General features: G+C 44.7%; 1 protein-coding gene and 1 long non-coding RNA gene across 3 annotated transcripts; one reads left to right on the top strand and one right to left on the bottom strand.

Moving 5' to 3' along the window:
• The first annotated feature begins 31,822 nt into the window (after nucleotides 1–31,822).
• On the top strand, nucleotides 31,823–60,509 carry LOC115097516. 2 transcript variants are annotated; one of them, XR_003858296.1, is made up of 4 exons: nucleotides 31,823–32,020; nucleotides 45,128–45,208; nucleotides 48,821–48,912; nucleotides 60,208–60,509. It is a non-coding gene; the product is annotated as an uncharacterized LOC115097516 (long non-coding RNA). The 2 variants fall into 2 exon arrangements; XR_003858297.1 differs by lacking the exon at nucleotides 60,208–60,509 and adding an exon at nucleotides 55,715–55,992.
• LOC115097515 lies at nucleotides 35,364–36,799 on the bottom strand. Its single transcript, XM_029613434.1, has 2 exons — nucleotides 36,115–36,799; nucleotides 35,364–36,042 (listed from the first exon to the last, which is right to left on the bottom strand). Exons 1-2 carry the CDS (start codon nucleotides 36,752–36,754, stop codon nucleotides 35,648–35,650), a joined length of 1,035 nt encoding a protein of 344 aa, XP_029469294.1. The 5' UTR covers nucleotides 36,755–36,799; the 3' UTR covers nucleotides 35,364–35,647.
• Nucleotides 60,510–60,948: the final 439 nt, after the last annotated feature.

Below are 60,948 nucleotides of genomic sequence, written 5' to 3' on the forward strand. Positions count from 1 at the left end.
GACAAGGCCTTCAGCAGGCAACAGAAGAGGTAACAGGTGAAGAAGACACAGCCACAGCCTCATCCTCGGTCTCTGTCACATTGGAGCAGTACCGTGTTCAGTCAGTACTTTCTTCGTGTTTGGAATGCTCTTATATTAGTGCAGCTGCAAGTTACAATAAAGAAAATTTAAAAAATGAAGAAGGAAAGAACGCCTGTTTGTTGGGGGAGGGAAGAGAGAAAGTGTGTTGTGTCCCTGTGCCTGGTCTCCTCCCATCCCCCACTAATCTTGCGCAGACTCAGGGAGAGCAGAACTGACAGGTTCCCAGGCATGGATAAGAAATGATGCAACCATGCTTGCAGAGAATGTTTAGAAGAAGGTGATCTAATCTACCTTACTGAATAAGAAAGAGGGGAAGCGATTTTTGAGTGTTTCCCTGCTGTGATGTGCAGATTTGTGGGAAGAAAGTGCTGTTTTTGCTGTTGCTGACATTGTTACAGCCAGGGCCGGTGCTAGGTTTTTTTTCTGCCCTGTGCGAACAATTTCTGTGCTGTCCCCCCCCCCCCCCCCCCCCATTCATTCATTCTCTGTTCTGGACCCATCAAAAAAAAAAAGCCCAGCTACCTTCAGCGATACAAACTCTAAAAACTGCCCCCCCCCCCCCCCTATCAATGGCCGGTGCAAGGGTATTAGGTGCCCCAGGCGAATCTTATAGGCTTGCACAATGCACAGTTAAGAGTTATGCATTTATATTTTACATGAAAAATAACAAAGTACAGTATTCTGAGGTAAAAATATTACTTACATTATATTTACATGCACTGCTGTGATGCTAACCAGAAATCCCTGCAAAAAACACACTTGGAACCCCTGTGGTATTAGGCCTATTGTGATGTGTTGGGTGTGGGCTTGACCCCCTGAAAGCCAGAATACAATAATACACTTCCTATTAGGAGAATGCCTCACCTCAGTCACACATGCAGAACATAAACAGACCCTCACCAAATACAGAACAGAGCAACCATAAAGTAGTAATACAAACACACAGACAAAACCTGAACTGAAAACCACAAGAAGCCACACACTCTATGCAGTGCAACAATGAAAAAACAGAACCATCACCATTCCTCAAACATCAAACAATAAAATCAAGAAAAAAATATATATAATCATAATACTAAAAACATACTGATAATATTATTTTAAAAAAGATGAACAAAAGATCAAATAATTAAAAACTCATATACACATTTTTTTTAAATGTCCCAAACACCAATAAAATATTTCAAAACAGCAGACACAGCAATAACACCTGAAAAATAAAATTTAAAAGGATTTTAAAAGTGACGCTCTCCATACCTGGGAACTTTAGATTTCCAGTCAGCCTGGGATTGTCGTGGAGTAGTGGGAGTGGGATGCACACACGTTCTCCTCTCTTTCTTATATATACACTCACACACAAAAACTCATACATACATACGCTCACTCTCAGACAAACCCGCAGGCGTCTCCAGCTTTTCTTTGGCTGGGATCTACCAACAGCCCCAGTCCCCCATCTTAATTTCAGCTGCTGGTGGGTTGGAATCCACCTGCACCCCCCATTTTCTCTCTCTCTCTCTCTTTCTCTCTCTCTCACACATACACACACATACACACCCCAGATAGGCTCCCATTTACATGCATACACTCCAGGCAGGCTCCCATTCACATCCACCCAAATCCCAGACAGGCTCCCATTCTCACACACACACACCCCTTGTTCATCCCAGGAAGGCTCCCATGCAAGCATGTGCACACACACACACCCCAGGTAGGCTCCCATTCATACACACACTCATCCCAGGCAGGTTCCCATTCATACACACACTCATCCCAGGCAGGCTCCCATTCACACACACACAACCATACACACCTATCCCAGGCAGCTTCCCATACAGTGAGTGAAGAGAAGGACACACACACATACACATCACAGGCAGCCTCCCATTCACACACCCACTTATCCCTGCCAACTTCATTTCAAATTCTCTCTTAGCCTGCCTTATCAATGGTTTACACTTAACTTGACAATGCTTATGCTTTTTCCTATTTTCTTCAAATGGATCCTTCTTCCAATTTTTGAAGGATTTTTTTTTTTGGCTAAAATAGCCTCTTTCACCTCACCTTTTAATCATGTCGATAATCGTTTGGCCTTCCTCCCACCTTTCTTAATGCTTGGAATACATCTGGACTGCGCTTCTAAGATTGTATTTTTAAACAATGTCCTCCTCTTGAGATAGATAATGTGTCAGGGAGCATTTGCATATTATGTTAACAGGCAGGAAAAGTGATTAACAGCTCAGTTCTTGCTGGTCCTGCGGCTCACTGATAATGCCGTACACATTCAAATGAAAGACCTGGATTTGATCTCCAGTCCTGGGCCAACCAATAGTGATGCAAAGGCAGTGCTCACAATCTCTGGAGGGAGGGAATCAACAGCCAGATGTTTGGTCCATATTGGTGTTGTGTTTGTGGCATAATGTGGACTCTTGGTTGCAGTGGCGATGAATCCTCCCACAGGGAGGGACCCCGTGGGGAACCACAACGATAGGCTAGACTCAATAGCAAGCGGACACAGAGGAAAGGAAGCTTGATTATACTGCTGTGATGAAGATGATACTCGTCCAAGGACGGACAGTGTTGTAGTCCAGCAATATCACAGTAAGGCTCCAGATAGTCTCAGTAGTACTGTAGTTGATGATCTCACCCAGATGTAGCAAAGGTCCAGTAGTGTTCCGCAGCGTGGGACAGGCCGTGAACCTGAAGGGTGGAGCTCGGAGCATAGTAGTACTCACTGGGTAGCAGCGATGATAGCTTCCTTCAGTAGCTGAGTGAAGAGAAGGACCCGTGGTCTGAGGTGCAGGATACCCAGAGCAGGATAGGCCCTCGAGGAGCGAGTTCCTGGAGCACTGAGGGTACCTGGAATAAAGCAGACAAGAACCCCGAGGGACGGGTGTCCTGATAGTTAGGCCGAATAATCCCAGAAGGCGAGTAGAAGCGAGGGGCCCCCGAGGAGCGGGTACACAGAGCTTCAGTAGATAGCGAATACCCCGGAGGGTAGTGAGGAATCCAAGCGAGCAGCTTAGAAGTGGTCAGAGTAGCAAAACCGAAGTCCTTGCTAACTCGTTGTATTGGAGCGGAGCGGAGGTTTAAATACCCGGAGGTACTGGTGTCATGCGGTGGGGCGGCTCCCGCCATGACATGGTTAAGAACGTGGGCAGGGTGCGCGCGTACACCCTAGGAGGCCTCAGGAAGAAGCATGGCGGACGGGGTCGCCCATGCTGGCTCGGAGATGCCGAGGGGTTCGGCAAACAGCAGCAGAGGCAGGAAGGAGGAGAAGGAAGGTAAAAGAGAGGTGAGGCAGAGCGGTCGCAGCCGTCTGCGACCGACGGACGCAACAGTTGGCCAAAACAGCAGTTTGTATTAATAATTTTATGGCCTCCCTATGGGGGACAAACTGCTGTTTTGGATTCTACAATAGCCTTTTTGCTTGCCTGAACATAATAAAATTCCTATATGAACCTGAAAGACATATTGAATCTTTTGTCCCCCCTCCTTGCATTCGTTATCTGATTTGATGGTTGGACTTTCGCCTTTTGTTTGGTTGCTTATTGCCAGGTTCGAGAGGGAGCCATGGTTTGAGAAAGGTCACTGAGATGACTGGGCAGAGTTCAGGGGGTGAGATAAATACAAGGGAATCCCCCGCCATCTCCCCTCAGGTTAATTGTGAATGAAGACGCCTGGGGTCAAAGCCCAGCAGAAGTCGGTTCTGATTGAGCCAGAAGCCCAAAGGAGCAGGAGGAAGCTGTTGTGAAAAAATCTCAAACACTCTGTTCTTGACTGCTGTTCTGATGAAGAGAGGTTTCTCCACCATTGGTAATAACTGGAAATTAGTTTTGGATCCCTGAATTATTCCTACAGAGAGTTACCCTTTCACTTAGTTACAAAACAAAGATTTTAGACCAAGAAAAGACATTTATCCCTCACGTTCAGCTTTCTTCTGAATGTCTTTGGCACTTATTCTTATCTTTGGTTTTTATGAGGGCAATTTTCCAGTTAGGGACCTATTTACCAAAATGCGCTGATGCACGTTAACGCATTTTAATCTGCACTGTCAGTACACAGGTGACACTGAGATTAATGGGGCTTAATAAGTAACAATGCACACGGGCCCCTTAGTAAGGCAGAGATAAATAACTTAAAATTTACCCCCACTTAGCAGGCAAAAACGGATGCATATATTTCAGAACAGGCACACTTTTATCTGCATAAATAATAGGCATTCCTGAGGGGCGTTTTTAGGTCAGGAAAGAGAATCGCGTGCATAGTTGCATTTTCCAGTCTATGCATGTAGCTCTTATCCCGTAGGCCAACCCCTGGTTGAGAACTGGTATGGTGATGGTTGGGCTGAGTTCAGAGGAAGATATAAATATTGGGGGTAACACCCCCTCCCCCCCCATGGGTAGTTTGTGATTGAAAATCTGCTTAAAGCTAGGGGATAAAAAGTTAGGGGCGGATTTTAAAAGGAGCGCGAATTGGCCTACTTTTGTTTGCGCTCCAGGCGCAAACAAAAGTACGCTGGATTTTAGTAGATACGCGCGGAGCCGCGCGTATCTACTAAAAACCTGGATCGGCGCGCGCAAGGCTATGGATTTTGTATAGCCGGCGCGCGCCGAGCCGCGCAGCCTACCCCCGTTCCCTCCAAGGCCGCTCCGAAATCGGAGCAGCCTCGGAGGGAATCCTCTAACGCCCTCCCCTCACCTTCCCCTCCCTTCCTCTACCTAACCCACCCGCCTGGCCCTGTCTACACCCCCCCTTACCTTTGTTGGGGGATTTACGCCTCCCAGAGGGAGGCGTAATCCCCGCGCGCCAGCGGGCCTCCTGCGCGCCGGGCCGCGACCTGGGGGCGGGTACGGAGGGCGCGGCCACGCCCCCGTACCGCCCCGGGCCGTAGCCACGCCCCCATACCCGCCCCCAAAATGCTGCCGACACGCCCCGAAAATGCCGCGACGACCGGGACCGCCCCCGACACGCCCCCGACACGCCCCCCCTCGGAGAACCCCGGGACTTACGCGAGTCCCGGGGCTCTGCGCGCGCCGGTAGGCCTATGTAAAATAGGCTTCCTGGCGCGCAGGGCCCTGCGCGCCTAAATCCGCCCGGTTTTGGGCGGATTTAGGCGAGCAGGGCTCTGAAATCCGCCCCATATTGCGTATTTTGCACACTGAGTAGGTTTTTGAAAATTACTCCACACGGGAGGTAATTTTCAAAAAGCCCTGCTCAGCTGCAAAGTCCATGGGTACTTTGCAATTATTGACGTTCTACACATTTTCAAAGGGGAAATTCACGCATATTGTGCCTATGAAAATTGCCCATGGTTGGCGGGCTTTGCCCCTGCTTTCTGAGCAGGATAAATTTGACTGGGAAATAGCATGCACATGTGTGCTATTTCCTAATCCCCGCCCAGAATGGGTCCCCAGGTGCTTGCAGAGACTTTTAGCCGGGGCATGGAGGGGCAATTTTAAGACAGCCCTAGTACCCCTAGTGACTCAGTATTTACCCACCGGGGACACTGCATGTCCCTCTACCAAACACTGCTATCAGAGGAGAATATGTCACATTTGTAAGGAGGTGCCATCATTTGAAATGAAACAGGAAATCTCAGCAAAATTGTGTTTTCATTTTTTTTTTTTTGTAAAGGCAGTGGCCATCAGCCCCAGAGTCTCCCTCCTTGCTGCTAAAAAAAATAAAACAAAATCTCACCAGGCCTTCTCCATATCCCCCTTAACCTTCCCTACCCCCCTCCCCCCTCCCCTCCCCAGCTTACCGCAGTTGTAAGCATCTTCCCGGGGCAGGAGTGATCCCAGACGTTCCTGCTCCACCACTGTTCATTTAAAACAGTGCTGGCAAGACCTGAAGCCAGTGCTGTTTGTTGTTCAGGGCTATATCTACCTTGTTACAGAACGGCTCTGGTCTCGGGGCCTGCCGGCACCATTTTGAATATAGAACGAGCAGGACAGGAGCGAAATAAACAATTAATTTAAAGTAAATTTACTCCAATCAGTTTTAGATAACTATCCTTGCTCTAGATAGGTAAACAAGCACCGCTGGATGCCTGTATGGTATTTTACCAAGCTGAAATTTCACTTAGCATCTGTACCAAGGTATATAAATTTGGGGTCATTATTTGATTCAAACTGGGCCTTGGTTTCACAAATCAAACAATTAGTGACAAAGACATTTTGCAAACCGAAGATGGTAAAGATCTTGAAGCCGTTACATATTTATTTCTTATTTTTTATTTATTGTACAACAGAAACCAGATTTGGCCAGAGCGGTTCACAATTATAAAATCACATAAAATTGCAATCAATATAACACTCCTTCTTACTCATAAAAATAAACAAATAAATCGAGTGGAATAGAAACCCTCACTTTAACAGTAAAATTATTAACAACAACACAACATCATCCTGACCTGCTCATCCCAGCTAAACCCTTCCCCACAGCTATTCAGAGACCTGTTTTATAATGGAAAGAGCTATGCCTGAGTTATTTCTTTCTGTTTCGCATTCGCTACCATTTGGCCAATTGGATTACTGCAATAGTTGATGTACTGGTCTTTCGAAGAAGCAGTTAAGAGCATTGCAATTGTTGCAACATGCACTGGTGCGTATTTTAACTGGAATGAGTCGAGTAGAGCACATTACCGCAGTGCTCACAAAGTTACGCTGGCTCCCTGTATGCAGGAGAGTGCAATTTAAAATAGTGCTGGCAGTATTTAAGCTCATCTGGGCTGGTTGATGCTTTAAAGAATCATGCCTCTGGTAGAACTTTAAGGTCACAAAATATGCATTTACTAATAGAACGTCCTTTGGGGGAATATAAATTACAAACTACACATGACAGCTTTTTCATATATCGCGCCTACTTTATGGAATGCATTGCCTAGAGAGATTCACTTACAGGCCGATACAGTACAGTGCCCTCCAGCGGAGCGCACTGTTAACCCTCGCTATTATCCCTTACTGAAAAAGCTGGCATGTGTAGTTTGTAATTTATATTCCCCCAAAGGACGTTCTATTAGTAAATGCAAAATGTGTTTTCGACGTGCTAGCTTTACCCCTTATTCAATAAGGGGTAATAGCGCATCGAAAATGCGCGTCCAACCATGGGTTAAAAGTGCACTCCGCCGGAGCGCACTGTACTGTATCGGCCTGTAAATTACCTCCCGTATGGAGTAATTTTCAAAAGCCTACTCAGTGTACAAAATATGCAATAACTGTTTTTGACGCGCTAGCTTTGCCCCTTATCAGTAAGGGGTAATAGTGCATCGAAAACGCGCATCCAACCCCCCCCCCCCCCCCCGAAACTAATAGCGCCCTCAACATGCAAATTCAAGTTGATGGCCCTATTAGTTATTCCCGCGCGATTCAGAAAGTAAAATGTGAAGCCAAGCCGCACATTTTACTTTCAGAAATTAGCGCCTACCCAAAAGTAGGCGTTAATTTCTCTCTGCACCGGGAAAGTGCACAGAAAAGCAGTAAAAACTGCTTTTCTGTACATCCTCCGACTTAATATCATGGTGATATTAAGTCGGAGGTCCCTCTCCCGCCTTTCTTTCTGTATCGGCCTGCTTATCAGCAATGTCAAATTGTTCAGGAAGCACGTTGTAATGAAGAATATAATATGTGATGTTTGAATAATGTCATGTTTTAAAGTTTGTAATGTTTTAATGCAGTTTTACGTATGTTATTTGTACTCCGTGTCAATCATTATGTGACGATAGTGGATTATAAGAGATGCTGAATGAATAAATAAATAAATAAATAGGCTTATGTACTGTTTTCCTTCTCAACGGGGACCCACTTGTGCGATCGGTTCTGCCAGTGCTATCTGTCTTCAAAAGGTTTTTGCATAACCATATGTAAGCTTGTGGAAGTACTGCTACAATGTTACATTTCCCTTCCTCTTCGATTCCTTCTTTTCCTATAGTGAACAGCCCAAGAGGCCGACGGACTAATGAGATGAACTTTGCAAATGGTACTTTGCACACCAAAAGCCAGCGGGGCTGATGCAATACCTGCAGTTGGACATGGGTTGTATAGGCGCTAACTAATCCCCTTATGCAATAAGGGGATTAGCGCCTCTACAACGCACATCCAATGCGGATTGAATCTAATAGCGCTCATCACATGCAAATGCATGCGAATGAGGCTAATTGCTATTCAGTCCCAATGCAAAAAAAAAAAAAAGTGCATCTAGGACACACATTTAGCGATCAGAAATTAACACCTGCCTGGAGCAGGTGTTAATAGCTGAGCGCTCTAGTACAGAAAAGCAGAAAAAACTGCTTCTCTGTACTGCCTCCTACTTACAGGCCGATACAGTACAGTGCGCTCCGACAGAGCGTACTGTTAACTGGCATTTGGATGCGCGTTTTCGACGTGCTAGTTTTACCCCTTATTCAGTAAGGGGTAATAGCGCGTCGAAAACGCGCGTACAACCCCCCAGAGACTAATAGCGTCCGCAACAAAACTGCTTTTCTGTGCATCCTCCGACTTAATATCATGGCAATATTAAGTCGGAGGCCCCAAAAGTTAAAAAAAGTAAAAAAAAAAAAAAAAAAAAATTTAAATGGGCCCACGGCTCGTGGGTTGAAAACCAAATACTCAATTTTGCCGGTGTCCGGTTTCTGAACCCATGGCTGTCAGCGGGTTCGAAAACCAACGCCGGCAAAATTGAGCATCGGCTGTCAAACCCGCTGACAGCTGCCGCTAGTGTCCCTAGCGCCTTTTTTTACCGTGGACCCTAATTAAATAAATAAATTTACTGTTTCGCGTGCACAGGAGAGTGCCCGCTATCCCGCGATTTTTACTGTATCGGCCCGCTAATATCATTGCAATATTAAGTAGGAGGGAAAATTAAACTAAATAAACTTTAAAAAACGCCAGCAATCGGGTGCAGGAAATGGACACTCAACTGACAAGCGTCTGTTTCCTGAACCCCCTGGCTGTGCGGTGTTTTGGAAAACCAACTGTTCAGTGCCTGCTTTCTGTGCATAATTATTGCATCGGCCCCAGAGTACGTGATTTGTGATAGCCTGAACTATTTCCCATTTTCTGCCATGAAGCACTGTTTGCAAACTTTATCTCTTTCACAAACAGTACAGTAGTTGTATGCATGCAAAATTGTATTTAAATCAATAATTAATGAGCTGCTGTGATGCAAAATTATATAAAGCAGCTCCTCGTTAGCACTTAGTAAATCTACATGTAAAATGAACTCTGCTAAACATTTTATTTTTGCAGAACAAAATAAATAACTACATCTAAGTGAGGTGTAATTACTTTCTTTGCAAAAAACATTGTAACACAATTTCATGTGCTATTTTTCTACCAGGCTTATTTGCATGGGTAGAAAAATTAGCATGATAAAACCCAAACAGTGCATACAAAAAGATGCACTTTAGTACAGCGATTCTCAACCGGTGTGTCACGACACACCAGTGTGTCACCAAGCACCGGCAGGTGTGTCTCGGCTTCCAGTGTCCCACTGCCTCGGTTGTGATTCCCCGATCCCTGCCCCTGCTGGCCAATGGCAAGCCTCCTTCATTCTTCCTGCCTCCGCGCCAGCCAATCGGAAGCCTCCTCCCTTCTACCTGCCAGTGGGAGTAGGAAGAAGGGAGGAAGCTTCTGATTGGCTGGTGAGGCAGGAAGAAGGGACATAGCATAGGCTGGGGGTAGGGGGTTGGGAGGAGTGGCAGTGTTGAAGCGAAGCAGAGGAAACTCGATCCCCGATGAAGCAAGGCCACCAAGGGAGCCCATCCCTGTTGTGGCGAAAAAAAAGTCCCACTGGAGTAAAACCACAGCGGAACTGGAGCCCATCCCTGCAGCGAAGGAAGAAGAAGTTTGGCAGTGAGGCCCGGTGTATACATGTGTGAATGGGAACCTGGGTGAGGGCTGGTGCGTGTGTGGGTGTGAATGGATGCCTGGGTGAGTGCTTATGCATGTGTGGGTGTGAATGGGTTCCTGAGTGAGGGCAGGTGTGGGTGTGAATGGGTGACTCGGTGAGGGTGCTGCGTGTGTGGGTGTGAATGGGTGCCTGAGTGAGGGCTGGTGTGGGTGTGAATGGGTGCCTGGGTGATGGCTGGTGCATGTGTGGGTGTGAATGGGTGCCTGGGTGAGGGCTGGTGTGGATGTGAATGGGTGCGAGAGCATTTGTGTGTGATTTTGAGCTTGTATATAAGAGAGAGCATGTGTGTGATTGAGAGACTGGTCAGGGAGGTGACGTGTTTCTGGGTGAGAGAGAGAGACTGGTCAGGAAGATGACTGGTGTGTACGTCAGTGACTGGTTGTGGGCCCTAAGAAGAGGATCATGAGGACAGAGCTTCAGCAGCCGCTGTTGCTTCTGGTGAGTGCTTTTGGCCTGGAAGTGAAAGGAGTAGGAGAGTTGCTGGAGAGGGTAAGTAAAGATGGCTTTTTAAGTTTATTTTTCTTGATTGACTGCCATTTTAATTATTGAGTATTATGTGATGCGTCTGTTGTTTTGAAATATTTTATTGCTATTTGGACAACAATTTTATGAGTTTTAATTGTTTGGCATTATTCTGTTCATCAGCTGTTTTGAAACATTTGTTAATATAGTTTTACAGTTATTTTTGTGTAGGGTTTTATAGCAGCTTGGCTTGCTCTGTTTTCCTAATAGGAGGTGTATTAGTGTTTAGGACCTGATTTAATTTGTAGTGTTGCCTTTTCATAGATAGGGTTGTTAAGTGTTCAATAATCCAGGTTTAACTTTGTGCAGATTCGTTTCTGTGCATTATTGCAGATCCTGGGACTGTGTTAGGTGCCATATTTCTCTTTCCATTTCTCCAGGTTTGCACTGCATGCAGAGTGGCTTTTTTGTGGTTTTTCTGTACTTGGTGAAGGTCAGTTCTGGGTGGGTGACCGAGATGAGGTATTTTACTAGCATGTAGGCATTTGTACCAATCTTATTTGTTGTGTTTTCTCAATAGGATTATGCATTAGTGGTAAATTACTGTTTTTTCATAAGGAGGGGTATTGTGCCTGCCAGTAAAGGGAGTTTGTTTTGCTTTTACTGAGAGGTTATCAGAACCAGAATATATTTTTTTGTATGGTTAAATCACAAGCAGATTGTAATAAATTGCAAGAAGACCTTGTGAGACTGGAAAATTGGGCATTGAAATGGCAGATGAAATTTAATGTGGATAAGTGCAAGGTGATGCATATAGGGAAAAATAACCCATGCCATAGTTACACAATGTTAGGTTTCATATTAGGTGCTACCACCCAAGAAAGAGATCTACACATTGAAATCATCGGTTCAGTGTGCTGTGGCAGTCAAAAAATTATTAGGAAGGGAATGGTGAATAAAAGGAAAATGTCATAATGCCTCTGTATCGCTCCATGGTGAGACCCCACCTTGAATACTGTGTACAATTCTGGTCACCGCATCTCAAAAAAGATATAATGGCGATGGAGAAGGTACAGAGAAGGGCGACCAAAATAATAAGGGGAATGGAACAGCTCCGCTATGAGGAAAGACTAAAGAGGTTAGGACTTTTCAGCTTGGAGAAGAGACGGCTGAGGGGGGATATGATAGAGGTGCTTAAAATCATGAGAGGTCTAGAACGGGTAGATGTGAATCGGTTATTTAGTCTTTCAGATAATAGAAAGACTAGGGGGCAGTCCATGAAGTTAGCATGGGGCACATTTAAAACTAATCAGAGAAAGTTCTTCTTCACTCAACGCACAATTAAAATCTGGAATTTGTTGCCAGAGGACGTGGTTAGTTCAGTTAGTATAGCTGTGTTTAAAAAAGGATTGGATAAGTTCTTGGAGGAGAAGTCCATTACCTGCTATTAATTAAGTTGACTTAGAAAATAGCCACTGCTATTACTAGCAACAGTAACATGAAATAAGTTTTTGGGTACTTGCCAGGTTCTTATGGCCTGAATTGGCCACTGTTGGAAACAGGATGCTGGGCTTGATGGACACTTGGTCTGACTCAGTATGGCATGTTCTTATGTTCTTATGGTGAGTTGTACAGGGTAATGCCCTAGTTCTGCTCTGCACCCATTGTTGGGGGTTAAGGGGGTTCCTGTAAATGCAGAGTGCATGTTTACATTTAGCCCCGTGATGGTCACATGTTCAGTGTGTCACACATGTGAAAACCATCTGTCAGGTGGGTCCCGGCCAAAAAAAGGTTGAGAACCACTGCTTTAATACAAGAGTCTCAAGCTCTTTCTAGTCTAGATGGAAGTATTCTTATAAACTTTGATACGTCTCATCAGACTTTCATATTTACATTCATATTGTCCCATGTAGAGACATGAGCTATGCAAAAGCCTTCCGTCTCCTCTATCCTGGAATTGCCCGTTCCAGGAATATTAGGAAGTTTGAAACCTTGCTAGAGAGTGTTTGACTCTACAATGCCCATGTAGTTTGATATTTAGCCTACAATGTCCCCTAGCAATTTATAAATTGCTGGTTTATTTGTGTTCCCAAAATGCATCATCTTCCACTTGTTTACACTGCGGGAGGACTAACATGGATGTTTTTGAAAGAATATGAGTGTAAATGAACCGTTGTAGTCACTTGCCAAGCAAGGTTGTAATTTTAGAGAAACAGTATTGGTTTTCAACAATGGAGAGCAAACCCTACATATGATTGGACTTCAAATACTTTTCCAATTTTGCCCAGTAAAAAAATGATTTCAGGTTATTTTCAGCTGGGTAAATGCCAAGCCATGGATCAACCTTCCCCCCAAATTTCACCCCAATCAGTCCATTGTCAAGCAACTTATTATTTTGCTGGATGGATGGATGGACAGATTTAATCGCTGCATTAATGCTTTCCAGTCTGGGGTTGAAAAGAGCTAAAGACAGTCTTTTAAATATTTTCAGTGTAGGTAGTCCCAATGTAAGAAAAGACAACTTTTGCTTATATCAATGTAAGAAACTGTGGGATAATTTTCTGCATGTTTTTATTGTAAACCGCTTAGTATGTAGATACACTATAGGCAGCCTAGAAGACATTTTTAAACAGTGAAAATTGTGACAGATAATGGATCACATTTTAGAAATGAATTAATGCATGCATTAACATCAGATCTGAACATCAAATGCCGTCATGTATCTGTATATAGACCTACATCTAATGGTTTGGCAGAGAGAATGAATGGAAATCTTAAAACAAAGTTAAGACAACTGATGTTGGCTTAATAAATGAATAAATAAAAGGGAAGTACATTTGCAGCTTTTTAGTTATACTGTCCTAGCGGATTCAACATCTGGCTTGCAGCTGTTCTAATATGTCAGCACTGATGAGTAATCAGATATAAATATTATCCTCTAGGCTGACTGCTAAAATTCCAGTTACATACTGTAGAAGAAGAGAAACGGTATACAACAATCTTTTTTTAGTTTTGTGGCTAATGCTACATCATATAAATCAGATTAGAAATGTGAGTATACAATGGTGACCCTTTTAGGGGGACAATTTTCAGCAGCCCACACTGTGTGCAAAGCATGTGAGCTATTTTAGCTCACATGCATTGTCATCAATTTTCAGAGGGAAACAGCACATGTGCAAAGCATGGGGCGCAAGAGGTGACTGCATACTTTGTACCTACTATTTGTGCAGGTGGCAAAAGGCCGGGGGATGGCAAAAGAGTACATATAATTTTGGAAATCCCACATGCACACACTCAGGCCGATACAATAAAGCCACAAGGAAAATGGGCGCTCAGTGTTGAGCGCCTGCTTTCCTAACACGCGCTCAGCCACCTCCTCCTGGTGCAAAATAGAATATTTAAAAGAGGGGGGTCGCGCTGCCAAGGAGGCGCTAGGGACAAATGTGCGCCCCTGGTGCCTCCCTGGCAGTGGGTGCCCAGGAGAGGTGGTGGTCAGGTTAGGAAAACGGACACTCAGTTTTACGGGTGTACGCTTTTCTAACCTGTGCACAGCCACGTGCTAGGAAAATGGATGCTCATTAATTGAGCGTCCCTTTTTCCAAACCTGACCACCAGCTCACTTTTTTTTTTTTTTTTTTTAAACCTTTTGGAAACCCATATATAAGGAAGGCAATTTTCATTCAGGGCATTTTACCCAGGTAAGTGGCTCTTTCAAAACTGCCCTTCTGAGACTTCTCTAGGGGCATGCATTCTCTGAAATGAAACAGGAAACTTGAACAAAATTTCCCATTTTGTTTCATTTCACTTTTAAAATGATGCAAAAGAAAACAAAGTACATTTCATACATTTTCCTTAATTTTGTTTAAAAAAAAAAAAAGGTGTTGGTTCGTGCCTTGCCGAACTCCCACCCCCCTCCCTACCTTCCAGTTTCTCCTGCCCCACTGCTGCTACTATTTCAAAAGGTGCCAGGAAATTGACTACCTGATTCACTAATAGATGAATTTTAAAAGCTCAGTGCGTTCCAAAGCCAGGAGATACGCGTGCCTGTCAGGCCGGCTCATGCCTCGCATATTATAAAAAGCACGCAAGTATGCGCACAAATAAAAAAGCTAAAAGAGGCGGGGTGTGGGTGTGGTCTGGGTGGGGCATGGGCGGGGCATGAGCGTTCCAGGAAATAAACTTGAAATGTGCATGCAAGTATTTATACACACAAGCGCCCACCGGGGTCCCCTATCACGTAAGTTTATTTCTGCTATGGACAGCGTGTAAATATAAAAATAAAAAAAACTAGGCGAGTGAGCACGGTTTTAAGGGTCAGGGTGAAAAGGGTAAAAGGGAGGCTAATTAGCAGGGGTGGTTAGGAAGACCTATCCATTAACTGGGCTAACTGGGAATGAACTGGGAAAAGGGGCTATTGTAACATAGTAACATAATATTGACGGCAGAAAAAGACCAAAATGGTCCAACTAGTCTGCCCAGCAAGGTTCCCAAGGTAGTAACTGCCGCTCCGTGCAGGTTACCCCCATGTTTCTCTTAAGGGTAGCAATTGTCGCTCCATGCAGGTTACCCCCATGTTTTTCTTAAGGGTAGCAATTGCCGCTCCATGCAGGTTACCCCCATGTTTCTCTTAAGGATAGTAACTGCTGCTCTGTGCCGGTTTAGCTTTTTTATTTATTCCTATCCTCTAGCCTTTTAGGGATCCACAGTGTTTATCCCATGCCCCTTTGAAATCCTTCACAGTTTTAGCCTTCACCACTTCCTCCAGAAGGGCATTCCAGGCATCCACCACCCTCTCAGTGAAGAAATATTTCCTGACATTGGTTCTAAGTCTTCCTCCCTGGAGTTTCAAATCGTGACCCAGGTACAAAAACTTAGATTGTAAGCCCTCTGGGGATAGAAAAATACCTACAGTACCTGAATGTAAACCAGTGTGATATCTCAATTGAGATGAATGTCGGTATATAAAAATAATAAATAAATAAAATAAATAGTTCTACTAAATTGTTTCCAATGGAAAAGGTTTGTTGACAACCATGGATCATTAAAATCTTTCAAGTATCTGAATGTCTGTACCATATCACCCTGCTCCTCCTCTCCTCCAGGGTATACATATTCAGGTTCTTAAGTCATTTGATGGAGACCACCCACCATTTTGGTCGCCCTTCTCTGAACCACCTCCATCCTGTCTCTGTCTCCTTTGAGATACGGTCTCCAGAACTAAACACAGTACTCCAGGTGAGGCCTCACCAAGGACCTGTACAAGGAGATTATCACTTCCCTTTTCTTACTCGATATTCCTCTCTCTATGCAGCCCAGCATTCTTCTGGCTTTGGCTATCGCCATGTCACACTGCTTTATCGACTTCAGGTCGTTAGACACTATCAGCACATCAGCCCTTCAACCCCCAATGTATATAGTTCTTTTGGATCTACTCCCCAGATGCATGACTCTGCATTTCTTGCCATTGAATCCCAGCTGCCATATGTTTGACCACTCTTCCAGCTTCCTTAAATCCCATCTCATTCTCTGTACTCCTTCCGGCGTGTCCACTCTGTTGTAGATCTTAGTATCATCCGCAAATAGACAAACTTTACCTTCTATCCCTTCCCCAGGTCACTCACAAAGATAGTGAACAGAACCGGTCCCAACATCGATCCCTGTGGCACGCCACTTAACACCGTTCTCTCTTCAGAGCAGGTTCCATTTACCATCACCCATTGTCTTCTATCCATCAACCAGTTTGTAATGCATGCCAACACCTTGGAGCTGACTCCCAAGCTTCTCATTTTGTTGATGAGTTTTCTGTGTGGGACCATTTCAAAAGCTTTACTAAAATCCAAGTAAATTATATCGAACGCTCTTCCCTGATACAGTTCTCTAGTCACCCCATCAAAGAAATCAATTAGATTCATCTGACAGGACCTTCCCCTGGTGAATCATTGCTGCTTCTGATTGAGCAACCCACCGGATTGTAGATAGTTCACTATCCTTTCCTTCCGCAGAGCCTCCATTAATTTTCCCACCACTGAGGTGAGGCTAACCAGCCTGTAGTTTCCAGCCTCTTCTCTGCTCCCACTCTTGTGAAGTGGGACCACCACCACTCTTCTCCAATCTCGTGTCAGAGCACGTGTCGTGTCTTGAGAAGTGGGACCGCCACCGCTCTTCTCCAGTCTCGTGTCAGTGCACGTTTTTAAAATCCCCTCCACTTTTGAGGTAGAGTTGGCACTTGCACGCATATGCGTGCATCCATATAAAATTGTGCTCATATGTACAGCCTATTTTATAACCATGCTTGCATATGCGCACGTATGTTGTAAAATGGCCGTGTCCATTGGTCCAGGCTGGCATACGCGCATACATGTGCACCCATGTGGCTGTTTAAAAGTTACCGTCCCTTGTTTTTCTCCCATTTTGAGTCTATGGGAAAATACCTTGATGACTCAGGCCCTGAGTCTGGTGCCTTTATTGCTTTGCTCCAAACGAAATTCACAAATCAACTTCAAATGTGTGATTTGATGATAGCCACATGAGGGCGCCATAACCAAAGTGATGAAAATATGCTTGTGCATTAGCTTTAATATGGTAACCTCAAAGAGGCGCAAGACTAAAGGGACAGTTAAAACAATAGCACAGTATTTTATTTTAACTCTTTCTGTATATGCTTTGTAATACACACACATATGGACATAGGCACACATATGCTCCCACATACAGGGACAGGCAGGCAGAAGCACACACACACACAAACACACACAAGTGTGCACAAGTACACATAGGCTCTTACCACACATACACACACACACATACACACACACAGGAAAACACACATATACAGTCAGAGATAGAGACTCATATAGACACAGGCCTCTCCTACAGACACAGGGACAGGCACGCATGCACACACACACACACACACAGGAAAACACACACATACAGTCAGAGATAGAGACTCACATAGACACAGGCCTCTCCTACAGACACAGGGACAGGCACGCATGCACACACACACACACACACTTAAACATAGGCAAGCAAACACACACATAAAGTCAGAGACAGAGACACACAGACACAGGCCTCTCCCACAGACACAAGGACAGGCACGCATGCACACACACACACAAACATAGGCAAGCAAACACACACATACAGTCAGAGACAGAGACACACAGACACAGGCCTCTCCCACAGCCACAAGGACAGGCACGCATGCACACACTCACACACACTCAGGCAAGCAAACACACACATACAGTCAGAGACAGAGACACACAGACACAGGCCTCTCCCACAGACACAAGGACAGGCACGCATGCACACACACACACACACACAGGCAAGCAAACACACACATACAGTCAGAGACAGAGACACACAGACACAGGCCTCTCCCACAGACACAAGGACAGGCACGCATGCACACACACACACACACACACACAGGCAAGCAAACACACACAGTCAGAGACAGAGACACACAGACACAGGCCTCTCCCACAGACACAAGGACAGGCACGCATGCACACACACACACACACACACACAGGCAAGCAAACACACACATACAGTCAGAGACAGAGACACACAGACCCAGGCCTCTCCCACAGACACAAGGACAGGCACGCATGCACACACACACACACACACACAGGCAAGCAAACACACACATACGGTCAGAGACAGAGACACACAGACACAGGCCTCTCCCACAGACACAAGGACAGGCACGCATGCACACACACACACACACACAGGCAAGCAAACACACACATACAGTCAGAGACAGAGACACACAGACACAGGCCTCTCCCACAGACACAAGGACAGGCACGCATGCACACATACACACAGGCAAGCAAACATACACATACAGTCAGAGACAGAGACACACATACACAGGCCTCTCCCACAGACACAGGGAGAGGCACACACACACACACACACACACACACGCACACACAAGCACACACAGGCTGTTATAGACCAGACTACCCAAACAATGCTGGGCACTTTTTCCTAAAGTATCTATCTACACAGTATATATATATATATATATACTGTATATATATATATATATATATATATACTGTATATATATATATATATATATATATATTTCTATATATACTGTAAATACATGATCATTGAACAATAACATTATTACTGTACCACAATAACCATATATAAGCCTTTAACACAATCTTTATTAATCAAACTATCCTTACTGTAGACTGTATTTGTATAATATATTTTGTACTTTATGAATTTTTCTGTTTTTACTATTTTTTTTTAAAGAAAGAGGTAGATTTTAAAAGGTCTGGCACATGCAAAAATGTCAACATACACATGTAAGCTACACAAATGTTAAATAGCCAGTTAGGATGTGCATATATTAATGTACACACACCCAGAAAAAGTAGGCAGAAAAGGGCATTCCCCCACTGATGGGCTGCTACAGCTCCTAAGAAGGCATAGGAGAGGGGGAGAGAGAAAAACTCTTCATGAGGGCTAAAATTCTTTCATGATGTCAATTTTACAATGAATACCTCAGAATGTGGTTGTAACCCCCCCCCCCCAATCCCAACCCACCTGCCGAAAACTCACCCCAATTCAAAGTGCCCCACTTTAAATGGTCCATATATAGAGTATCAGACTGATCCTCTCTCCCCCCAGATGTGCATGAAGAGTATTTTATAACCTACGCGGATACTTTATAAAATAGTGCATATCTTTGTGCACGTGTGGCCCTTTTAAAATCTAAACAAACAATCCAAGGGAATCATGCAGAGATAATTAAAGGTCCACACTTTAGTCAAATAGTTGTAATAGCTATTTACCTGGTACGGAAACTCCACAATTTACATTAGGCATATCATCATATTCCAACAAGTCAAGGGACTTGGCTGTTATATTGATGATCCACTGAGGTTCACAGTCTTTTAAATTGACGAATAACATTCTGAAAGGCTGAGTGGGGTAATGGGTGGCAAACTAGAGGGAATGGCATATACTAGAGAGAGAGAGAAAGAGCTCAGTTTTGAGACGGGTACACAGATATGTAACTCTAGTGAGACGGCAAGCATAAAATCTTTCAGCTGACCCTTGAATGCGTGTGTTTGAAACCACAATGGCTTGGAAAACATGGTTAAGACCTTTTCCTCCTGAGGAAGCCACTGGCCTGGTGCCTTTGTCATGTGCACGGATGTGCACGGAGCAGGAGAGGGACCTTGGGGTGATAGTGTCTAATGATGTGAAGACAGCGAAACAATGCGACAAGGCGATAGCAAAAGCCAGAAGAATGCTGGGCTGCATAGAGAGAGGAATATCGAGTAAGAAAAGGGAAGTGATTATTCCCTTGTACAGGTCCTTGGTGAGGCCTCACCTGGAGTACTGTGTTCAGTTCTGGAGACCGTATCTACAAAAAGACAAAGACAAGATGGAAGCGGTACAGAGAAGGGCGACCAGGAAGGTGGAGGATCTTCATAGGATGACGTACGAGGAGAGATTGAAGAATCTAAATATGTACACCCTGGAGGAGAGGAGGAGCAGAGGTGATATGATACAGACTTTCAGATACTTGAAAGGTTTTAATGATCCAAAAACAACGACAAACCTCTTCCGTAGGAAAATAATCAGCAGAACCAGGGGTCACGATTTGAGGCTCCAGGGAGGAAGATTCAGAACCAATGTCAGGAAGTATTTCTTCACGGAGAGGGTGGTGGATGCCTGGAATGCCCTTCCGGAGGAAGTGGTGAAGACCAGAACTGTGAAAGACTTCAAAGGGGCGTGGGATAAACACTGCGGATCCATAAAGTCAAGAGGCCACCAATGAAGAGTGGGTGACTCGCCAGAATGATGGCTATTGACACAATACCCTTATTAAATAAACATACACATGCTTACTGTGACTCCTACATCGCTCTAAGCTTCAACAGCAAGAGGTAATGGAAAAAAGGATTTGCACTCATAAAGAGGGGAGTAGCTGGCTTGTTACGGCGGTTACTACCCCAAACCAAATATGCCTGATACTTCACTTTCAATGCATATACAGCATAGCTCTCTGCTTCAATGACAGGGGAGAAGAATAACTGATACTTCACACATCCAGCAGAGCTCTCTGCTACAACGGCAAAGGAGAAGAAAAAGGGTTCGCACTCAAAACGCGGGGAGTAGCTGGCTTGTTACGGCAGTTACTACCCCAAACCAAATGTGCCTGATACTTCACTTTCCATGCATATCCAGCATGGTTCTCTGCTGCATCGGCATGGGAGAAAGACTGATACATCACGCATTTCCAGCATAGCTCTCTGCTTCAACGGCAGGGGAAAAAAAAAAAAAAAAAAACAAAAACAAAAAACTGATGCTTCACGCATATCCTGCATAGCTTCAACGACAGGGGTGAAGAAAAAAAAGGATTCGCAATCACAAAGCGAGGAGTAGCTGGCTTGTTACGGCGGTTACTACCCCAACCAAATGCGCCTGATACTTCACTTTCAATGCATATCCAGCATGGCTCTCTGCTTCTACAGCAGGGGAGAAGAAAAAAAAAACCAACAAGAGCTGTAGTCTAGGTAAAACAAATAAGCATGGGTGTAGCTTGCTTATCGCGGCGGTTACTGCCCCTACTACCCCTAACTAATCAAGCTAGATATTTCACTTGCATGCAGCTCCATCACTGCTCTCTACATTAATGGTGGGGGTGGAAGGGGAATAGAACAAGGAGCTAAGAGTAACAGATAAGAATGAGAGAAAAAATGTGTGAGGCTTGCTGGGCAGACTGGATGGGCCATTCGGTCTTCTTCTGCCGTCATTTCTATGTTTCTATGTTTCTATGTTGGAAGGGAGATACTGGGTGGTTTACCGATTGTTTTGAGGTGTTGCAAGAAGTCTCGAGGAAGCTATTGTGCTGAAGATTCAACGTGCAGCTGAAATCTATTATATGCCAGACTAATGACTTCCCTCTGGTTTGCCACCCGTTACCCCACTCACCTCTTGGAACGTTATTCGTCAATTTAAAAGACTGTGAACCTCAGTGGATGTACTGTTCACTTGCTTCATCAATATAACAGACACGGGACAGTGTCTATGAATTACTTTAATATTTGCCATCTGTTACCCCACTCAGCTTGTGGAACGTTATTCGCCTTTCAAACAGACTGTGAATCTTATTGAACGTACTGCTTGTTTGCTTCTTTAGGGAAACCGACATGGGATTGAATCCATGTACTGTTTCAATATAAAATAGCTGTGCACTATTTTAAATGTTGTAGAGCAAATGACAAAGGGTGTTTAAAAGTTGGTTATTAGCATATTTGACAACAGTTATTTAAAAAAAAAAAGTCAAAAACATAAAAAATTCATAAAATATTAAATATATTATAAAAATACAGTCTACTAGATTTACACTCATTTTCAGCTGCTACTCTGTGCAGCTGAAAAATAACTCAAGATTACCAGTGATCTTAGATGCTTGGAAGAGTTAACTGAAAGAAATCGGCCCCAGTCCTCCTATCTGAATACAAAAGGACCACTGTTTTGTCAGTTTTGTTTAGAAAATCAGGATTTTGTTTTTCCATTCAGAAACCAAGAATGTATATGGAGCTCAAGTTTGGCTTCTGACCAGACAAAGTATCCTGTGGCTCTGTCACTCTGCTGTGCTTCTCAACCCAGTCCTCGGGGCACACCAAACCAGTCAGGTTTTCAGGATATCCTCAATGAATATGCATGAGATAGATTTGCATGCAAATCTACAGTATCTAATGCATATTCATTGTGGATATCCTGAAAACCTGACTGGCTAGGTGTGGTCTGAGGATGGGGCTGAGAAGCACTGCTGTAGTGGTCATCAGTAGGAATTAAAATAGTATAAAATATGAACTCGAAAATTCATCTGAGTGGAGAAATATTTCAAGTTTCAGTATCTGGAGATGACTTTTCAGTGGTCAGCAGGGGGCACAGACGTTGAGAAGTACGAGTCAGCACTACTTTTCCTATGTGTTAAGTTATTGGAAGTTGATCATACCATCTCGTAATAACATGATCAATCGTATCATCACGGTATCTGATTCATCCTTCAGCTCTCAGCAGGCCACAGTAGGGAGGGACTTCTGAAAGGGAAGGGTTTTTTTTTTGTTAATCATTCATTTTCTCCTCAATAAGAAGAGAATCTTAAGACGATTTTATAACATATGTGCGTATATGCGCATATATGTGTGTGTGTGTGTATTATAATATCAGCTTACGCACGTACATGTGTGCATGATTTTATACTGGTGTGCACAAATGCCACCTCGAGCGCGTAAGTGGGGGGAATTTTAGTAGCTATGTGCGCCAACACAATTGCCCTTTTTCTCAGTTCACTCCCAGTTTGCCCCAGTAAAGGAGAGCGCTTCCTAATTCCCCTAGATAACTTGCCTCCCTTTTACCTTATTAGCTCTGACCCTTAAATCCCTGCTGACTAGCCTATTTTTTTTTTGTTACATGACTTACATGTAAAAGTAAAGAAACACGGTAGGGGAGCCTAGCACGCTTGTGCACATAAATACTTATGCACTGACTTCATTTTATAGACTCGGCCTGCCCATGACCCACCCAAGCCCTGCCCAGACCCCATCCACATCCTGCCTCTTATTTATTTTTATGCTTTGTGCATGTAGTGAGAGATACGCTCGTACCTGCACGGGTTTTAAAATCTGTGCAGCATGCACCACGCAGAGTCACGCACTTATCTCCCGGCTTCGGTGTGTGTACGGGTTTTAAAATCCGTGCAGCATGCGCCACGCCGAGTCACGCACTTATCTCCCAGCTTCGGTGTGTGTACGGGTTTTAAAATCCGTGCAGCATGCGTCACGCCGCGTCACGCACTTATCTCCCGGCTTCGGTGTGTGTACGGGTTTTAGAATCCGTGCAGCATGCGCCATGCCGAGTCACGCACTTATCTCCTGGCTTTGGTGTGTGTACGGATTTTTTAATCCGGGCAGTATGAGCCACACCGAGTCACGCACTTATCTTCCGGCTTCGGTATGTGTACGGGTTTTAGAATCCGTGCAGCATGTGCCATGCCGAGTTACGTACTTATCTCCCGGCTTCAGTGTGTGTACGGGTTTTTAAATCCGTGCAGCATGCGCCATGCCGAGTCACACACTTATCTCCCAGCTTCGGTGTGTGTATGGGTTTTAGAATCCGTGCAGCATGCGCCACACCGAGTCACGCACTTATCTCCCAGCTTCGGTGTGTGTACGGGTTTTAAAATCCGTGCAGCATGCGCCACGCCGAGTCACGTACTTATCTCCCGGCTTCGGTGTGTGTACGGGCTTTAGAATCCGTGCAGCATACGCCACACCGAGTCACGCATTTATCTCCCGGCTTTGGTGTGTGTACGGGTTTTTTAATCTGTGCAGCATGCACCATGCCGAGTCACGCACATATCTGCAGGCTTCGGCGCGTGTAGGGTTTTTAAAATCGACCAGTAAAAAAAGGGCTTAATGTACTAATCTCTAGTTTCTCTAATTTTGGGTCAGATATAATGAAAGGTCTTTCCCATTTTGGTCCTGAATTGCTAAGGATTTTTTTTCTCATCCTATATCTAGGGTACTGGGTGTGGGGAGCTTAGTACTTCTGGCCCTAAATCAACAGTATAAGATCCAACCTTCATGTAGTATATCAGCTAGCCTGCTTTGTTGTATTTACTTCCTATGCCATCATTCTTATTCTTGGTTCTCCTTAATCTGCCAAAGCTAATTTAGTTTGCACTTGCTTATACTGTGGCGAGAGCTAGGGATGTGTCCCCTGTATCACACACTCATTCTCTTCTGATTTTATTGTAAAGGTTTGCAGGAATATATTTATTTTTTGCTGAACAAAGTTTTCAGTAATAATCGATGTGCCCAGAGGGATGATTACTTTCAAAATCATTTTTATGGATAAAACAGTGGAAATTGATTTTTAGAAAATTGTCTGCCCTATATATGGGTAAATGTATGCATATAGGGCTTCTGCCCGCATCTTTTTACCCACAGAAGTGGCAGCTGTACCTGGGGGCAGGGCTGGGGAGGACTTTACACTTATTTGCGTATATACCTTTGAATTTTCAGAAGTATGAATGTACTTTTGGTAAATGTGGTGAAGAGAATAAAAAAATAAAATAATGAATTTGAAGGGGCTGTGTAAGTGCCAGTAATGCCTGCACTGAGTAAAGTGCTTGGGAACCATAGCAACGGGTATCCAGGGAAGTTATTACCTTAGCAACAGAGCACTGGTTACCTGCTCACCTGTAACAAGGTTTAAAGTAATGGTACAAATTATAGCCAAATTACAATTGTGTTTAAAGAACTGGTATAATTGGGAATGCATTTAAATTAGTTGATAAGTTTCCTTTTTACTAGTCTCTTGAACCAAGGGTATTACTTTAGTGAGATTAAAGATAAAATAGCTGAAGCGCGGATATTTTCTCAGCTTTATAGTTAGCTGATTGAAAGAAAAATTTGAAACTGATTGTGTGATATAATAATTACCGTGAGGTTAAAGCCCTATTTAGAACCAGACAAATATTGCTGCCTATATATTTTGCTGTACACCTGAAGATGAGGGTGACTGCTGCTGAATTCCAAAGGAAAATTAAAAGCACTTTTGGCAAAAGTGTAAAAGATTTTAATTCTGGGCTTCAAGACTTCTTATTTTCAAAACCTCATATCCATTTAAATACAGTTATCTGAGGATTGTTTGAGGAAAGAGTTTCTGAATGGGTGTAAGGATCTCGTGTGTTATTTAACTCATTTAAAGAGTGTCTGATATAAAAACAATTTGTTTATTCTTATCCACCTTTCCTAGACGTAGATAGGGAATTGAATTAATCTTTTATTTTGAAGCGAGTAAACAAAGTACAATAAGATAACAACCTACACATAACTAGTAATATTCAAGAAAGTGAAAATTGACAGTCTCAGGGAGACAGGTTCCTTTCTTGCAGCCCGATCCAGTAAAGTCCGTGGGAGAGCGGACTAACGCCCGCTCTCCCGGCGCGCGCACCGGCCCCTCGCCGGTGCGCGCGATCCAGTATTTAAATTAGGCGACGCGGTGCAAACGAGGGAAAGGAGGCGCTAGGGACACTAGCGCGTCCCTAGCGCCTCCTTTTGGCCTGGAGCGGCGGCTGTCAGCGGGTTTGACAGCCGACGCTCAATTTTGCCGGCGTCGGTTCTCGAGCCCGCTGACAGCCACGGGCTCGGAAACCGGACGCCGGCAAAATTGAGCGTCCGGTTTTCGGCCCGACAGCCGCGGGCCGAATTCAAAATTTTTTTATTTTTTTTTTTACTTTTTTTTACTTTTGGGGACCTCCGACTTAATATCGCTATGATATTAAGTCGGAGGGTGCACAGAAAAGCAGTTTTTACTGCTTTTCTGTGCACTTCCCTGGCGCCGGAAGAAATTAGCGCCGACCTTTGGGCGGCGCTAATTTCTTAGAGTAAAATGTGCGGCTTGGCTGCACATTTTACTTACTGGATCGCTCGGGAATACCTAATAGGGCCCTCAACATGCATTTGCATGTTGAGGGCCCTATTAGGTGCTGCGGGTGGGCCGCGTGTTTTCCTCCCCTTACTGAATAAGGGGTAAGGGAAAACGCGCGTCCAGAGCAGGGTGACAGTGCGCTCCAACGGAGCACACTTTACTGGATCGACCTGTTGGTTTGTTAAAGTCAGGATAGTAAGAGATTGTTCCAGAGACAACGTGGTCAAGCATAAGAGATGTCCATCCAGAAAGAACTGTAGCCTCCAAAACTTTTCATCTTCGTCCAAAGACCAGCGTACACAAGTCATCGCGGGCGTTATAGATAAGTGCACCAACGATTACATGTGTAAAAGTATTAAAGACTTTAAAACCATGGAATTTGCAAACACTATTCAACTTATTAACACAGAATTGATATTAATAACATCAAGTTTATACTTGTTTCCCAGTAAACCATATTTTCAATTGCCAGTTTAATAAATAACTTTAATAATACAAAGTGTCTAAATAATTAATTTCTCCTTTGTTGGTGAAACTTCATTGAGGAAAATTGTAAACTGTTAACTTGTAACAACTTTAATTAATTAAGGAAACCCCAGAGCCTGAACCACCCAGCTACCTTTGTGACCATGCATAAAAGCAATTTGGAATTTCCGAAGTGGTTTACATTTTTCTCAGAAATAGTACCCACAAAGTTAGCAGGAGGAAACGTGTTTGGGTACTTTTTCTGAAGGTATTGTCAATTGAGAGTACGCTCATGATTTCACTTTGAAAATTAGTGTAAAAAGTACCTGCAGACTTTGTGCCAAAGCAGGCAGTTATGAAATGACCGCCCCTCCCCCACCCCCAAAAAAAGAAGTGGCATTAATGGAAAAGGGTCCAGCTGCAGGTCTCCAGTTCGTTTGCCTGATACGAAGAGAAGTAATGCTCTCTCTGTCTGCTCTGCAAGCCTCAGGAACAATGGAATGCCCGATGACAGATCTCTGCTTTCTCTTGGCCAAGGACAAATTTATCCCAAAGAGAAATCAGGCCAAAATCCACACCACAAGAATTGTGTTTTCGTTCCTTTCACAGTAGTACAGATGATTATTATTCTTTAACATTTGAGCTTGTTAATCTTTAGCGTCTTAGAATATTGAACCAGTAAGACTCATATCTGCTTAAAGATAAAAGATGGGCAAATATCCCAAATGTGCAATTGTTTATCTGTTTGCTTTTTACCAACATGGGCCTACAAGCTATGGGGGAGGGGGGGGGGGGATGAGAGCAGGTGGATTCAAAATAGCCCTCTAAGTCTAAGCAGCTAAAGATATGGAGAATAATTTTCAAAGGGTAAAGTAGTTCTCTGCTTGCAGAAATGACCCTTTATAAAACTGGGTAAAATTATGCACCTATAGGATAGGTCTTCCAGGGGGTGGAGTCTGGGAGGGTTTGGGACTTACATACATGTGTTTTGATTTTTGTAAAGTCTGCACTGAAATTCTGTTGGCAAAACACTGCACACCATACAGCAGGTATAAATGCATGCATGTCGTTTTCTTGCGATAATTTTCAGAGTAGAATAGACTAATGTGCATAAGTCTGCTTTGAAAGTTGGTGTGCCATGTGCATTTATGTGCACTAACTTATGTGCAATGTTAAAAAATTACCCCCGGGAGACCTGGACAAATGGGACAGACTTCTGCTTTCCTGGTTTGGTAGGATAAACACAATTAAAATGAATATATTAGCGGGAGAATCCAAGATGGCCGCATGCTAGTCTCGGGCGTTCCGGACTTTGTTACCCTTTTCCTTAAATTCTCATTTGGATTGCTGCGAGAGCCGAGGAATTTATTTCCCCTGACTTGGAATGGGTAAACGGAAGGGTAAATTGAGATCTTACCCTGAAGCTTCTGAAATGTTGCCTGTGACTGGTCCTATGGATCAATATGTGTTCCGGACCCCCGGAATTGACTCTGAAGCGAGGCCCTTGGACTGTGAGGCGGGTGGTGATCCACAGCACCCCGCTCTGGACCCGGAATCATCTTTGTCGCCGGAGCCGAGTCGGGCCCCCCCTCAACCCGGCCTTCCCTGCGGAGAGCACTGATGAGAATAGCGCTCTCCTGTCTCGCGATGAAGATCTTTCTCAGCTGGCTGAATTGGAATTGGGTGGAGCCGCGAGAGAGGGGCAACCAGCTGGAGCGTTTGGCCAGATGGCGTGGGAAGAAGTTGCTGAACCTAAAGCTGTTTTGGAGTGTACTGGGGTCCTTCTACAACCGGAGATGGAGGTATTGATTGATATTCTTAAAAAACCTTCAATAATTTTAGAAAATATATGGGAATCATTAACCAGTCTTAAAAATCAACTTTCAAGATTTGTTTATCAACATCAAGATTTAACTGTTCAAGTTAATGAGGTTAAAACTCAAGTTTTGGAAATTAAAAATCAAAGGGAGGTTTGAGAGACAAAGGATTTGAAAATTCAAAAAACAGTGGATACAATTGTTACTGGCCATACATATTTACAGAATAAGATGGAGAATTTAGAAAACACTGTTTGCCATTGTAATTTAAGAGTTCTGAACTTTCTCAAAAAAAAAAAAGCTGGTGACACCAATTGAAATGCTTAGAAAGTATTTTCTGGATATATTACAAATTTTCTGGATATATTACAAATTATATTACAATTATATTATTTTTACGTCTCCTTCATTAAAGTATGAAAAAGACGCTCTTGTGGCATCCTTCTGTTTGTTACTTTCCTACAGTTTCACTGGATCGCCTACCCTGCTGTTTTTTGGGTCCTACAATTGTTACTGGCCATACATATTTACAGAATAAGATGGAGAATTTAGAAAACACTGTTCGCCATTGTAATTTAAGAGTTCTGAACTTTCTCAAAAAAAAAAAGCTGGTGACACCAATTGAAATGCTTAGAAAGTATTTTCTGGATATATTACAAATTAAGGAAGAGATGATACCACCTATCTCTAAAGCATACTATCTACCAGTCAAAACATCGGTGCAAGTGAATACTAGACCAGAAATATCCCCCATAATAGATATATCACACTTATCTTCCTTCTTGGAAACATCTACAGAAGAAGAAGTAAAGACATTTACTCTGATTATAACGTTAGCCCTGGACTCAGAGAATTTATTCTAAAAATGTTTTTCAGGAAAAGAGATGTATTATTTTTAGGAAAAAGAATTTGCATATTTCCAGATGTTGCAAAAATAACCCAAGCAAAAAGAAAATGTTTCCTCTTAATGTGCTCAGCAGTGATAGGCTTAGGCACTTCTTTCTGGCATTATTTCCCGTGCAAGTATGTTATTAAGCATGCTGGAGTAAAATATGTTTTTTTTGATCCCTTGTAATTAAATTCATTTCTGAATAGTAAAATTAAATCAACTCCTCCCATTGCTAGAACCAGCTCCGAGACCGACTAATTACAGAATAAATGTACTAGCGTGCGTTTAAGGCCATTTATTTGTGAGATATATAGAATCTTTTTCCTTCGTAATTTCTTTCGATTCTCCCCACTATTGAGGCCTAACAAGATGTAATAGAGGCAATTGAAATGTATTAGATAATATGATTTTCCTTCATTTTCTTTTGATATTGTAACCCTTGTTACATCATTTCTAGTCAAGTATATACTTGTTAACTGCATATTTGAAAATTATAAATAAAGATGAAAAAGAAAATGAATATATTACCCAGACTGGGATGTCTCTTTCAGGCTTTACCCTGTCTCCTCCTGAAACATGAGTTGAAACCTCTTTTGAGGAAAATGTTCTATTTTATCTGGCATATGAGACCACCTTGGGTAGCTAAGATGGTGTTGTATAGGAGCAGATGGGACAGAGGAGTGGGACTCCCATCTTTAATCCACTATTATGTGGCTGCTCAATTCCGATCGGTAATTGAATTTCATGATCCTAACTCAACCAAGCAGTGGGTAGAGATAGAACAGACTTTGGTAGAGGACACTCCATTGCACACTCTGTTTTGGTCGGAGGGACTCTCCAATCAGGCTCTCAAAGACTTTCCTCCTCCCATACAATGTACCTATTGATTATGGAGATGTTGGAAATCAAAACTGATGCAGAGCAAACAATATTCGATGCTTTCATCTATCTATCATTTGAGACATTTTGTTGCTGGGAGATTAAATCCAGTATTTCTTCGATGGGAGAAATTGGGACTTACTTGTTTACGGCAGATCTGGCGTAATGAGTAATAGCATTTGATCAATTAAAACGGATATATGGTCTCCCTAAGTCTGACTTTTTAGCCTATGCTCAGCTGAAACACTTTATTATTACCAAAGCAGTGGAGACAGATCTACAGCAGGGCCGTTCCCTTTTTGAAGGGTACTGCATTTTGGCCGGTAAAGTTCAAAAGCATATATCAAAAATATATCAATTACTGATAGGTCAAGATTGTATTCAAGGAACCCATATTGCAGCTTGGGAGTCAGACCTGGGGGTCAAGTGGGACAGGGGCCAATGGAAAGAATGTTTTCGTAATCTGGGTCAGGTTTCAATGTCGGCTGTCTTGATGGAGAATAGATATAAACTTTTATATCGCTGGCATTATTCTCCGGCTCGTATAGCCAGATGGTCTCGGGGTGGACCACCTACATGTTGGCAGCAATGCTCCCAAATAGGCTCTTTCTTTCATATGTGGTGGATGTGTCCACACATCCAGAGTTTCTGGAAGGCTTGTCGGTTGGATGGAGAAAGTCCTGGGTGTCCTCATCCCTTTGACAGCAGAGTTTTGGCTACTAGGAATTTCGGATGAGGGGTACACGGATGAGCAGCAAATATTGATTCAGTATGTGGCGACTGCAGCAAGAGTATTGTTGGTGGCTCAATGGAAGTCTAACACACCGCCATCCTATCCACAGCTGGTAGTAAAATTACGACACAGAGGCTGGAAAAACTGACAGCAATCAGAAGGGACGCCTTTTTTAAATTTCGTGAGCATGCTCCCCGATTTCCCTCTATCTCCAAGAATAAAGAGGAATTGGAATATTAGGAGAGTCCAAATAATAAAGGGGGGGAGGAGTAGGGTGGGAGGGAGGACTGGGATTACAAAACAGGGGAGGGATGGGGAGGTGGGATGGGGGGGGGGAGTTGGTCCATGTAAAAGATAAAAGAGGATGTTTTGTTCCTGCAGTCAGTATTTTATTGATAGCACGTATAACTACACTGCCTCTTGTAATTTGTCATTCTGCATGTGATAGTTCTATCCATTGACAATGTATTGTTAATGTGATTTTATATTAATAAAAAATGTCAATTATAAAAAAAAAAAAAAAATTACCCCCACAATAAGCACTAGCAGATTTATATAATGGTCAGAAAGGGTTTGGGGTTTTTTTAAAACTGTTCTCTGGCTTTCTGTATTGTAGCCCGTAGCCTTGGTTATACTGATAGGGCTTTCTTTTCTGAGCTATGAGAAGGAAGTTCTCTGTGACTGAATTTTGGGTCCTGGTTCCCGACCTGAGAACCAGTGCGCTGCACTGAACTACACTCAAGTTGAGTGTTCCAGCAGCAGGGCGATGTTCGGCACCAGTGGCCGAAAAACTTTGCTTCAGAAGAAAACAAACCGAGAGCCGATCCTCCACTGGCCTGCACTGTGCCTCCACTGTGTGTTCTCACACTCTGAGCTGCAGGCTCATCTGTTTGGTTTGCACCAAATGCCTTGGCTCCCTTTCAGGCTTATTTTCTTTAAGTTGGCATGAACACAAGCACCAGGAAGGATGTGTGCAAGCTGCAGTTAGGACCCGAAAGAAAAAGAAACAACCCCTGATAAGAATAACTTCCTTTCTGTTGACTTTTTTTTCTCGCGACTTATAAACGTTTATGCAATAAATCTTAAAAAAACAGCACAGCAAACTTATTTGGAGAAAGACTTCATGCTAAAAGCGAAACATCCAAACAAATGATAATATGACAACTACCAAGCAACTTTGTCTTTATAGGACTCTTCTATGACTTTCTCAGATAGGCATCCATTCAGTCTGTGCTGCTTCCATCATCAATCTGAACTGGATGGCGAGCATTCTTCAAATCGGTAATTATATGCCACTCTTTGCAAAGTATAATGCAGATGCCGTTAAGTTATCAATTCATTCAATTATTTGTCATAAATGCATCATATTAGTGTAGAAAATCAACTGGATGCAAGGCTATCCTTAGCTAGGGCTCAAAGAACAGAAAATGCTGAGTTAATTTTAAAAAGAACAATAAACTGAAATTTAGTTCGGTACCTTGGACCCTTTCTTATTTTGGGTCTCATTTACTAAAAGAGCGCTATTATTGGAGGCTACTGCGAGTAACATTCCCAAACTAGTGCATGCAGTAAATCATGCAGTATGACAGCGCTAAAAGAGCCATGCTAAAGGGAACCCAGCCCTGCTAGCACAGCCGTGTTCTACATGAGATCAAGTTCCCTCACCCTAACTGTCCCAAAGTGAAAGGGCTGGTTGGCTTGGGAAAATACACTCTCACTGTATCCCCACCCAGCCCTGACTGGAAAGGTTGAACCCACTTCTGGTTCGGATTTCTCTGGAATGCAAAGAAGCAAACACCAACCTCCACACGCCACTGGTGCTGTCCCTTCCCCCAGCCAGACCTCTTCAGACCCCATCTATGGGAAGTTGGCAGGAGGAGAATTTCTTGCTACCTGCTGGCTTGGCTTTCAGCAATGCATGTATATGATTCCAAGTTTGGGTTGCCAAGAGTCATCACTGGAAGCTGAGCCAGTAAAAAGTTAAGAGGTTTTCCTACTGCCCACTTGGAAGGATTGATCCAGCGAGACAACTGGTTATCTCGAGGGGGACTGCAGCTTTGATGGGAGCGCTGTGGAAGGAAGAGATTGCATTTTTTTCTGGGCCAGGGGGATTGGAAGGCCCTTTTTTTCCATGGCTGGGGCTGGAAAGAGGGGTCCATGTTGTTGGGGGAAGATGCAAGAAACAGCCTCTCCATATTAGTGCACCAAATTAGTAAGCTAGTAGTTTATTACAGCTTCAAATCAGTAACTACATTTCACACTCTAAAAGTGTGCATTAAATTTAGCTCCTATTGCCAAGGACTTAGTAAATAACATGCTAAGGACTAATGAGATTATTACCAGGCTATTGGAATGTTTTACAGGTACGGACATGATAAAATTGAATGTGCTCACACATGCATCAAATAGAGCACATTTTGCCCTTCATCAGGGATTTAATTAATTAATGTGCACTTCAGTGGCTAGTGTACACGTAGGGTTGCCAACTGGATCCAGCGTTTAGGACAGACCGATCCAGTCCTGGCTTTATCCTACTGTAAACAACAACAAAGCAAAAAGTGCACTGGTCTTAATCTTAATATAGCACCTAGAACGCCAAACAACTTATGTAAGACCCTCTATACACGAGCAGACATATAATGTGTACGACTCGTTTCTCATAGGGGTCACTATTACTTTAATCATAGTCATCCATAATTTTTATAGTTTTTGGGTTTTTTTGGTTTTTTCAATAATTATAGGGTATAGGCGAGCTGCGTTTCAGCCCGCTAAATTTTAGCGGGCTGAAACGCAGCTCGCCTTTACAAAGAGGATCGGCACGGAGTAAATACGCCGCAAGAAGAAGATGTTTCATATGACTACCTGAATTGGTTTCCTTCTTTTCCCCTGAAGCAGGACAGCGGTCCGAAACATGGCCATGTCGGGTTATCTGGGACCTTTTCAGAGCGGATAAGTACCCGTTTTTTATCTCAATTGGGAATTACCCTATAATTATTGAAAAAACCAAAAAAACCCAAAAACTATAAAAATTATGGATGACTATGATTAAAGTAATAGTGACCCCTATGAGAAACGAGTCGTACACATTATATGTCTGCTCGTGTATAGAGGGTCTTACATAAGTTGTTTGGCGTTCTAGGTGCTATATTAAGATTAAGACCACTGCACTTTTTGCTTTGTTGTTGTTTACATTGTTGTGTACTGGAGTACACCAGTTGGTGTGTGTGGGTTTTGTTGTGTGATTTTATCCTACTGTATACAGGAACTTGCAGTCTTGCTTTTCCTAGGGAATGTGTAAAGCCATGGGAGCGGCCATGGCTTGGGACAAATAATAGAGGACAGAGGAGTCTGGACTCTGGATGTTCTTGCACAAAAAAGAAAATTAGGTCTTACCTTAGTTAATTTTCGTTCCTGTAGTACCACGGATCAGTCCAGACTCCTGGGTTATGCCCCCCCTCTAGCAGATGGAGACAGAAGTTTACAAACAAAAACTCCGCCTATATCTAGGCTGGTGCCACCTACAGTCTGGCAGTCTTACTTAATGTCAAAGCAGATAAAGCACCCAAAATCACTACAAACGAACTATATACAGGAACCTACCAACCAAACTAACGGCTCCACTATCCCCCAAATGGGACCAGAACCAGAGCCATCGATAACGGAGAAAGAGAAAACAGAGATAGAAAGGACAGAAAGAAAGCATCGTCTCCCCCAGACTCTCCGTCAGAACAGCATACTCGACGGGCGGGACTCTGGACTGATCCGTGGTACTACAGGAACGAAAATTAACTAAGGTAAGACCTAATTTTCTTTTCCCTGTACGTACCCGGATCAGTCCAGACTCCTGGGATGTACCAGAGCTACCTTAACTAGGGTGGGATCCGGAGAGTCCCGCTCTGAGCACCCCTGCCCCGAAACCGCCACTACCTGGTGCATGAACATCCAGGCGATAATGACGCGCAAAGGTATGCAACGACTTCCAGGTCGCTGCCTTACAAATATCCTCCGCAGAAACCTGACTGCACTCCGCCCAGGAAGCCGCTTGAGAACGCGTAGAATGGGCTTTGAGCCCCACCGGGACCGATTTGCCGTGCAACAAATATGCGGAACCAATGGCTTCCTTCAACCAACGGGCAATAGTAGTCTTGGAAGCCGCCTGCCCGCGCCGAGGACCGCCCCACAAGACAAAGAGATGATCCGACCTCCGAAAAGGGTTCGTCACCTCCAGATAACGTAAAAGGGCTCTCCTTACGTCCAGGCGCCGCAAGTCTCGATAATTCGGAAGCGACCTATCAGCCTCAGAAAACGAAGGCAAATCTACCGTCTGGTTGAGATGAAACGCAGAAACCACCTTAGGCAAGAAGGAAGGCACTGTACGAAGCGACACTCCCGAATCCGTAATTCTCAAAAAAGGCTCCCGACAAGACAAGGCTTGGAGCTCCGACACCCTCCTCGCTGACGCGACTGCCACCAGGAAAACTACCTTGAGCGTCAAGTCCTTCACCGTAGCTCTGCGGATGGGCTCGAAGGGAACGGAGCATAAAGCCTTCAGAACTAAATTCAAACTCCAAGAAGGACACGGAGAACGGAACGGAGGCCGTAATTGCTTAGCTCCACGAAGGAAACGCACGACGTCCGGGTGCGCCGACAATGTCCTCCCATGGACCTGTCCACGCAGCAAGGCAAGGGCCGCAACTTGCACTCTAAGCGAACTGGCAGACAAGCCCTTCGCCAAGCCATCTTGGAGGAAATGCAACACCTCCGGCACAGAAGCCTGCGTGGGCCGAATATCGTGTGCCAGGCACCAAGTCTCAAAGACCGTCCACACCCGCACGTACGCCAGGGAAGTGGAAGGCTTGCGTGACCTTAGCAAAGTCGTAACCACCGCATCAGTGTAACCCCGCTTTTTCAACCTACGCCTCTCAAAAGCCATGCCGCTAGACAAAAGCATTCGACCTGGTCGAAACAAACGGGACCCTGATGTAGCAGGTCCGGCACATAAGGAAACCGAAGGGGAGGCTCCAGCGCCAAGTTCTGAAGATCCGCGAACCAGGGTCGCCGCGGCCATTCGGGAGCGACCAGAATCACGGGCGACGGATGAAGTTCTATGCGCCTCAGCGTCCGACCGATGAGGGGCCACGGAGGGAAAACATAGAGAAGCACCCCTGTCGGCCAAGGCAACGCGAGGGCATCGACCCCTTCCGCCCCCGTTTCCCGGCGGCGAGCAAAAAACCGCGGAGCTTTGGCATTTTTGTACGTCGCCATCAGATCCAGAACAGGTGTTCCCCACCTGGCGCAAATTTTCCGAAACGCTACGTCCGCAAGTTCCCATTCGCCGGGATCTAGCCGATTGCGACTCAGGAAATCCGCCTGAACGTTTTCCACGCCCGCAATGTGCGACGCCGCTATGCATTGCAGGTGTCGTTCGGCCCATGCCATCAACTGTCGTGCCTCGGCGGCCACTGGTAGACTTCTGGTGCCGCCTTGCCGGTTGATGTACGCCACCGTGGTCGCATTGTCCGATAGAATCCTGACCGCCCGGCCTCGAACCAACGACAGGAACTCCCGCAGGGCTAACCTCACTGCCCTGGTCTCCAACCGATTGATGGACCACGTCGCCTCCGTCGGGGACCAGGTGCCCTGCACCGAACTCCGGAGACACACCGCGCCCCAGCCGTACAGACTGGCATCCGTGGTGACCACCGTCCACGAGGGCACATTCAGCGATATGCCCTTGGTCAAGTTTCCGGTACAGAGCCACCAGGCCATGCTGGAACGAGCCGAATGCAGCAGCGGCAACGGGAGACGGAACTGCTCCGACACCGGATTCCAGCGGGAGAGTAAGGCCAATTGCAAAGGCCGCATATGCGCGAACGCCCAAGGAACCAATTCCCGTGTGGACGTCATGGACCCTACCATTTGTAGGTAGTCCCAGACGACCGGCATGGGCTTGGCCAACAACTGCCTGGCTTGGCACTGCAATTTGACTCTGCGCTCCTGCGTCAGATATACCATGCCCCGCCGAGTGTCGAACAACGCTCCCAAAAACTCCAGGGATTGCGACGGTTCTAGCCGACTCTTGGCCCGATTGATTACCCAGCCAAGGTTCTGCAACAAATCGACCACTCGCTGTACCGCCAACCGACAGAGACGCTCGGACTTCGCTCGAATCAGCCAATCGTCCAGATACGGATGCACCAGACACCCTTCCTTGCGAAGATGAGCCGCTACCACCACCATGATCTTTGTAAAGGTTCGCGGGGCTGTCGCCAGACCAAATGGCAGCGCTTGGAATTGAAAATGCTGCCCCAACACTGCGAACCGAAGGTAGCGTTGGTGGTCCGCGCGGATTCCGACGTGCAGATACGCCTCCGTGAGATCCAGAGTCGCGAGAAACTCTCCTTGTCTCACGGACGCGATGACCGATCTTAGCGTCTCCATGCGAAACCTTGGGACCCGCAAGCACCTGTTGACGCCCTTGAGGTCGAGGATCGGACGAAACGTGCCCTCTTTCTTTGGCACCAGGAAGTAAATGGAATACCTGCCGCCGCGCAGCTCGCGGAACGGCACCGGCACGATCGCGCCTAGGGCTAACAGATGCCGGATTGTGTCCCGGAACGCCTGACGCTTCTCTGAGAACCCGCATGGCGACACCATGAAACCGGGACGGGGCCGCTGTGCAAAATCTAACGCGTAGCCGCGACTTATCACATCCAGCACCCACTGATCCGACGTGATCTTGGCCCACTCCCTGGCAAACTGCTTTAACCTGCCGCCGATCACCGGTACCGGAGAGTGGGCCGGCCGCCCATCATTGTGGCAGCTTCCCGCCCGGGGTTCCGGACCCGGTCCCGGGTCTGCCAAACCGGCGGCCACGAAAGGACTGCGAGTACGACTGCTGCCTAGCCGCATTGTGGCGAAAAGAGGAGACCGCCCCTCGCGCATTACGGGGCCGACGACCCCCACGGAACCTACCTCGCGTGGACGGCGCCCCCCTTGATCGAGGCCTGTCCTCCGGCAGCCGATGTATTTTGTTCTCGCCCAAGGACTCAATCAAATCCTCCAGTTCCTTACCAAAAAGTAACTTCCCCTTAAACGGCAATGAACCTAACCGAGCCTTCGACGAGACGTCCGCCGCCCAATGGCGGAGCCACAACAAACGACGAGCCGACACCGCGGAGACCATTGCCCGTGCCGACGAACGGAGCAAGTCATGAAAGGCATCCGCGCTATAGGCAATCACCGCCTCCAGACGAGTCGCCTGCAGCGCTTCCTCCTGTGACAGACCTTCGTTAGCCGAAAGCTGCTGGGCCCACCTGAGCCCTGCCCGAAGAGAGAAACCGCTACAGATCGCCGCCCTTACACTGAGCGCGGAGACTTCAAAAATTTTCTTAAGCTGCACCTCCAGCTTACGATCCTGCAAATCCTTAAGAGCTGTCCCCCCTGTTACCGGGATGGTGGTCCTTTTGGTGACCGCCGCCACCGCCGAATCTAGTTTTGGAACCTTAAACAGCTCAAGCGCGTCCTCTGTCAGGGGATAAAGCTTATCCATGGCCTTGGAAACCTTCAACCCCAGATCAGGAGTGTCCCACTCCTTAAAAAGTAAGTCGGACACCGAAAAATGCAACGGAAACGCCGTCGGAGGTCCCCTCAGCCCCAACACCACGGGGTCTGTACGCCCTAAGCGAGATTCCGGTCGCGGCAAATCTATCGCCAATTCCTCGAGGATCGCCGGAATCAATGGCGCCAACTCATCGCGCCGAAATAGACGCACCACCTTGGGGTCATCCCCCTCGGTGGCGTGGAGTCCACTCGCCCCACTGGCTCCCTGATCCCCTTCTCCGTCAATGCCTCGCGGCTGTGACTGCGGATCCGGATCCAGTTCCTCCGGATCCCCGGATTCGGACTCCGTCTCGGCATCCCCCCGCGGAGCCCCCAAACGGAGCGGGCGTGCTCCCCCCGGGGGATCCGAGACCGAGAGGGACCGGGCGCGTCTCTTAGGGTCCGGTCCCCGAACCAAATCCGGCGCTCCCCGCGATCTCTTCCTGGCCTGCCTGCTAGCCTTAAAGGCCTTATGCATTACCAGCACAAAATCCGACGAAAAAGAGTCAGAGGAGCTGCGATCCGGATCCTCCTCCGGATCGCTAAGAGCAAGAGTCTGGTCACCCTCGGGGACCCGCCTCTGTGGGGACAGAGCGGGAGGAACGTCCTCCGGTCTCCCCGGCGACGGGGGCGCCTCGCAAACTGGCTCTGCTGAGCCCAAAATGGCGGGTTTTCCCGCCGCTGAAATTGCCGCTGCCAAAATGGCGTCTGTTCCCGCGCTTCGCGGGAACGGACCTACGGCCCCCGATTTACGTCCCGAAGCCTTCGGCAGCCGCTGCCCCTCTGCGCTAGCGCCCGAAGAACCGCCCTCGCCGCCCGAGACGCAGCCTGAACAAAGGCTGTCCCGGGAGAGGCGACGGGCCGCCCCGCAGGCCCTGCAGACCGGCCGCCGCGGCATGCTCTCCCAAGCAGAGCAGAAAAAACAAAACTGACAGTAGCAGCTACCCGCGGCGCCGATCCCGTTCCCCCTCGCGAACCCAACGAGCAGGAGAGAAAGAGAAGAGAAAGCCAGAGAGACAGAAAAAACAAACCAAGTAAACAATTTTTTTTTTTTTTTTTTTTTTTGTACCGTTCGCCACCGGCTCCGGGACCACCTGGGGGGAGTGACCCGAGCTCCCCGGTATCACCCCCAGGCTAGGAACGCTGGCAAGGGCCCTCAGCCCACCCTCAGCGAGCTCAACTCCCAGGAGGGAAGGCCCCCGCGGGACCTCACCCCACCTCGGGAGGAGACGAGTTCGGACCTGCAGGCAATCAACTGCGGTCCGAGCCTCACAATTTTCTACCAGTCAAAAACCAAACAACTTAAAAAACTAAAGTCAAACCTTTCTCTTTTTTTTTTTTTTTTTTTTAAACTAGGCCTCAGCTCAGACTGCAGGTTTTGCACCCTCTCCACCTGCTAGGAGACAGAAGAAGACTGCCAGACTGTAGGTGGCACCAGCCTAGATATAGGCGGAGTTTTTGTTTGTAAACTTCTGTCTCCATCTGCTAGAGGGGGGGCATAACCCAGGAGTCTGGACTGATCCGGGTACGTACAGGGAACATTTATTATTTACAAGGCAAAATAAGCAAAAAGGCCTGCTTACTTCAGCAGCGCTTGGAACAAAATGTAGCATTTGCACAGTAGTCCGTGCTTCCTTCTCCTCTCTGGGGCCTCCTTGTTTCCTCTGGGACGTACTTACATGTCCCCCTACCGTCGTTCCAAATAAAGATCACAATGGTCTACAATAGAGCATACATATTATAGCATGATATATACAATGACTTAATGTAATCACATACCATATATACTATACATTGGCATGAACATTGACTTAATGTAATCAGGTGAGATATAAATCTATGGGGATGTTCTAGTTTTTTAACTAAAAGTTACTGGGATAAGAGGTTAGTGGTTTATAAGATATGTTTCAGATTTTTTATTTTGGCATCGTTGGGGTGTGATGGGCTATTTAGTTCTATTGTTAGTTTATTAAATACTTTGACCTTATTGGTGTTTGCTATGAGTTCAGGTAAGTTTTAAGGTAGGTTCTAGGCATTTTTAAATGCCTGGTCCTGATCTTTTAAGGGGGTCCTAATATAGACTCCTTTACAGAATATAATAGGGATATCAGAACTACAAGTCCCTGCATGCAATGGGATTAAACCAGGATTGGATCAACCTGTTCTGAAAATCTGGAATCAGTTGGCATCCCTGTGCATATGCTAATTGTAATGTGCTTTTGGTGCATAGGCCCCTTTGAAAAGTGACATAATAACAATTGACCATCTTTTGCCTCCAGTCTGGTACTCAATTTCTTAATCAGTAGGAATATTACGATGCCACTGGCAAAAGAATGATTAATACCATGTGATACACAAAATGGTTCAAACAGGTGAAAATCTGTAAGGCATATCTTCCTATTTGTTAAAGCAATTTCTGTTTCCCAAACTAGATGTGCAAATTACTCATGGAATTTTACAAGTTGGTTAGGTTGAAAGTAGTGTGTGTGTATACTAAAAGAAGCTCATCAACCAAAATTACACAAATCATATGAAAATACAGAATATTTTAAATTCAAAAAACAACAAAATATGTATACATATAAACACAACACGAAAAATCTAAAAACCCAATTCTACATACAGACTGAAGACCACATTTAACAGTTCTCCCACACACAGACCCCGACACAAGCCATGCTTTGCTTATCAGCTGTTTCACAGGGGCTACAAATTCAAGCATAAAACATTTAAATAAATGTCCAGCTGGATGCACGTTTATATTAATGCTTTAAGCTTTTTATTTCCAGGTTGAAAGTAACCCAGACGTTCATTGAATCCAACTTTATTCTCTCTTAATGCGCGCCGATCCACCTCTCCGGGGCGCCCGATTTAATATTTAAATTTGCTGCCGCAGTAAGAAGGAGGCGCTAGGAAACATATTGCGTCCCTAGCATCTCCTCGGCATCGAGCGCCCAAGAGAGGTGGCTGTTAGCAAATTAGGAAAACGGACGCTCAATTTATGAGCGTCCGTTTTCCTAAACTGCATACCCATGGGTTAAGAAAATGGAAGCTTGTTAACTGAGTGTCTGTTTTCCTAACCTGACTGCCGACGACAATTAAAAAAACATTTAAAAAAAATGTTTTTATTGAGTTTTGAATTTGTAAACAGTTAAAAAAAGAATAAACATCCGAACAAAACTGCCCTTAACTTTCATCCCACCCTCAACCCTCCCTTCTACTCCAACTGCAAGGGGGTACACAATTGTGCAACTTGCGCACGCTGACACCCGTGGCCTTCCCCTGTTCCCTACCCCCTAGCCTGACCTTCCTATCCCTTCCCCTAGCCTTCCCGCCCCCTAACCCTAACCTAACCCCCCCCCCCCAAATTTTTATTTTACCTGTTGCACCTGCCTGGAGACCCCGCCCCACCCCGCTCACTCACTCCCCGATGCCCCGGGACATATGCGCGTCCCAGGGATTTACACACGTGACTGGGCCTTTTAAAATAGGCCCGGCGTGCGTAAGGCCGGTCACATGCGTAAATCCCCGGGATTTACGCGCATAACCTTTTAAAAATCCGAGCCTTAAAGTCTTGTTCCATCGTAGGTGATAAATAAGCTAAAAAAGCAGACCAAATCTGCAAGGTACTGGTAAACTTCTTTGGCGAAGTGCTCCTGGCAATTGTATACTCTAAGCAACATAGATGGATCATTTTTTTAAACCAATGCTCATAATTAGGCTCCTGGCTATCTACCCAACATGCTAGGATAGTTTTCCTGCCAATGAGGCCAGCCCTTTTGAGGAACAAAAATATTTCAGGGCTTAAATTTATTTTCAATGATGACTCAGATCCAAAAAGCCATAGATTTGGATCTAGGGGTAGGTTTGCTTTTACCAGTTGTGCACATGTGGTGTTTATTTTCGCCCAGAACACCAAAACTCTGGGGCATTCCCAAAGGCAATGGCGGAAAGTACCATCCTCACCACGACATTTTGGACAAAGCTTCGAGGTGCCTTCTCTAATTTGAAAGGCTTGGGAAGGAGTGATAGAGATTTGCCAAAGAAATTTATAGTAAGATTCTTGCAAAAGCACATTATCTGAAGCAACATGCAAAGAAGCAAAAATATTTTTAAACTCTTCATATCACACAGAAAAGAGCAGCCAATCTGCCCATCTCGCATATAATCCCTGATGTGGTCTGCGGCCACTAGGGTTTTATAATAATAAGAAATTGTGGGGCGTTGTCATTTCCCCATGTGTATAGCCTCTCATAGTTTTCTATTGTTGAAAATGAGGCAGTTTACTATTAACAAAGTATCGCACCTGCAGGAAGGCAAAAAAATCAGTTTCTGGACGCAAGAATTGTCTTAATTCTGTAAAGTTGAGTAACTGTTCAGGCGAAGCATCGAACAATTGGTAAATGTAAGTTAGACCTTGTCGGTGCCATCTGACAAAAGCTGCCTCATTCAGATCTGGTGGAAATAAACAGTCATTGGCTCTATTTAACAGAGATGTCAGCCTGTTTGGGTAGTGATACATTTTGCAGAGCTGTATCCAAGCCTTCCTGCATGTGTGAAACATACATGGGACCTGACACGAGGGGAAGTCATATGAAGCTCCACAGAAAGGAGGGGATTCAGCAATGGAACTCTGTACCATTCCAGAAGACTCTGATATGGGACAAAATTGGAGGTGGTAAAGAACCAGTCCCCCACATATCGCAAGCTACATGCTAATTTATATAATTGTAAGTTTGGGCAGCCCAATCCTCCTTCATCTACAGGTCCCATGAGCACTCCCATTGGCAGTCTAGCTCTGTTCCCTCTCCATAGGAAAAATAAAGAGCTCTGAGAAGGAGTTTGTGGTTCCTGTTGGTAATCCAAAAGGTTGTCATTTGTAAAATGTAAAGCCACTTAAGAAGGATCACCATTTTAAAAAGTTGAATTCTTCCTATCAAGGAGAGAGGTAGCGATTGTCATCATTCTAGTGCCGCTATGGTATGGTTGAGCAATGGTTGTACATTCGCGTTATAGACATTATCCACATTAATCAGGATCTTAATGCCCAGATATTTAATTTCATCCGTTATCCACCATAAAGGAAAGTCACTGGGCCAATCAGATTTAAGAGTTCCAGTGACATCAATAGCCTCAGATTTATCCTGATTGATTTTAAGACTCATGAATTGCCCAAATTCATTTTGAAGCTATAATACTACAGGGAGGGAATGTTGCGGATCCATGAGGAAAATTAGAACGTTGTCACAATATTAAGCCGGAAGAACTACAGAAAAGCAGTATTTCCTACTTTTCTGAAAACGTTTGGGGCTCCTCAAGAATTAACATTTGCTCTGGGGCAGGCATTAATTTTTGAGAGTAAAAATGTGCACGTTAGGCGCACACTTTTTATTTTTGCATCGGGGGTAATAACTAATAGCCTCATCAACATGAATTTACATGTGGTGAGCGTTATTAGTATCGCCTTGGTTTGGGCAGGTGTTTTGGATGCGCTTGTACCCTTATTGCATGAGGGGTTTTGGACGCACACCCAAAATGCATGTCCAAGAGCCAGTAAAAGCCGTGCGCTCAGTTGAGCGCACGGCTCAATATAGTGCGCTCAGTTGAGCTCAGTTGAGCACACTATATTGCATTGGCCTGACTGCACAGTAAGCTCTAACTTCCACCTCGCTTAGAGAGTTCTTAGCTTCACTGGGCTTGCAATGACTTTAGTAAATGGCTAGATAGAGAGAACTGCGGTATTTTTATGATTAATGACATTTTGTAGCGTGATCCTGCGATGTTTTGTTTGCCCAATCACAGCGCTCCGTCTGTTAGCACTGTTTTAGAATGCAGTTCCTAACATTTTGTATCTGGTTTGCTCATAATTTCCAGAACATGTTGAAAGGAGAATGAGAATCTCATAAACCACAAGATTTTTCAGGGCATCAGAGTCAGGACATATTTCCATTCTCTTCCCAAACAAAATATTTCTTGATGTTCTGACCTTGTTGGTATGGCGGAAGGAGTAGGTCTTGGCAGTTCTGCCTCATTACCTGGTCCTGTTCCAAAGATTTTTTATTTTATTTAAAGCAGCTGATAGTCTGCACTTTCCAAGAGAATATTGTCCAGTGTGGATTGCAATGAACACATCCACAACTGAAACAAGTAACATAAAGGTATTAATAAAAACAAAATAAAAATGAAATGCAATAAAATAACAGTACAATTGTTCAACTATATGTTTGCTGGAATAAAAAATGCCTTCAGTTCGAAAGGCCAACAAATCTCTTTCCCACCTTAGATCATCAGACAATAAATTGCACAACTGTGGACCAGCAGAAGCAAAAAGCTTGCTTCAAGTAGTCTGTAATTTGAAACTATTAAAATGTGGATCTGCAAGAAAATTGCAATTAGCAGATTGAATTGTAGGTGACATTGTGTAAGGAACTAAAAGATGAGTAATAGTCAGGGCTTTTGCCCTACAGCACTTTATGGGCTAATGTCAGCACCTGAAAATGATTTCGTTGCTGAATGGGGAGCCAGTGTAGGCTTTCATAAATAGTTGTATAAAGGAATGCTGCTCTGCACAATTCTAAAAAAATTGGAGCTGTGGGCATTTGGGTTTCTGTTTTGTTCTTCTTTGCTTCGTTCTACTGAAGTGGCCGCCAAAATGAATAAAAGCAAAGAATCAAAAGACAGAAAATGTGAAACAATTACACACAGGAAAAGAAGGCTGCAGTGCTTTGATTAGTGATGTGGAAAGGCGGTATATTAAATGTGCTAAACCAATATGCTCTTTTACAGGAATGCCACCTGATGCAGGGTTACTATCTCGTCACGTTATCTTGTAAGACGTTGGTCTCGGATGTCACCCTATCACTAACGGTAATGTGTCATCCCGCTGTGCTCTCTTACATCCCTAACTAGAAATCATTCAGCCAGAAGGTAAGCCTGGGACACTGGACCCTCTGAATGAGGACCAGGCTTGAAGGAAAACAGCTGAAATGGGATCGGGTTTGCCGACGACAAGGATCACTAAAGCAGTGACCTTCTACGTAATTGTAGAAATTCTAGTCTGCTTGAGAAGGGCCAATCCAGTTTTTGAGATTTCACCGTACGGCAACCCAGAGATTTGGTTTCATTTACGCCGTCAGGCCATCATGCTGATTTAGACTGAGGAAGCTGGTGAAGGTTTTGGCCCAATATAAAGATTAAGGGGTAGATTTTCAAAAAATACGTGTGCGCGTCCAGGTGCGCACGCTACCCGGCGTGCACACACATGGCCGTGCGATTTTATAACATGCGCGAGCTGGTGTGCGCATGTTATAAAATTCCAGGTCGACGCGCACAAGGGGGGTATAATTTAGCACATTCGCACGGCGATGCATCAGAGCCTTCCCCGGTTCCTTCCCAATCCCCTACCCTAACCTCTCTTCCCCTTCCCCTATCCTACCCTCCCCCTATTCCTATCCCTATCCTAGCCTCCCCCCTCCATTTTTTTAACAGCAGGAGCAAGTTGTGTGCACCGGCACCCAGCCGGCGTGCGATCCCCCAGCACAGCAGCAAATGGCCGCTGTACCGGGCGCCTCTAACCCCCTCCCCAGACCACCCCCTTTTAAAGCCCCAGCACTTACATGCATCCCGGGGTTTACGTGCGTGGCCGGGCCTGTTTGAAAATTGGCCCGGCCTATGTAAGGCCCGGCCACGCGTGTAAACCCCGGGATTTATGAGTGCCAGGGTTTTAAAATCAGGCCTTAACCTTCTCCTCCAATCCTAGCTCCACCCCTCCCCCCCCCACACCCTTTAACAAACCAAGTCAATAAAATCAAGCCTGTTGACCTTAAAACTATTTACCCAAGCAATTGAAAATTGTCCCCCTTATAACAGCTAAACTTACATGTGGCCTTTTACAACATGTCTACAGGAATCCAGGTTAAAAAGAAGCACTGTAGAGGGAGGCGCTGGGTTTGGGGGGTGTAAAACAGCACACATCTGTTTTGATTTTGCAATGTCAGCTGGCCCCAGAAACACCTGGTGCAAGGTACATGCACAGCTCTGCATGTGTGCACCTTGCCAGCAGTTTTAAAAACTTGAAAGTGTCTGGGTGGTTTCCGCTTTGAAAATGCTGGGAAGTGTGCACCTGCTAAAGCGCAGGCGAACCGTGCAACAATGCAGATGATTGAAAATCACCCCCTGTACATACTGGGAGGACTGAAGGAGAAGGGCACCAAGTCAAGAGGAGATGCCCCCTTCGCCATCAACAGCAGCGATGCCAGGAAACCAGGAGGACATGAGCAGCACTAGGCCAGTGCAGCACTATGCGGTGCCTTCCCTCCTCCTCATCACCAAAGTGCTCCTGCGCCACTCGCCCGCCATTACTTTCATCAAACAGATGCTGGCATGGGCACTGGAATACTATGAAAAAAAAAACTTTCCAAGAAAGCAAACTGTCCCAGGCCCAGAGTATTATCCAGCGAGGATATTATGGATTACTTTTTTGGCCAAAAGCCTCACTATGGGGGCCGATGTAATAAGGTGCGCCAAAGCTGCCGCGGGCTTGTGCGCGCATTTACGCGTGTTTGTACGTGCGTTTTCCCATGAAAAGCCCTATAAGGGGATGTAATAAGGGTTTTGTGCGCTGGAAAAAAAGCACGTACGAACGTGCTTACAGACCCGTGGTTTTTCTTGCGCAAATGCATGCTAATGGCATGCAAAGGAGGTGATTAGCTAATCATAGGCAATGCAGGGAGCCGCGCTAATGCTGGTGCAGGTTTTTAATACATGTTTTTTACCGCCATGGTCAGGGCACGAGTTAAATGTCAGCGCCAACTCGGGGGGGGGGGGCTATGTCAGCATCTGAGGGTCCTGAAAACCACCTAGCTGAGCGCCTATCTTGGCATCTGAGTGGCCAGCTTAGCTAGGCACCTTTCTGGGCACCCAGTCATATAGATTTACGAGCAACTATGCGCCGAGCTCAGCACCTGAGTGGCAAGATTAGCTAGGCGCCTTTCTGGGTGCCTGATTGTATACATTCAGAACAAACTAAGCACCTAGCTCAGCATCTGAGTGGCAAGATTAGCTAGGTGCCTTTCTAGGCTCCCGGTCGTATAGATTCGCAACCAGTTAAGAGCTTAGCTCAGTGCCTGAGTGACAACATTTGCTCTGCGCCTTTCTGGGCACCAGAGTATCCATATTCACTCCCAGCTGAGTGCCTATGTCGGCACCCGAGCATCCAGATTGGTGCCCAACTGAGCACCTATCTCACTGCTATGCCAGTGTGAATTAACATCCATGAAAATATTTGCCATGTTTTAGGCAGCACAGTTATTTGAAATATTAAAAATACTTTCCAGGGTCATACTTTAAGAACATAAGAACTTGCCATACTGGGTCAGACCAAGCGTCCATCAAGCCCAGCATCCTGTTTCCAACAGTGGCCAATCCAGGCCATAAGTACCTGGCAAGTACCCAAACATTAAGTATATCGCATGCTACTGATGCCAATAATAGCAGTGGCTATTCCCTAAGTAAACTTGATTAATAGCAGGTAATGGATTTCTCCTCCAAGAACTTAATAGGGAAACCCCGCTGGCTCGCTCGATTTTATGCGTGGGTTATCGGTGCAGGCTTTGAGCATGAATGCAGCCGCTTATTACAATGGCCCTTACGGTGCTTAGGTACGCGCATTTTTTTGTATGTACGCGGATTTCTGCGCGCAGATCATTTGCATAATTTGGGTTTTTTTACATCCCGCGGAACTGGCAGCTTCAGCCGCACAAGGTGATCAAAACCCGTGCTAATAACTAGCGCCTGTTTTGCCGCGGGTCTTATTACATTGGCCCCTATTTTAGTGCTTCACTAGCTTGCTGCTGCGACGTTCTTCTCACTCTGAATCTCTGATGCAAAGCCTATTCTACAAACCGTGCACGACTTGACAAGGGATCCTGATCCCATTCTCTCTCTCTCTCTCTCTCTCTATATATATATACAGTATATTTTGGCCTTACATCCAGCTTTCTCTTCCTTGGCTCTCTCTCATTACTTGTCCTATCCCATTCCCGGCCAGCTGAAACGAGCTTTTCTGTCATTGATAGCCATACCAGATTATGTGTAGCACTGCAAGTGACACAGTGAAATGAAGATGGCTGAAACTTGATACCAGTCTGAGCCTTTCGATTTTCTTCCCAAGTCCTGACTGCAATGAAGAACATAAGGTGCTAAGAAGGGAAGAGTGTGTGAACTTGTGTGCATCAGTGCAGTATAACTTTAGGAAAAATTGTATTACATGTTGGTAGAATTTCTCTATAGGTGTTCTTATGACAAGGTTTTCCCCTATGTGAATAGCCTGTAAACATATGGTAAAAATGTTAATTAACATGGTTAAAAGCCAAAAAGATTTGACAGCAATTCTACATCATGAATGCGAGAGCAAAGGCTTAATTCGCAGTTCTGACAAATATTGCTGACCGTCTTGAGCAAATGCTTGTGTCATTTTAGGCTGTCTACTGGATTCACCACAACAGAATTCAAGAAGGCATGCGATAGGCTCAGAGGGTTCTCAATGCAGGGGAGCAAAGGTCGGATGTCAGGTAGGGTCTGCGGTATTCGAACAGTCTTCATCCACCCTTTGTTTTCTATATGTCTATGCTGAGAGATATCTTGTGACTGTATCCTGAGCAGAACATCACAACATGCTGTTACCAATCATTCTGAAACTACTGAACCTCTGTGACTGAAAGAAAAAGTTAACCTTTTCCAGTCGTTGTTTACCGTAAATGTATTTTCAAAGTGATAGGTGTGCGTTGTAAAGCTCCAAGTTCTGCTCAAGATATAGTCCCAAGATCTCACCACATAGAAAAACAGAATGTGTTAAAGACTGGGACCTTGTAAGGGTTTTACATTCTTTACCTGACATTTAAATCAGATAAAATAAGGTCCAGGTTCATGTAAAGAGAGCAGAGTGTCTACACTTTTCTTGAGGAGTATAATAATATACAGTGGGTTTTATGTACGGCAGATATTGTTTTAAAGTTGTGGCTGAACAGAGTAAATCACTCATTACAAAGGTTATGAAAATCCCTGCATCTAAATCAAAGTTAACTTGCACATTTCAAATGCCTTGCCAATAAACTATCCAGCGCTTGCTGTACTTTAGCCAGTTATTATCTTCTGCTGTCCAGGAGTGCATGAAGATGTCACGAAGACAATCTCAGCTCTTTCAATTTCCACTGCAGTCGGGTCATCCTTCTGAAGAATCAGGGTCCTGACTTAGCACTGAGGGCAGCCAGCTGGACCTCCAGTGGGCAAATGAAAGGTTAACACCACTGTCTCAGGGCAGCAGATCCAGAACTTAACAGACTCCTCTGTGAGTTATGCAGGCAGGGAATAGAAGAAAGATTGGCTTGGCTTGCTGGGGCTTAGGCAAGGATGAGATCAGCAAGTATTCCACAGTTAATGGAGCAAGGAGCCCAGTCTCAAAGCTTAGGCATAAGCTTCATAAAAGTCTGGGGTGCAAAGTTCACAGGTGTGAAGTCTGCATGAAGAGCAGTGAACATTGAAGTAGCAGTACAGCGTGCTATGGTCCCGATTCCTTAAGTCCAAAGTCTTTTTCTTCCTCAGGACTTCATGTGCATAGGAACCAAAAGTTGATATTGATTGAATATTACCACAGTCCATTGGTATAGGGTTGGTGGAGTACTAATATGACTTTTTTTAGCCGATACATATATACATATTGTCATGGAGATGATGGCATGCGTCAGAAGACATCTGTGAACTATGCTGGGTCTCATGACTGGATGCAAAATTTGTCTAGGCCACAAACTCAGCAAGTTTGTGTCTGACAGAACCAGCTAAATTGTTAGATGAAGACAGATTGCTCAGTATGAAGAATAGCAGCTTCTTCTCCTCAGTGTAATTCTCACAGGCTTTCACGTTAAAACCGTGGGGGCCATCAATTGGCTTGACTTCCATCTTGTGTTGCTCCAGCCTGCAAAGTTTGGTTCATTTACACATTCTCCTTTAGGGGGATTGACTTTTCCCTACAATCCTGAAGGGAGGTTGACCTCGGCAAGTAGTAGTCATCATGCCAAAAATGTACCACCACTGCCAGTATGATGACTATGACATGCTGAGGTCCACCTCCCTCCAGATAACTACAAATGGAGGTGTTTGCTCTAGCCATGGATGGAACATCTTAATTTTGAAACCTCAGGTCAGGATGCTTATGCTCACTCAACAAGCATGAAGAAAACATGTGATATATATGTGATTCCATTCCATTCTTGTGTTTAGGCATATTTCAACAGCTTTGCAAATTTAAGTCTGTTGAAATCCAACAGTTGCAAAGCAAAAGTTATATTAACTGTAATTCATACATTCCTACTCTTAAATTAAGAAAGTTAATCAAATGTTCCAATTTGGGGTTTTATAAATAAATCACCCAGCAAATCTGCTGAAATTATAGCTGTTCTGTGCTTCTTTTAATGGACTTATTTACATTTAAAGGTCTTTTGTTATATTTGCTTATTGGCTTCTGTCTAGTGAACTTAGTCCTTGCGAGTGGCTTTGAATGTAAATTTACTTTTTTTTTTTTTTTTAATTTACAATTTTTTATTGCTGTAATCATGAACACTACAAATAGTAAACAAAGAACACAGCAGTAATCAATACAGAGTAACAATTACCCCACCCTCCCACCCCCCGGTCATGCTACTCTAAAAAGAAATAAGTTGTGAAGAAATAAATAAGCAAAATATTAAATATGAAGGTTGCATTATATGAAGGTAAGCAATAAAAACAAAGCAATATAACCACCATCCAACCCTGCCATATGGTTATGGAAGGGGTGGTAACGATAAGTGTCTCCATAAGATGTAGGGATTCCAGGTGTGATAGAATTTAGGTAATCGATGGTATTTAAACGCAGTAAGTCGATATAACGTACAGGTCCTGTCTAGACGAGTCAGAAGTTCAGTAGGGGTAGGAGGCTGTGCCCTCTTCCATGAGGTTGCAATTTCCATAGCCGTTGAAGTACAGACCAGCTGAAGAAATGTCTGTGCAGAAGGTGGAAGAGTATCATCTGGAAGATGGAGGAGAGCCTGCACTGGAGTAAGGTGAACTGTTCTACCCAGGATCTCAGATACTATCGTCGAGACATAGGACCACACGTTTTGAATCAAAGCACAGTCCCACCACATATGCAGAAAGGTGCCCAACTGTTGACAGTTCCTCCAGCATCTAGGGTCAAAATTAGCAGAAAAGCGATGAAGGCGAGTAGGAGTGAAATACCACCTATATAAGAGTTTATAATTAGCTTCAGAGATCCGTGCGGATACCGTACCCTGCGACATTCGGGTAAAGATAATATCCCATTCTTCTTCAGACAGAGATCTGCCCAAGTCTGCTTCCCAGGCCCTCAAGTGAGCCGGTTTAGCAGGTGAGCGAGATGCTAACAACTTATAAAGTTTGGAGATAAGACCCCCGAGGATCTTTGTGCTAGAACAATAGCCTTCAAATAATGAGCGTTGGGTCGATAGCAGCCTCCGTGATTGCAGCTGAAGGAGAAAGTGGCGGAGTTGCATATATGGCAGAAATTCTGCATTAGAGAGATGAAAAGTGTCTTGCAGTCGGTCAAAAGCAATGAGCGAGCCTTGGTGAAATAGATGAAAAAAGCTGGATATGCCCTGTCTCTTCCATACTGTATAGGCAGAGCCGGGTAGGCCAGGTGTAAAGGAAGTATCATGGAAGAGAGAGCTTTGTAGGGAGTATAGCTCCGGACCCACCAGCTTGCGTCTCCATTGTTTCCATACGTTAAAAGTTTGTCGAACACAGGGGGTAAGGAGAACATCTGATCTCCATGTCGTGTTGGGTTGCCATATCAGCGCCGACAGTGGCGTAGTTTGAAGCCAGGTTTGTTCAATCTGGACCCAGGGCTTACCGTCTTGCGGGCGATGCCAGTCAATAATGGGTCGGAGTTGAGCAGCCCCATAGTACCAGAGTAAATTAGGAAGACCTAGGCCTCCCTGCGTCTTGGGCTGGTAGAGAACCATTCGAGCCACTCGGGGTGGCCGACTCCGCCACAGAAATCTCAGTAACTTCCGTTGCCATTGTTTCAGGATGTCCGGACGAATCGGAATAGGTAAGGTTTGAAATAGATACAAATATCTGGGAAGGACATTCATCTTGAGGGTAGCCAGACGGCCCAACCAGGTCAAGGATAGTGAGTTCCACCTGACCAAATCCTGATCTAATTTTTGGACAAGGGGTATATAGTTAAGCTGGAATAAGTCAGAGAGGTCTTTGCCTATATAAACCCCCAGATATTTCAATTTAGTAGAGGCCCATTTAAAGGGATGGGAGCTCTGGAGAGCCTTAACTTCCTCCGGAGAACAGGAAACATTGAGAATTTCAGACTTGTCCCAGTTTATCTTGAAGCCGGAAACAGCACTGAAATCCGCAAGCTCATGTTCAATTGCCTGTAGGGAATGTAAGGGGTCACTCACTGTAAACATGATGTCATCAGCAAATAATGACAGTTTGTATTGGTGGGAATTGAGGGAGTATCCCTGTATGGAGGGAGAGTGTCGGATACGCAAGGCCATGGGCTCAAGAAATATGGCAAACAAAAGAGGGGAGAGGGGACAGCCCTGCCTAGTTCCTCTCCGGACAGGAAATGAATCAGAGTATTTACCATTTATTTTTAGACACGCAGAGGGGGAGGAGTAGAGAGCTCGAATCCAATTGTAAAAAGAGGGTCCAAAGCCCATGTGCTCAAGGGTACTAAACAGAAATGGCCAGTGGACCATGTCGAACGCCTTTTCGGCGTCAATAGCTAGAAGGAGATGCGCCAGGTCCTGTTTGGATGTACCCCAAAGGATATTTAAGATCTTGCGCACATTATCGCTAGCCATGCGTCCGGGTATGAAACCGGCTTGGTCCGGGTGAATTATCTGACCAATGAAGCTATTCAGGCGATCAGCGAGAATTTTAGCCAGAAGTTTAAGGTCTAGATTTATCAAAGATATTGGCCGGTAAGAAGCACATAAGGTGGGGTCACGGCCAGGTTTAGCAATAATAGTGATTCCAGCCTTATTGGAGTCGGGTAATAGAGCCCCCCCTCCACGAAGGTAATTAAAATGGTTTTGAAGGTGGGGTACCACAGCAGGCCCATATAGTTTATAAAATTTAGCCGTAAGACCATCAGGACCCGGGGCCTTTCCCGCTTTGAGATTTTTTATGGCGAGAAGGATTTCAGGACTCGTGACTTCAGCATTGAGGAGATCCCTCATCGCCGGAGTCAGAGAGGGTAGAGTAATGGTCTGAAGATAGTGCTCTATATCAACTCCCTGGATGTGAGGGTCAGCCGCATACAGCTTTTTATAAAAGTTAAGAAATTGTATCGTGATGTCCTTGTTGGTAGACTGTAAATGGCCCTGTTCGTCCTTGATCTTAAGAATGTGGTTTTGACTAGATAATTTCTTCAATTGGTGGGCTAGGAGTTTCCCGGCTTTGTTGCCACCCTCAAAATAGTGTTGGCGGGTAATATTCATAGCATGGGCAATATGCGCAACTTCTAGCCTATGGAGGTCCTCTCGGGCCTTAGTTAAGTGGGTGAGAATCTTGGGGGAGCCTTTACCAACATGTTGTGCAGTCAGTGTAGCTATACGAGCCCGGAGAGTGGAACAGGCTGCTTCCCTCTGCTTTTTGAGATAAGTAGATCGGGAAATAAAGTGTCCCCTGATGAAGGATTTAAAACTATCCCAAAGGAGAACCGGGGAATCTACTGAGTATTCATTATCCTGAAAAAAATCTTTAATAAGCTTGGTGGAGGATTGTATATAAAGAGGGTCGTGTAAAATGGAATCATTGAGCCTCCAAAAGCGACTTCCATGATCACCACCCTGTACCCTCAAAGCAAGTAGTATGGGAGCATGGTCTGACCAAGAAATGATGCCTAGGTCAGTATGGGTAACCACATGATACAATGATTTATCCAGGAGGATATAGTCGATGCGAGAGTAGGAATTATGAGCAGGAGAGTAAAAAGAGTAGGAGCGAGAGTGGGGGTATTTCACTCTCCATGGATCAACCAAATTATGATCCTCCATCAAATCCCTAAGAGCTCTGGTGTGGGTCAGGGAGGTATGGGAGTGTCCCTTAGAATTATCCAGGGATGGGGATAGTGTAACATTGAAGTCGCCAGCGAAGATCAGGTGACCCACAGTGTGTTGTAGTAAAATGGGGCGCAAAGCTTGGAAGAACGCAGCCTGCTCTCGAGTAGGGGCATAGATACAGACCAAGGTAGAATCACAATCGTGAATGGTAACACATAACAATAAGTATCGACCACCCGGGTCCCTGAGACAGAACTTGCATTCAAACACAGTATGGGAAGCAAATAGTATACCAACTCCCGCGTACTTAGCGTTTTTGGTGGCTGGGGAATAGTATTGCTGATTAAATTTGGGGGTTTTCATATAGGATTCATGTCGGGCCTTGAGATGAGTCTCCTGGATGAAAACTATATCGGGTGAGGAAGAGGCCAATTCTCTATAAAAGAGGGCTCGTTTTTGTGGGGAGTTTAGACCCTTAGTATTCACCGATAGAAGGTTCAAATGCGCCATTAGTAAATATTATAGAGGAGAAGCGCTATGTAAAGGAACCCAGTGAGTAGAGGTACCTGGACATGAATACCAACAATGGTAACCCCCACTGGGACATGAAGAAGTGCAAAACAAAAGCCTAGAGCAGAGAAAAGATTAACCTCCCCTTTATGAAAAACAGATAAATGCAATACAAACAGTATATTATACTTTGCATGATATCTCTCAAAATTAAGAAATAGAGTAGCATGACACCCCTGAGGACTAAGAGTCGCCCTCTTAGTTGAACAATAGCTTGCCGCTGCCTCCATGCAAGCTTGAGACACCCCGTGTGGGGGAGGAGGACGTCACCTCCAGATATAAAAGAAAGAAATAAAAAAGAAAAAGGGGGAACATCACCGTCCCCCGCTGTAGCAATAATTACAATCAATAAGAGAATCGGGTATAACCATCCAAACTTGATAAGAAAAGAGTAACATGCAATGATAACTGAGCAGTAAGTAAATTTACTTTTTAATTTGTCTGCTCCCTAAAGGTAAAATACACGGTTTTTGGATTTTAATCTATTTTCAACAAGAAGTAAATAACTAATCAAGATTGAAATCATTAATTAAACGTTATGTAGACTTGGAATGCTTTTGTGATGCTTTCCATCGGCAGCTTAAAGGTGCCTATGGTTGAATTCATATGGAAATGAAGAGGGGGAGACGATAAGCATGCTCTCCGAAGATGAATATGGCTTTGATGTATTTTGCTCACATTTTATGTGTTCTCTTTTCCACTGCAGTGAGTTCTCACTGGCGTAGACAGGAATCCCAGGACAGAATCCATCCAACACAGCTGTTCAGTAAAACCAAATCAAAGAGCAACAGGAGGGCACGTGGGGCAATGCGCTGTCAATGCATGGAACCTGCTACACATTTTCAGCCCATGAAAGAGAAATATAACCACTGAAATGTTTATACAGACAGCATCATGGGGGTCACTTTCAGGAAGGATTTGTGCACACATAAGCAGCTTTGATGCAAGTAAACTAATGGCCTGGGGGTGTGCATGTAAAAGTACAAGAAAAAGGTCAGTTCACATGTATTTTTACACACACTACAAAGAGAGATCCTCGGGGGGTGGGGAGGGTGGCTATAAATTCTATACTTTTGATTTTCCAAAATATTCATATAAATATACATGTGCAAAGTTACCCCTGCTCCCAAGCAAGGTTATTTGAAAAGAACCCGGTCAAGACAGATTGCTTTTTGTTGCACGCCTGGACCCTTGGGCTGAGGTGGAGTTTGGCACAACCTGCAGGGTGGAACTCTCCAGGTCCCCACCATCGGCTGGTGGAGCTGGCTGAGGCAGAGGCCAACTAGAGCACCACCTATGCCAGTCCTCATTCCCCTTAGGTTGAGCCCTCACGTGCTGGAGCAGGCATGTCTTAGTTCAGGGATGGTCGAGAGTCAGGTAGGGGTCAGTGGCAGGCAGAGTTCCAAGCGTAGTCAAGTGTCAACAGGCCAAAGTCAGAACCAGAGATCCATCTGAGGGAAGGCGGAATGGATAGGTAGACAAGGAGGCGAGGAGCAGCACAGGCGGGTAAGAGAGGACATGAAAGACCTCGAAGAGCTGAAGACCGACCACAAGATGAGGACGAAGACCAGAAACACAGGAATGAAGATCAGGAATGCTGAGGCAACTTTCTCTACTTTACAGTAGTGGGCCTATTGCTGAGGCTTGGATTGCAGGGAAGAAGGCCCTTTTATGGGCCAGAGGCTGTGATGTTATCAGTAGGTGCCGTGGGGGATTTCCCCACCACGGGCCCTTTAAGTCAGGGGAAGTTGGGCGTGCACATGCATAAGAGCAGCCCAGGAGAGTCGGTGGCTTCCTGCCACATGGCATGAGACTGAGTGTGGTGGCCTGCTGCATTGTGGTTTGTGGCATAGAGAGCGGTGTCAGAAACTGCAAAAGCTTTCTTAGGGCTGGAGGTAAGCGTGGGAGCTTTTGCTAAGGGTGTGCATGGGGAAAACTTTAATTTCATTTAGTTTTTTTGTTTGGTTTACTATTTTTCACATTTTGCTAAAACAATCTAGTGTGCACTAAGGTTATTTACCATGTGCTAAAATGAGTTAGTTTGTGCAAAAATGCAGAAAGAAAATTATATTTTATTGTGTTTTCTCAGATAAAAAATAGCACAAAATGAAGCAATAAATATTGCAATTTCACTGTCACTTAAAAATGACAACACATGAGGACGCCACAGAGAGAGAGTGGGAGTCTGTTGAGGAAGGAGCTGGTGAGAAAGATCTTCTCTCCTTACCACGCCACCTGGCATGCCTGTGTTACACCTTCGCCGGCGTGCCAAAGCCCCTTGCATAAGCGGCACACCCCTTATAAAACTTTTGTCAACCTCATTTATTCCCCAAATTGAAATCTAATATGGAGAAAAAGAGAAAATGGAAAATGCCACACTGATAACACCTGTTTTGGGCCTCATGGATAATCATGTGACAAATGTTAACCCCCCAGTATTAATGGGTGATGTTGGGGAGGGCTCATTTTCATCAGGGTCCTCCTTAGTCCCGGCTTTAACCCACCACCTCTATAACCAACTACACCTTAAACCATACTGAACCTTTCCCAAAGTAGTCGAGTAGTTCCGGCTGGCTTTTCAACTCCTGCAAAGGCATCTACTGAGCTCCCTTTGGAGGCTAACAAGAGCTCAGTCTCATCACAAGATGCCGATAGCGAGGTGAGAAGGAGGACGACAGCAGGGGCTTTGAAATCTGCCAGTTGTTTGGTTCCCGAGAATATTTCTTTATTAGACGTTTGGAAGGTTGTTTCTAGACCTGAAAGGTAATTATTTCAGCTAAATGAACGCATGGGCAGGCAGTCCATGGATTTCCATTCAAAATATCAAGAACATGATAAAAGGATCGAAGAAGTGGAGAAAGAAATTTTAGAAGTTAAATCATCTATTACTACTGATCAAGATAGAAGGCCAAATCTTGTTAAAGATAATCTGGCTATTATGAATTGTTTAGAAAAGATGGAGAATTTGCATTGTGGAAAAAACCTCTCTAGTTGACTTTAAAGCACCACGTGTGCCAAAGTCGGGAGATATGTGGGCGACTTGGCCCAGCACGGGCCGCACGGATTTTAAAAACCACGCGAGTACCCGCATATCTCCTGGTATGCGCATAAATCATAAAGTTCCAAAAGGGGCGGGGCATGGGTGTAAACTGGGCAGGCCAAGTTTATAACACGGAATCTACACGTAAGTAAGCGTGCACCAGGATCTCCTACTGCGTAACTTTACTTCTGCTCTGGACGGCGTTTAAATAATAAAATAACAAAAACTAGGCCAGTCAGCAGGATTTTAAGGGACGGGGCTAATAGGGTTAAAGGGAGGCAAGTTAGCCAGGGGGTTTAGGAAGTCTTCTCCTTTACTGGGGCGAACTGGGGAAACAGGTAATTGCATCAGCGCGCGTATCTGCTAACCCCCCCACTTACGCAACTGAGGCGGCATTTGTGCGCACATGCGCGCGTCAATGTAAAATCACGCGCACATGTACGCGTGTATAGCCGATTTTATAACAGGCATACGTATATGTGCATATACGCACGTGTGTTATAAAATCGGCACGTCCATGTGCGCAAACCGGCAAATGCGTGCACACGCGCGCCCACCCACGTTAGGTTTGTAAATTTCCCAGTTACGCGCTTGCTGTCACCACCTGACTTGTTAAAAAAGTATCTGTGTGAGATTTTAGGTTATGCAGAAAGAAAGTTACCCCCCCTGATTTCTAACATATATGAAATACCTAAAAGTAAATAAATGTGAATAAGGTTGAGGGGACTCGTGATCTGTTGACTGTTAGTGAACCTAGGACCTTAACTTTCTCGGAAGCTTCAGTAGATGATACCACAGTTTCAGCCACTTTGTTAGTTTCTTGTGGCTTAGAAAAAGATAGAGACATTCTTCTTCGTAAATATGGTTTCTGTAAATATTTTCAGTTTTGTGGATAAAAGATATCTATTTTTTCCAGATATTTTTGGCTGCAACCCAGGCTAGGAGGAGACAGTCTCTGCTTTTAAAGCAGAAAGTGCTCTCAGAAGGTGCTCCTTTCTTTTTGAAATATCCATGCAAGTGTCTTATTATGTTTCAACGTAATAACTTTGTTTTCTATTACCTGGATCACCTAGTTAGGTTCTTGAATGACAAAGAGGCAGGCTGATATGGTTGTATCTTATTTCTTTTATTTAAGTGTTTTTATATACCGTTGTTTGCAGTGGCGGATTCCCGAGGAAGACCGGCCCGGGGATTCGCCACCCAGAACACATCACGTGGTCTGCTGAGCGCGGCTCCTTCACGACAGACCACGTGACTGGAGCGACCGGCCCACCGGGGGATGCCCGATCCCCCGATAGGCCAATCCACCCCTGGTTGTTTGAAACTGGCCTTCACAACGGTTTACAAGAGAAACAACAGCACATAGAACAGCTAACAGGTTCACTGAACGAACATAAATAAGATGCAATTTGAGAACGAACGTAAATAAGATACACTTTGTGATCAAAAACAGTGGCATACAAATTAGAGGCATTGTGGGATTACAAAGTTTGGAAGAGGTAGTCGTGAACTATAGAACATTTAGCGGGAAATTTAACTTTGTGAATATGTTAAAGCATTTGGTTAAGCATTTCTCAATCTTTCTTTCTCTTCTCTGTTTATTAACCTTTTAGTTATAATTTAATTGGTATGGAGAGTGTCCCCTCATAATGTGGGCGAGAAGATGCATTATTATTTAGGATGTTCTATTTGTGTTTTTGCCTTGTAATAATTGTATATTGCGTATGTTAGAGAATCTTTATGATAATAGATCTAAAACTCAGTAAAGATTAAATTATATTAAAAAAAAAAAGAAAAGACAGCAAGTCCCTAACTACAAATGTGACTCCATCTTTCTCCAGGGTCATTCTGGCTACTGTAAATCTCCATTATAAAGTCTAGAAGGACTTTTTTCCCTGGCCAGTTTGGGGGGGAGAGGGGAGAAATAGGAGAAGCATTATTCAAAACCAATACAAACTGCTAACATCAGGATGTCACAGGATATCATAGCTAACATTATATGTATATATGTATGTATGTATGTATGTATTTATTTATTTATTCTATCTATCTAATATTCCGTTGAAGTTCAATAAAATTGATCAAAGCAGATCAAATAAAAAACATCATTTAGTTTACAACAGACCTGTAAGTTATGAATTTTTTTTTTCTTAAAATAGGAGCCAAGCTCTTTGAAAACATTGTCAACCTGGCGCTACATGAGAAAACAGGACACTGTGGTACTGGATGTTTTTACATATGGAACGTCTAGGACAAGATGTGCCAAATATTTCCCTACCAGCTATGTGAGTCTTGGCCCCAGCCATGGAAATTCTTACGTGTAGAAAATGGGTTTTGTGAAAATGTTCCATCTGGGGTCACGCATGAACACGGCATTGTCATACTGAATTAATTAAGCATAGAATGTCACATTTGTAATTGCAGGTTGCAAATGAGCCGAAAGTAAAATACTAAACCAGTATGAGTGCCTGTGAGTGTTTTTTAATAAATAAGATCTGTATAATTAGAAATCAATAAGGAGAAAAGCTAAACAATTACAATTTTGTTCTTTATCAAAAACCCACCATCTCAAAACAGTGCAATATATTCCTCTATAAATATTTTATTAAACATAACGGATCCTTGCATAAATCTTTAAAATAAACAAACATCTTAGATATTCATACAAACTCCCTCTGCACATACAATCCACAGAGGAACACAAAGGTTCCTTATTGTCATTTTGCACTGCTGGAGATTTCTTGCGTCCTATCTGGGGGTCGCCCCTGCGTCCTATCTGGGGCGACCCCTAGGGAAAGAGTGGGGGAGATGGTGTGGTCTAGAAATGCAGGGGGGGGGGCTCTTTTTTGCCACCCTGGGTGGGAATGGAGTTGGGGGGGGAGGGGGAACAGAGCTTCACA

The sequence above is a fragment of the Rhinatrema bivittatum genome, chromosome 8, assembly GCF_901001135.1.
Source record: "Rhinatrema bivittatum chromosome 8, aRhiBiv1.1, whole genome shotgun sequence".
NCBI classification, from domain to species: Eukaryota; Metazoa; Chordata; class Amphibia; order Gymnophiona; family Rhinatrematidae; genus Rhinatrema; species Rhinatrema bivittatum.

Coding starts and splice junctions, on each gene's coding strand:
- LOC115097515 (XM_029613434.1), bottom strand. CDS start 36,754: ATGGTATATCTGACGCAGGAGCGCAGAGTCAAATTGCAGTGCCAAGCC. Junction 36,043..36,114: donor CATTGCGGGCGTGGAAAACG/TTCAGGCGGATT, acceptor TAGCGTTTCGGA/AAATTTGCGCCAGGTGGGGA.